The sequence below is a fragment of the Volvox carteri genome (assembly GCF_000143455.1).
Source record: "Volvox carteri f. nagariensis unplaced genomic scaffold VOLCAscaffold_23, whole genome shotgun sequence".
NCBI classification, from domain to species: Eukaryota; Viridiplantae; Chlorophyta; class Chlorophyceae; order Chlamydomonadales; family Volvocaceae; genus Volvox; species Volvox carteri.
The window spans coordinates 330,268-396,855 of NW_003307566.1; the positions used below are offsets into that span (position 1 = coordinate 330,268).

A 66,588-nucleotide genomic window follows, 5' to 3' on the forward strand; every position below is an offset into this window, starting at 1 on the left:
GTTGTGGGGAATGTGGAGAGTCCTGGGGGCTACTGGTTGGTAGATGGCGAAGGTGGGGGAAGAGAGACCAGGCGTGGAGGGGGGCTTTGGGGTTGGAGGGAGAGGGAATCACATAGGAAGCGCTTGTGTGTCAAGCTGATGAGGCCGGGGCCTTGGGACTTGGTTGAAATGCCCGACGTCTCATGGATTTTGGTCAAAAATTCTTAGAAACGGCTTCGCGCCACATCTTCTCACAACTCCCTCTACACCATGCCAACCAACACCTAACCGCCCGCAGGCGCATGAAGCTGCCGTACATGCGACTCCGAGACCTTGAGTCGCAGGTCCTTGGTCAGACGGCGCCCTCCGACACGCTCATCGTGCTCTGTGTCTTGGCGGATTGGAACCCGGTGTGCGCACGGGTGGAGGCGCAGATTGAAGCGGCCCATGGGCAGTTTGTGGAGGAAGGGGCGGCGCGGAGTGGCAGCGAGAGCGCTCGGATAAAGGTACGGGAAACAGTGTAGGTGTGGGCGCCGTGGGGACCCCTGGAACAAAGACATGGTGAAATGAAAACATTCCCTGTTCACCAGAGGGTCCACCTCGCCCCTTCTGGGGCCTCCTACCCAAAAACACATATGTGGGTACACTTCACTCCTGTACCTGGGGTTTCCCTACCTGGCGGGTAGCATCCACCAACTACGTTCGTAACGGGGTGACATAATTCGTGTTCGTGACACCTGTGTTTGTAATTAGACTTTACAGCCTTGTTGTCTGTATGTCTTGTGTGTTTTTCACCATGTCTTTGTTCCAGGTCCTTGTGCCACGGGAAATTTGGGTGATGGTGTAACCGACACCACCTTGGTGGAGTAGTAGGGTGGAGTATCACGGGCATGCTGGTTGAGCTGTTGTTTACGAATATGTGGTGAGCGAAACCAATGTGTGCTTGCGTGTGCCCCCCGGTACCTGTCGGTACACCGGCCCCACGGGACGACATGCGACGACAGATATACAAGGTGGATGCCAGCGAGGGCAACACGTTGCAGGACAAGTACGGCTTCCGTACGGTTCCCATGTTCCTCATGTTCTTCGAGGGCAAGCTGGTCTTTGCGTCCAACAACGTGCGAACCGCTTCAGAGGCGCGGGACGCCGCACTGGCAGCCCTAACACGGGGCCGCAAACAGCAGTTCCTGTCGGAGAGCTTTAGGTTTAATCCCGGAGCTGATAACACTCTGCTGGAGTACATAAGGCCCACCACGGTGCTCCGGGAGCTGTGAGGAGGAGGGGTCGCCGTACAACTCCCGTTCTGCCCTTTTGCTGTTGCTGTACAGCGTCTGGTGGCCGCGGTGGTTTTGGTTGGAGAACGGAAGTTTATCATACCTATTGTCGTGGTGGTGGCGATGGTGGCGGTGGTAGTAGCGTAATTAAGTACTATAGCATGTAATAGCAGGCGGGAGAGGGTGAGGAGGAGGAGGAGAAGGAGAAGGACAGCAGCAGCGGGCTGCAGGTAGGAGGGCAGGGGGCCGTCGATACCGGAAGAAGCCAAAGGCGCAATGTGGGTCTGGCTTTTAGCGGGATGGGTTGCGTTTCCTGGCTGCGCTGGATGCTGGTTGGGTGGTGGCGGGTGGGCGGGTGGTAGTGGGGATTCCTACGAACTGGATGAGGCCGACGAGGGGGGAGAGGGCCCCTATGCAAAAAATGGCCCTGAAGAGCATTGGGGGGGAAGTGGTGTTGTGTGGTGCGTGTATATGTGTGACTACAGGATGGTGGTGGTGGTGATGACGGTGGTGACGCGTTGGAACGATGGTGGAAAGGCTGGCACATCCGTTGCGTGATGGGGATGACAAACCTCGGCGTAGGGATCTGCAGCAGCACGCCATCAGCGGCACAGCTTAGTGCTTTTTTGGTTACCTAGGCGCTCGAACATGTACACGCTAAGGAAAGTCAGACTTTTAGTATAGCTGCTTTGCTGTTCTTAAGGAAACAACGACGCTTACAGTACGTTTTCGCGTGGCGTGAAGTTTTGTGTGAAAAAATGGATGCGTCGCATGCCCGGCTTACTCGGTCGCTTGACTGGCGCACCTTTGCTGCAAGGGCTATAGTTGACGTAAAAAGCCGGTTGAGGGGTAACGGCATGGTGCAGGGCTGGAACTTAGTATGCACGGCCATGTTGTTGAGCCGCTGGGCCTGTAAACTTAAAGAGCTCGTACTTGGTGGTTTGCGCTTGTAGCAAACGGAGCGCGCGTTTTCCCCTTGCAAGTCAGATCCCCTCCATTCCTCAGTCCTTTCTCTTTTGCTGTCTCTGTCAGCCTTATTTGACCTATCCGGTACTTTAAGATGAGATGTCCAAGGATCTTGTTTTTCCGTGTTCCCAGTTGACCAGACATGTCGTCATGCCTTTGCCGCGCTGGCAGAAATATTATTCACCGTACCAGTAACCGGGACGTAGGCACTGATGGGCGAAGAAGGATATCGAGTAAAACACCGGGCGGGTCATATAAGAAGCTACATCACACTGCGGCTTGGCTGTTTGACGATTTCTTTCTTTCACTTCGTGTTCTGGAAACACAGGCGTGCATTAAACGCGTCGCGTATGCAGTGGAGATCTGCATGTAATTAGAAACCGTAATATCGCAATGGACGTAGTCACAAGAGCGATGGAGAGCCTCAAGACGGCCGTCACCGGCAGCGGTGGCGAGTGCAAGACGCAGGTAAACACATGGAAACAGTCTTCAGCGTTAAAGCAGTAGCTGCTCCTGCTGCTGATGCTGCTGCAGCTGCATGTTTGCTCAGCATAACGTTGCAGACAGAGAAACACCCAGGAAAATAACATCCTTTGAGGTAATGACCCGTGGGTCACTTAGTCAGTTAATGGCTCGAAAGTCCCGAACAACCACCAGCCTCGGCGTTTACACCGTGCTATCCGACATGTGCATGGCAGCCCGTCGGTACTGATGTCATGCAAGCCTATGTCTGCCTTGCTTGTCCAGCCATCTATCTGTCTTCCTGCCTAATATCATTGCTGCGTTTGAACGCATTGATTGCAATCGATTTGAAGGTAGGTGCACGCCGGCGAACGTCGATGAGGACAGAAAGGGGGTAAACCAAAGGAGATGGCAACTCTTTGGTTTCTACTTAAAATGCGGCCCGACTAGGACGCGATGAGGAAATAAAAGGGTTATCACACTTGGTAACCTTGAATCCCTCCCCTTCCCTCCCCACCTCTTCACAAGCCCCGACTGGTTAATTATGGCTTCCTTACTTCTGGCGCATCAGTCCAGCCTGGGCATCAGCTTCACTCCTTCACGTGGTTCGTCTTTCCCCGCCCCTCCCTCCCTCTCCTGGCGGGCCCCACCCCCAGCAGGTGGACACAGGTGGAAACCTGCAGGACCTCATGGGGCACCCCCTGGAGCAAAACACACAGGTACATGTCTTATGCTCGCAACATGGCGGGGTTTCCTTTCCCAACCCTAGTAACCCTCCTTCCCTTCTTCACTTCCTCCCTTATGCCGTCTTCTTCTTGCGCCCGGGTCCGGTATTCGGCTGCCTGCTTCACGGCTTGTCAGCGCTCCGGGGGAAATCTGGGGGGCCGAGTGATCCGTACCTCGGGCGGTGTGACGGTTACGTCCAACAAGGACCCCCAGCACACCATGCGGGCGGTGTGCTGGGAGGGCCCGCGGAGTGTGGTGGTGGAGGAGAGGCCGCGACCCCTGATCACCGACCCGGTGCGCCGCGTGCAGGCCACGAGATGTGACTGGGGGGACTGGGGGGACTGGGGGGAACTGGGGGGACTGGGGGAACTGGCGCGAGTTTAGGGGACTGTCGGCTGTGGTTTCGGCGACGCGGAGTCGCCCGATGTGAAGTGGAAGGGGTGACTGCGTGCCAGGCGCTTTGGCCTTCGCGTGTGTGTATGTGGTGGATTCAGGAAAAGGCGACTTACCAAGCGCCGCAACCAAAACCACTTTGACCAAAGCCGCTGGTACCTCGCGACGGCTACGCTGCTTACCTTTTTGACATGTCGTAAAGGAAGAACGTTTTGAAGGCGAATGTTTTCCTGGCACATCACGTCCTGCAATTAACTGAACACGCGCTCCTAGTTTGGTGCCGCAGCGATCTCATTCCTTTAAGCCGCACATTAAGGGAAGAGAGGGATTTCTGCTTCTCTGTTCCCCACACCCCCTCCCTACGTGCCTCCGTCCTCCCTCCTCTTCCCACTCTCCCCTGGCTCCACAGCACGACGCGGTGTTGCGCATCAGCAGCACTGCCATTTGCGGCTCCGACCTGCACCTCTACCTGGGCAGTGCTCCGGGAATGCAAAAGGGCGACATCCTGGGTCACGAGTTCATGGGTATCGTAGAGGCCGTGGGCCCCGAGGTGCGGTTCGGTCCTCTGTCTCTCTCTCTCTTAGGTAGGCCCCCTTACGAGTGCACAGCTCTGAAGCCCGGTGGTGTGTATGTGTATGTATGCTTAATGGTCGGTTGTTCAGAAGGAGCATACGTACATGCACACGTTTTACACGTGTGCATGGGCGTATGTTGGGGAGAGGTGCGAGGGTGGTTGGTGGTTGGGGCTGGTTGGCCGTTGTTGGGGTTTGTAGGAAAAGGAAGATAACTTCTTCAGCCCGCAGGAGGAGACACGAGGGACATCGATCCCAGTCACCCTTCAGCCAACGTTTGTCTTCGGCAGTTGTTTTCCCTTCTTAGGGGGGCCGCAAAACCCCCCTCCCCAAAAGCATGTTTTCTCACTTGATGGCTCCCGTGACTTGGTACTTTAGCGACGACGTGTACACGGACCAATCCAGGGAAGCCCCTGATGCCCCTGATACCGTCTCAAACGGCATATCTATCCTATTCAACGCCTCCTCACCTCACCTCACCTCACCTCATTCAAACAAGGGGTCCACCCAAATTAACCCTAATTACATTTCGCCACACACAGGTTCGCAATGTGCGCCCCGGGGACCGCGTGGTGGCGTGTTTCGATATCGCGTGCGGGAGCTGTCGCAGCTGCCAGCGAGGTGCCTTCAGCGGCTGTGATGTAACCAATCCTTCCAAGGATCAGGAGATGCTGTACGGCGCACGGTGGGTTAGTTTTGAGGTTATGAGGTAGTTTTCACGCGGCGTCGGCGGCGACTGTTCCAATTGTGGTGGCAATGGTAATAACGTAGGTAGGCAACGTCGAGAGACTGTCGCTCTGGTGGCTGTAGTAGGCTGTAGTAGGCTGTCCACTGCTGACCGCCTCTACTAACCCCTCGCCATCCCCCAAAATCATGATGCGATGCCTGCAGCACCGCGGGCTTGTTCGGCTATGCCCACGTGACAGGCGGCTTCGAGGGCGGCCAGGCGGATTACGTGCGAGTGCCCTTCGGTGAGGCCCTGAGCAGTGATGAGACATAAACATTTTGAACCATATCCGGAATAGGGCGGGGGTGCTCGCGGCACTGGTTACCCTGATGCTTTGATTCGGCATGGTGCATATGACTACACTACAGACGGGGGTTCGGACTTCAGAGTTTCATAAGAGTGTCAGAAGGCGTGTGGAGACGTTGAGGGAGCAGGGTCTAGCAGCTGCGCATGGGTCCGAGTGTCTCCGTCATACGTCGTATTCAGTGGGCGGGTATCTTAATGATGGTGCTATGGACCAGAGCGACGTTGTTGTGGTGATGAGTTTAGAAAGCCCCTGTTGCCAGCATTTGCATCCACCGCGGCTGCGGCTGCTACGCTTTTGCTGTTTCACCGCTGTACATGGCAACAGCCGACAACAACCTGCTCCACGTGCCGACCGACCTCACGGATGACCAGGTGCGTGGGAAGAGACGGTGGGAAGAGACGTGGGTGCGTTTCCTGCCCCGCGTGGGGATTTGGAGGATGAAGTTACGTAGCATGGTGGCAGCCACCCAGGCGTGCATGTATTGCAGGACCGATGACAAGGGGGGAAAGGGCCGAAATTTAGTCTTGGATGCAGGCGTACCGTCATGTGTTCCATGCACTTTCCTGAGGGTCCGGATTATAGATATAGCCTAGTCTTGTATTGATAGCCTTTAAAACATCATTCAGACATCGTTAAGCGCGCTGAAATTGATTGGGACAAACATCGCATTGCGATGTGACGGATGCCACAGAGCTCGGTTACCGCAACATGCAATGCAGCACCTGGGGGCAACCCTAGACCAGCAGTATTTTTCTCGGCGTCCTGCTGCTGCGACTGCAGGTGTTGTTCCTGTCGGACATCATGTCCACTGCCTGGTTTGCGAGCGAGTTGGGAGAAGTCGGCCCTGGCAAGACGGTGGCTATTTGGGGAGCTGGCCCAGGTGCGACGTGTTTAAGAACACTCCTTTCCCAGCAGTGGCCTAGCGCCGTGAGCCGTGAGAAGGACAACGCCAACGTTGCCAAGCTGGCTAGCTTATATACCTTGAATTCAGCAATGTTGTACGGCATGGGAGCCAGGCCCGTACGGACTGCAGAGCTCCATTGTCAAATGCAGGCTGACCCTGGGACAAGTCGAGGCAATAACCCTACTACCCTGCTCATCCTCCTCCCGGTTGCATAATACTCATGCAGTGGGCATCCTCGCGGCCCACAGCTGCCAAGTTCGCGGCGCAGACAAGACCATCCTCATCGACGCCCAACAATACCGCCTGGACCACGCCGTCAGCAAGATCCCCGACCTGATTACGATCAACTTCGGAAAGGAAAAGGTGCTGGCAAAGATGCAGGGAGTGAGAGCCTGGCAGCATGGGTTAGACGCGGTGCCCAGGGGTCACTCGAAATGTACCGTGGCATTAACCAAGGTCGTGCGGTGCAGCTGGTAGAGGGTCTAGACAGACGCCGCCACGTCCGTGGCTTCTGCCAGGTGGCCGGAGCAGAGGGGACAAATAGCCTGTCCCCTGCATAACCTGCGCCACCATTTGCCCAGATGGTAGTTCACTCTTGCACCGGAACAGGGACGAGCCCTTGCCACGCACGTGCCTCACCCTGCAGGTTAAAGAGGCTCTAGAGCGTATTGTACCCGGTGGCCCGGATGTATGCGTTGAGGCAGTCGGCTTTCACTACTGCAAGAGCATCGCACACGCCGCTATGGTCAAGGTACGCAATCAGGCGGAAGGATGAAACGCTAAACGCTTTGATAGGCGGTGTCGATGGATGTGTGCATATGCCAACGCTGATAACAACCTCCCTGTGCAAAACGTTACGTTCCAGACGATGATGGAGACGGACACAGCCGACATTTTAAATGAGCTCATCTATTGCTGCCGCAAGGGTGGAACCATCGCGTGCGTTGGTGTGTACGTTGGCCTGACGAATGGGTAAGCCATGTGCATCACCAAACCATTACCCATGTTACAAAACATGATGCAGCGCAGCATCGTTACAGCATCGACGGCATCGGGGCTTATGGCGGTTGTGCAGGTTCAACATTGGAGCCTTCATGGAGAAGGGCCTTACCCTCAAGGCTGGCCAGACTCCAGTACAGGTGCGTGTATCTCATGCTTGCATGCAGCCGTACGAAGTGGGTGGCGTCAGCACTTGTTCTTAGGTGCTTGTTATGTCAGTGGATAAGATACAGCGCAGGTCGCATATCAGATGCAGGAGAGGTAAGGCATAATCTGATTGCGCTTTACGCTCGGAGCTCGGATTCCTGATCCTAACGACGCTTCTTATTCCCTCAGAAATATTGGCACCAGCTGCTGGATATGGTTAAGACAGGCAAGCTGGATCCCACGATGGTTATAACGCACGAGTTGCCTATCGAGGACGCTCCGCACGCCTACAAGATGTTCAACGACAAAGTAAGGAGGTGAAGGTCGTCGATGGCAGATGCAACATTCCGCTGTATTTTTACTTGTGTTCCTCTGAAAGTGGTGAAGGTAGTTGCAACGTTTTGCTGTAGTAACTCGTGCTTTCTGTCCATGATCCCTCGGTGTACAGACTGATGGGTGCATCAAGGTGGTTCTGAAGACTGGCTTGGCGAGGGCTCAGGCGACATCCTCCCCACGTGGCCCACCATGAACCTTATCTGTAGGGCCATCAAGCACAGCTGGAGGGCAAAGCAAAATGAAAAAATGAAGTCGAGCTGTGTGATGCAGACGGACATTTTGAGATTTATATCGTCTCGCATTACATGGGCGGGATTAACTGATGAATGCGTATTGTGTACACCACACGGCGTTAGCAGTTCTTCCCCCTGTGGAGGATATTGCAGCTGGAACCGGGCCCATGGTGCTGCAACGTCCCCCCATGAGGGGGAACCCATTGCTCCCACATACGTCAGGATGTAGTACCTAATCCCATGCGTGTTCGTCCAGGGTTGAAATATTGTCTAGAGGTCTTGTTGGGTTGTTGGGGTTTAACACTAGGTGATTTTTGCATGCATATAATGTTCTTAATAATATCCTGAAGAAGTATGAACGGGATGACGGCGGTAGAGTTTGCAGTGGAAAGGCCAGGGCAGTGCAATATTGCTTGAACGCTCAAAACTAATAATGCACGTCACGTCCTTTAGTTCCGAAAATGGCACACGATTGTACGAGTGCTTTGGAGGCCCTATTAGGTGATGTACCAAATCAATGGCGGACGGCGGCTCTTCAATCCATCGGCCAGTCAGGTTTGCAGAAACCCGCATCTGCGCCTTCCCTCATACAAGCTACTCAACTCCTGGGAGGTTAGGTTGGAGGCAAGAGGGATCTCGAGCAATCAGCCTCGAAACATTTACGGTGCGTCGAGGCACCGCTCCGACATGCAGTACAAACGCATTGTTAGCCCACCAGTTATTTTACAGGATAATATTACACTTAAAGAGAAGACACAACCCATTCCGGCAGATGCCTTGCCACCTCGTGCGGCTCTCGCTTAGTTCGGTTTGCAGTCTTCTGGGCCGCTGCGTTGCCAAGCCAGGGGCTGGGAGAGCGTCCCGGTTGGCGTGAGTGAGGGAGTGAGGCGCGCACGGAGGAACGTAGAGCCGCGCGCCTGCCCCTGCGCTGTGTTTCGGCCCCCGGTCAGGGGCCCCGGTGCTCGTCCTTTTCTCGGGGCGAGCCGCCAACAGTGTAACACCCCAACAGTAAGGCGCCACTACGCTTCCATATATCCACCACCCCTATCAACAGAGCATATCACCCCGCCGTCATCACTTTTGGGCATGCCTGGCTACACAAGTGATAATAGGTTGTTGAACATTGTCTACCGGTAAAGCGATAACGCGAATGCAAGTGTGGCTGGTGTCTGCCCTGACGGATATGTAACAATGTGCTTGGGGTGTAGTCCTAAGGATCCTAGCGCCATGGAATGTGGCCGCAGAATGATGCGGCTGCAGGTGGCGAAGAGCAGATGCATCCAGAGGTTTGGGTCCAAACCTTTGGTAAACTTCTGGGTGTCTCTGTGTGAGGCTCCACATGAAGCTGTGTTTCCTATACAAGTTTTGCTAATTTCTGCTGTCCTGATTTTATGTGCCTTGGGAGTGTCCATGATTTCAAGCCGCGGCTTGCTGTTTCCCTGAGAATTGCCCCTATTGGGAACTGATACCTTATGCTGCTTCTTGGGGCCCCTTCAGGCTACCTCTTGAGTAGTGGGTGGCAAAGTCACTCCAGACAGAGCCTCTCAAGCTTCGGGGTGAGCTGTATTGCTGTTAAAGGTTGCGTTTCCGTCTGAGGTGTTGCAGTGCAGTGCACTATCCGTTATGGCCTGATGGTCCTACCCTACCACAAGGCTGCGTCGGCAGAAAGCCGGAAAAAGGCCCCTTTAATCCGTGCAGGCCTACCGCTTAGCCACATGTGCGCAAACTGCTGGGCTGTCTCGCTGTGCAGAGGTCGGCGCACTTTGCGAAAGCACTCCGTAAGCCGGCACACATTACAAGAGCACTCGGGAAGCTAATCCGTCGTAATTCTGGCGCGCGTCAGTCGCCGACCCAATCGAGACTTTGAGAATGGGAATCGGCAGTACCGTGCGCTGAACTCGTGGATACCGGGTGCATGCCAGTACGGCGGCCAGATTCGGGACATCACCTCCGAACGTCTCCATACGGCTCCAGCTTACTGAACACAAGTCGGACACATCCGACCGCCAAAGCGCCGACCGGTGAAGATGAACGCACTATAGCAGACAGCGCCTTGCTGCACTGGTGGGGTCCCGCGAAGGTCTTAAGCTTTGCGTAGCATTTGTTCATAAAATACAATCTCTTTAAGGAAACGCTAATCAAATCGTAATGCGCAAGGCCATGGGCACGGCAAGCCGCCGCAAAGGTCGCGGAGAGATGTCCGCGCAAATTGCATGTTCGATTCGCATAAGGTCGTCAACTGCATGTTCCTTCAATACGAAACACGGCATCGTGTGAACCGTAATATAGCGCGAGAAACGTGATGTTACCTTGACCCTCGGTCCAAGAAACCCGCAAACTTGTTGTTTGATGTTTCTCAGCTACAGGAAAGATACCTTGAAATAGAGACATAGAGCTTAGACAAGGTTATGCAGAAGGCTTAACAGCTGGGCGAGATAATGGGGCTTTTCGCGCTGGGGCCCCCGCCAAAAATGATCGTACCTGAAGTGAAGCTTTTTCTTTTAAGGCTGCTGTCCATTGCTGCCATAACCAGTGGTTAAGATTATAACGTTGTACTTACACGTCGAGCATACATTCGGAGGAAGTTTATAATGAATTAACCAGATTCCGCTTCATGCTCACTCGCCACGATCGACGTCCAACAAACCGTCGTGAAAATGCACCAAACACACCTACCTACCACAAGCTGGCAGGCGTTAGAAGTCCAAAAGTAGAAGATGCTCGATGTCAACGTTCCTGGCACGTTAGGCCGTTGAAAAGGCTCTTCTCACCATGCGGCTGCCGGCGCCAGCAATCATGCGCCTGCACAGCACCTGCGCATGACGGGATACGCCGCGCCGTTCATCCACAACAAATACGCCCTGCCACGTGCGCCAAAACACGCGCAGAAACTGGTAGAACTAGAAAGTTAACATAAGGGGCCCCGCGCTGCGGCTCCTTTAGTTGAGCCATGAGCCCATGGCACGCATAATGCACCAGAGGCACATATGAGGATACAAGTTTAGATACACGCCACGAAGGCACCAACCTCCGACACGACGCGCAGTCCTTAATGCCCATGCCCTCGTACGTTCCCAAGACGCACTCCTCCCTATTGCCGCCACCACCCTGTGTGGGCCGACCGCGACTTCGCACCTGGTATGCCTCAAAAACTGTCAACACCGGCCTCCCGACCGCTGTGTTCCGCTCCTGCTCACAAAAGTTCTTGGCAAAGGAGAATTCGCTCCGTCCTTGACACGAACACGATCAGTCATAACAGTATTAACAACAATGCGTTGTCTTTTGGGTTTTTATATTTTCGGATGAAAAATGCGATGTGCAGTCAGGATTGCGCACAGTTCGGGCTCAGGTAATGCAAACCCTGCTCCCGACGTCCCACCTGCGCCGTTGGCCCCAGCGCACGCAGCTTAACGTGTTGAAAACCGTAACAAAAACGTCCGAACCAAAACCAGCGTGTATGTTTGAAGGCTACGAGTTTGCACCTGAGCACTGGTACAGACAACCTTAGGTCCGCCGGAAAGTTGGGTTGGTGCAGGTCCAGTCAAGACTCTCATCGGCGATGTCGGTCTGGATGCCTTGGCGGCAAAAGTAATGGCAGTTGAAGGGCATCGTCTCTCCGGTCTACGGGGACAGCCAAGACAAAAGCACAGGTACACAGGAGAGCCATTAAGTATTGAATATACGGACACGTGGTAATGTGCAAGAGATTGTGATTTAAAAACGAGTCTGACAAGTATGCAAGGCCCTCACTGCAAGTATCTGTCCGCCCAAGTCCGCCGCGGAGGCGTCCTCTAGGAATAGCGTATATATTGATAGAACATCATTGGGCGACGATCCGAGGAATAAGTCATGCTGATGAATTAACAGTAAATTACGATGTGCATGGCACAACACGGGGTAAGACCTTCATTCTGTCCGCTTGGTGTTGACCAGAGAAGCGTACCCTAGGATACCGTGAACATTGAAAATGTGGGAATTTGACAGCCAACGAAACGTCGTAATGGTCTTGACACAGCACGGGTAATTTTGCAGAAAACACAGCCCTCATTGCAAGTATCTGTCCGCTCAGGTTCGCTGCGAAAGCGTCCCCTAGGAATAGCGTATATATCGATAGACATCATCGGGCGTGTGATAGTCCAAGGATGCTTACAGCAGGGTGGATGGAGGGTGAACGCACTCACCTCGCGACTCGTCCCTGTTTGCGCCCGTGCTCCGCGTCTCCCGATCTCCCAACTTCTCGATGCCTCGCTCCCGCTCCTTTTCCCTGTCTCGACCACGATGCTCAACTTTCACGTCGCGCTCTCGCCGGTCCTTGTCACCACGGTCCCTTTCCTTTTCGCGCTCCCTGTCCCGATCCCGCCGGTCCCGATCCCGGTCGCGGTCCCGTCGATCCCTGCTGCGGCTGCGGCGATCACGCCTGATGCCATCTCTTCGGTGAGAGTCCCTGTCGTGTGGATGGGAGACCGAAGAAAAGAAGCAACCGCAAATAGTTGCATTAGACACTAACCTCGTCGCAATACTAGATGCAATTCCAAGACGAATGTGCTCTCAGGTATCAACGCAGCGCACCTTTGCCGCTCCCGGTCGCGGCTCCTGCTTCTGCTGCGACGGCTCCGTTCCCGCTCCCGATCGCGGTCTCGATCTAAACTCCTGCTCCGGCTGTGGGATGGACTGCGCGACGAACTGCGGCTGCGCCATCTGGTCCTGTCTTGACTTCTGCTCCTACTCCGCTTCCTCGACTGAGCCATCCCCTCCAATGTGGACGTTGCGCCTCCGCCGTTCGCCTGCCCAGCGCCGCCCGTCGTCGTGGCACCATTCGCACCCTGGAAAGTCAGGTATCCGCAAAGGCCAAAAAATTATCTTTAGCGCCACAGGTTTGGAGGGCGAGGTAACGTCACGGTTATCAAGAGCCACACCAGCTCACTACCTGTCAGCGCACCTGCTGAACGGTAGACACGACGTCTGTTTCTATCCGTTGCTGCTGCACAGCCGCCGCGGCTGCCGTTGCCGGCGCAGATGCTGTACCTGGGGCGCCTGCCGCAAGTGCTCCCCCTTGTAAGCGCTGTTGCGCCGCCGCTACGGCAGCAGCCAACATATCGGCTGCCACACTGGCACCAGGAGGACCTGCTGTCGACGTTACCACAGGAGCAACTGTTGCGGGCGGCCCCTGCTGCTGAGACGCCAAGTCAGGTCCCCCACGAATGACGCTCGAGTCTTGCGCCGCAGGGCTGTCGTTACCCTCGAGCCCCGGCGTGAGCTGCTTAACAATGCCCATGCCGCTAACCGCCTGCTGCTGCTTAATCACGTCAGGGTTCACTTCAATGTAGTGCGCCTTCGGTCGCTGGTACACGTTGTGCAGGGTTAAGACAACCTGGACGAGTTGGTCGGTGGGCACCTTGAATGCCTCCCACCACGGCGGGTTCTCCGGCAATGGGACCTGCACAATGACAGGAGCAATTTTGTTGCTGTAATCCTAACACTAGTCCTCGCGGGCATTAGCACCAGCAAGGTTTGAACTGTAACAAATTCATGCTTCTAAAAGGCAGATTGCGGACTTCCATGCCAAAATCCTGGACTGTCAACACTACACGCTTACCTGGAGCCTCCTCGCTGCGAGGTAGATAGCACCCGCCGCCACCACATGGGCCTTGAAGCGCACGCACAGCGTCGTGCGCAAGCTGCATTAGCGGGGGATATGGAAGGCATGCCAAAGAGATCAGCACAACTGCCGCCGCCTTGCCAGACAGACGCCGCATAATACTTCGGGTATGACCCATTGTCTTACCTGTCGTTCAGCATGTTCCATGCCAGCTGTTGAAGCTCGCCGCTACCGTCCAGGCTGTGCACAAAGCTGTTGACGTACTTATGCGGGTGGACCGCATGGATGATAAACCCGAAGGTCTTGAGCAGGATCCGCTCGTAGGTGATGACGCGCTCCTTCATCACGTCGTATTCCTACATACGCACCGGATACCAGCACCACCATCTTCCACGCGTCAGCAACTGCGCAACACAGGCGGAGGGGCTGTTCAGGTGTGCCCAAGCTAATGCTGCATGGGAACATGTGTCGACAGCCTGACACGAGGAAGAAAGAGAAAGGACCACGCATTTCCCTCCTTACGCCCCCCTGGCAGCCTCACGCCAAGGTAAATCCGCCTTTCACACGAGCTTAAAAGCCGGCCTCGCGTATAGCACGGTAGCACTCACCTTTGTTTCCGGTATAAGTAACGGCATACTTTTACTGCCATCACGTCGCTTATTAATGCGGTCAAAGACCATTAAGATATCCCGCGTACGTCTGTGGTTTTCTTCGAGCTTCGTCGCCAGAAACAAGCATGCGCAGGCCATGCGCTGCACGGAAGAAGGGCCAAAAGGTTACCAATACGTTAGCCCAGGATCTGTCTTCAAGTACCCGTGCACAAACGGGGGAGCCGGAGACGCAATAGGAACGCCCCAAAATCTGAAGGATAAATAAGAAAAACTTAGTCGGCTGCATCGCGCCTTCAGCCGCCTCAATCTTGCCCAGCCGTCACTCACCCGAACGTTGAACTCTCGCATGCTCTTCCTGCAAAAAAACCTTTGGAAGAGGACTTGCCCCGTGGCCATTACGGCCTGGGGACATTTTAGCAGAATGCCAGCTTCTTGGATAAGTTCGCAACCAAAGATGCGCAGAGTCGTTTCTGTCTCCTCGTCTATATCGTGCTTCCTTGAAGGGCTGTTAGCTAGCTCCTCGTCAGTAAGATAAAAGTTGTCTAAGGCGGTGTATATCATATCGCGCCAAGCCCACGCTTGGCTCTTGGCCGCGGACTTGGCTTGGGAACTTCTTACAACAAGACGCACAAAGAGTTTTGCAGGTGTCAAAACTGTGGGAGCTTGTAACAAAAGTTTGACTTTTCATGCATCCCAAGGACGGAATGTATTTTAAGCGGCTGCAGGACAACCAATTCATGGTCCCGCCATACTTTGCATACTGCAGGCCGTGCTGCTGCTTCATTTCCGGGTCAAGACATATCTGTTATGCCATGCTACACTGCGAACTAAGGACTTAGGGGGCCCCTTAAAAAACATGCGCAACCGACCCAGCACAACTAGTTGCCGAGTAGGGCAACAACTTTGTAATGGAACCGCATAAGTAAATACTTATCCACGGTATTGTCGGCTCCCTGCATGCCACTGGACAACTGCATATCTTTCCCTGCGGTTGCAAGCCGACTTGTATGCTGCACTGCTGCGCGACATCTCAGCATACAGGTTTCAGTGACAAGGCTGACATACAACTTTAAGCTTCTTAGGCCTTCTGAACGCCTAATCCGCTCGATAGGTCCGTGAGCCACACGAAAGCATAGGCCCAAACTGAGCGATGTGGACACCGCCTTTCGGCCCCATGTTCAAATTTAATGACAAGCATCTTGACATGCAAACGACAGCTCGACCATACCATGTGAACGAACCTAGAAATGCTTGTGTCTAGGTGATTGCGTGCGGCCCCATGGCAACCGCCAGGCGGTTGGCCATGCAATCCGCAATGCTAGTTCCACGATCCACAGGATTCACTTTGCTGCAGCAATGCCTGCGCCGTGAAGGAACGCTGAGAGACGATACTAGCCATGCACAACTGTACGGTACATTTGATTTGGCCCACGCGCGTTTCGACAGACCTACAGACCATTAGCAACTACTGAGGGAGGGAGTGAACATCCAGTCACCCCGTACTCCATGCTAAAGACTTCGAAGCCTATCGCACGCCGCTCTCCACGGCACGGACAGACATACTGTAAGCATAGATGCGTCCGAGAGCTTTGCTAGCTATACACAACTCTTCGTTAGGTACTGCCGTACAACATGACGGATAGACACACGCACGGGACCATACGTGAGTGACGACTTTCAGAGCGGCAGAGCGCATCTCACGTTGTTTGGGGGCGGGGCCGCTTCCTCGCTCATGCATCAGCATCCCTCATTCCAAGCCCCACGCCAGCCATCCACTTTCAAAACGTAGGTCTCATCGTGAACCAGCCGGAGAGACAGGACACAAATCCAGAAAATAAAGAAAGGACTTGCCGCAGACAAACCTTCACATGGACATCACCTGTCAGGTCACATGTGACAAAGCTCGGCAATTGGCAAAGCAGTTATGAAGATACTTATCCCACGATTATGGTGGTATTGATAAATACCGTTTGGAATTGGAGGTTTATGAATAGTTCTGAGGTGTACCGTCGGTACGATGACCGTTGGCCCAGTGAGCCAAGGGCTGCCTTAGCGGCGTTACATTTCCCCCCTCTTGATTGTGAACCGGTCCTCAGGGCACCGTGAAGATGAGGTGGATATTTAGGGTAGAGGCACACCTTTAGCGTGCAATTTTCCATGGTATGTGTGGACTGCCTCTGGGCATCCTTGGTTGCAGCCCTTTGCGGACTCCCAGGAGTCATACTCTGGGCCCAGTTTGTGCCACCGGACTGGTGATATGTGGTGATATGTGTGTGTTACATGGTTGGGGGTGCGTGACCCCATACCTGTAAGACTACCCAAACGAGCCGAAGGCCCAAGGGCAATATCTATACGCCTAAAAGCCACGGAGAACAGGAAACACCGCACTATCAGTCTAGACTACCGGCCAAAGGGGATAACTGAGTTGCGGTGCCACATACTTTCCAACATCCTCGCCAGACGAACTGGTTCCCATTTCATGGCCTCCAACATGCTCTGTTGAAAATCGAATCCCTCTTCCACACGAATATCATTATAGGCTGGGCATTCCAATAACACGTGTTTTTCATACTCGATTTGGCTACTAGTACCACAACAGCGGCAAAACCGCTGCTCCCCGGGGACATGGTACTTGCCCCTTCGTGCTCTTCTGTTTGCCTCCAGAGCCCAGCAACATAAACGAAACAGCATTAGCTTACGATGTGCTAAACGAGGAATGAAAACCTTAGCACGTGTTGGCCACATGGCGCTTTAAGGCTGTCAGTGGGCATGGACCACAAATGTTCCACAAATATTCACCCGCAGCTGCGGGAATCGCAGGTGGAGGTGCCGTGTTGCTGCCAGCCTTGAAGGCTTTCAGTCTGGAGACTTGGTACATGTCCTGCATGTGCAAGTGTGCTGGTAGTTGCAATTGAACCGCTGCTTCGCCATACGCACGTGTTTTGTTCGATGCTACAGTCGCATGACGCGACACACCAGTGATGGGGAACGGGCCGAAGTGGCGAGGCAAGTCTCTCGTGTTGGGTGCCTGGAACGTGAAGTTCGTGGTGCTGAGCAGTACTTGCTGCCAAACCTCAAACTGGGCCTCATGGCGAGCTTTGTTACAATTTTGGTATTAAGGCCAACCGGTCAAAAGGACCTCGGAGTCGGGTACTCCATCGCTTCCGCATCACATTCGCTAAACAAAGATTTTCTTCCTGAATTACATGGCCAGCCCAGCACGGAACCCGTTCCGCGCACAGTCGGCGGAGACGGACCAGGAACGTTACCAACTGTGCCAGGTGAGCCCCACTATGGCGAAAATGCTGGTACAAAAGGTCCAGGCCATCTATGACAAGTACGTCAGGCGCGCCCAGCGCAAGGGCATCACCCCGCCGTCACACCTGTTTGAAACCATAAGATAGCTCTGCGACGAGCAGGATCACCGCACCGCCCTTGGCATTCTAATGGAAGCGAACGCAGCACTTTCTGTATGCACGTAGAAAAGCCGCGAACTGCGGGATCGCTTAACCGCAGCTGCGGCAATACCGGCAACAACAAGAGTGTCGACAGAGTTGGCGCCATCCGCAGCAGCAATAAGGCGATCCCACAGTTAGCGACCTTTCTGCGTGCCTAAAGAAAGTGCTTCGTTGGCTTCCGTTAGGATGCGGTGATCCTGCTCGTCGAGCTTTCTTAGGGTTTCAAAAGGTGTGACGGCGGCGTCATGCCCTTGCGCGGGCGCGCCTCACGTCTTGTCATAGACGGCCTGGACCTTTTGTACCAGCATTTTTCGCCATAGTGGGGCTCACCTGGCACAGTTGGTAACGTTCCTGGTCCGTGCGCGCAACGGGTTCCGTGATGGGCTGGCCATGTAATTCAGGGAAGAAAATGTAAAGCCAATGTGATGCGGAAGCGATGGAGTACCCGACTCCGAGATCCTTTTGGCCGGTTGGACTCAATACCAAAATTGTAACAAAGCTCAGCAGTTGGCAAAGCAGTTACGATGATACTGATCCAACGATAGGGTGGTATTGATAAATTCCGTTTGGTATTGGAAGTTTTTCAATAGTTCTGAGGTGTACCGTTGGTACGATGACCGTTGGGCCGCTAAGCAGAAGGACTGCCTTAGCGGGCCGCTAAGTGTTTACATTTACCTTAGTAATATCAATAAGTAATATCAATAGTGAAGTAAGCACACGTACATATATGGCAGGCGTGGAACTGTATTTTGACTTTCCGCCGTACTGCAAATGTGGGAATGCGTTCCGCACTTTCGCCATGATGTGTCGCTATAAGCATTGGATGGGTTTGCCCATGGGTTTGCCCAAGCATGGCAGCGGCTATATCTCGCCAAAACAGCACGTCACGCTGATGCGTTTCAGGATGTGTGTTTGGCCTTTGGCGGTTAATCGACCGCACGGTAGGGAACGGTCTGCCCGGTGGTGCCGGGTCTGTGGGAACCGGCAAGCTGTTGAAGATGAATGTCATGTGCTGCTAGATTGTCCTGCGTATGCGAATATCCGTTTGAAGCTTTGGGACCTGGGGGTTACTCCTGGGGACCGCATGATCGAGATTATGGGCGTCAAGGATCAACGCAGGTTAGCGCGCGTCCTGGACGACATTAGAAGATGCAGGTTGCAGTGCGTTGAAGATTAATCAATCTGTTATTGTTGGGTATTGGCATTTTTCTTTTTAGAGTTCCTGTTTCCAGTTTGGCGGTTCATGAGATGCGATTGTTACAGTGGACCCCGAACGGGTCGAGTGCAGCGCCCATAGGAGCGCCTCCCGCACAACACTGCGGGCCTTATTCAAAAAGAACTCGGCCAGGCCGTACTAACTTCACTGGACGCACGGCCTCAGTTAGTACGCTTAAACAGAAAATTGAGGCTCCGACGTGCGCCCTCAAACTTCGTCATCGTATATCGGTAAACGGCAAACAACCATGTCTGCGTCGTTCATGAGCCTTTTGGCTCGTCTGGACCGTACAAGCTTGAAGCTTGTAAACGTAAACGTAACGTATCTTTCGCCATTCTAGGCTCTCTGCGGAAAGTGGGAAGAAACCTATTTCCGCAGGTTTCCATTTACGCATGTTTCGGTATCGGCTAGATCCCTGCTAGCGGCGTTACATCACATATGCGTAAACCTGATCTACGCACAACCTAGAGGCAGCGCAGCTACAAGTTTACGCATGTGTAATATGCTAAGTAAACTTGTTATTAGCTGTTACAAGCTGATGTCTTCATGCCTACTACACACCTGCGACATATGCCCCGAAAGGCAGACGAGCAGAGCCAAAGCGAATCATTAATTGATTTTGGTTACTTTTCGATAGAGGGTCCGTTTAGCGCTCTATCAGACCTTTGTTTTCCTAACAAGCAGTCGTCAAAGTCATCGAGACCAGAGGTCAGCAAATAAGGCGGGTCCTGCGGGTCTGAACCACGGTACCCGCAGCCGAAATTCAGCTTAAGGCCCCGGCTGCGGGTCCCTAATTCGACCAAAAGACGTGATTTGCAGCCTCTATTAGGGCTGAGCGCTGGACTTGAGTCTGTGTTTGGCTTTGTAAAAAACTGTCACGACCACCTATACACAATTCGGCGACGGTTGTCACTGACTTTCATCGCCGTGCAGATGGATGATTCAACGTGACTCGCAGGTGCGCCTTGCCGTACATGTGTTCATAGTACGGCTGAAGCCGCCTGCCATATGGCTGCAGTTACCAAAACGCTTTCCCTCCTCAATTTCAGGTAAGTCACACGCAGTGCTGGATGTCACTTTCGATGATCCTAAGACCGGCATGCTGTTCGACGAGTACTTCGGCTTGGTGAAGAAAAGAAAGTTCTTTTAGGTTTACTGACCAAAATTATGCCCCCCCGCAGCCATAGAAACCGATTTGCCGACCTCTGATCGAGACCTTCATTAATAACCTTCTAACTCTTAACCTCTTTGTACGTTAACAATACTGCAATCGCGCCTTGTACCCCGCACTTTAGCATCAATTTCACTCCCGCAATCCTAAAGACCCCTGCTGGCCTCCGTTAATCGACTTCATCAAGGCGCGCCACATAAAACCCCATGGGCCCCAACTGCGAAAAGCCCACGAACCCCGGGGGCTTATTCAGCCCGCATTGTCCAGCGCAGCTGAAGTGACAGCTGTCCGCGCAGTCCTCTTCACAATACGCATCGTTCCCCCGTGTTTACCCGCCGTCGAAACTGTTCATGCGGTGCCTGTCATGTGGCATGAGTTTGAGCCGCCGACCTGCTGACTGCATCTGGCTCGCATCTCCGGCCAAAACTCCTTGCAGACTTGGAAGATGTTTTTGCACATCTCATTGACCAGATGCTCCGGGAGCTGGGCCAGGGTCTCCTGAAAAGATCAGAGCAGGGCAAGGAGGGAAGGAGAGAGACGAGGAGCAACTTAGGAGAGGTAACATGTGATGCAAACGTCAAGAAGGGAAACAACTGCCTACTACCGCCCAAGGCACCCACTGCAGTTGTCCAATAAACGTAATGGAGCAATAAAGCGACGAAGACGAAGCTGCCCGGCATTCATTACGACACCATTGCGCGTGCGTTGGTGAGAGGGAAGGGGAGGGAAGTCCAAAACCAGTCGGAAGATGTGAGGAAAATATGACGGAAAGTTCAGAAAGTATTGGACGGTAAACCTTCAATAGGTTTGGTGCAGAAGGATGGACTGCCAACAGGTCACAGCAGCAGATAGGGCTGTGTTTGGGAGAAATTATTCAATTTTTTAGCTTTCGTTTCTATGCTTGCAGGACCCCCCCTCTTCTTTTCCCGTCTTACCCCTTCGCCTCCCGCAGCCCGCCCCCCTTCCTCCATCCCTTCCCAAGCCGGCCCCAAAAGTCCCACCCACACAAAGCCCGCAGAAGCTCAGCAAATGCAAAGTACCACAAACCCTAAAATCAACACACCCATACGCAGTATGCACCTGCAGTCCATGTACGTCCTTGGCGTCGTACAATGTGGCCTTGACCGCCGCCACCATCTTCTCACACACCGTACCCGGTACGACGTGCTGCATGGCCTCGTCGATGCGCTCCTTCAGACGATCCTTAAGAGACGCAATCACCTTCAGATGAATACACGTCATACATTAAGTACGTTACATACGCGACATATGTATTTTAATTTTAAATATATTGGGTCAGCATATTCACCATTACCAAACGGAACAATTTTTTGAAGGCCGCGAACATTGGCGAATCAGATGACAAAAAGCTGTAAGATGGCGATGGAGCGGAACAGACAGAGGAAGCGGCGCAACGGGAAACACACACACACACACGCCACACGCCCCCACCTGCTCCTGCAACCGTAATTTCGCCTGCTGGTCCAAAATGATCTTGCCCTGAACCGCCACCTGCGACTGAGAGCTGTGAAGCGCCCCCCGGACCGCCTCCAACTCCGCAGCCTGAGACGCGTTCTGCTGCTGCAACACCGCAATACTGGCGCCCTGCTGTCGCACGGTCTCCTGCAGAGAAATGTTGGTAGCTTCCAACTCCCCAGCGCGGACCTGTACGGCGGGTGTATGTACGCGCCAGCCGGGGGGGAAGGGGGGAGGAGTGGGTGGTGGGTGGTGGGTGGCATCCTGGTATGTGCGGTGTTGGTGGTGCTTGGTAGCGCCACGTGGTGTCCCAACCGATTGTTGAGGCGCCACAATGAGAGAGGTAAAAAAGAGTTTCCCATGCGCATCCATCCGCCACGGCATCAAACCATCAATCTGACCCAGACCGCCCCTCCGTGCCTCCACTCACCTCCACGGCCTTGAGCGTCGCCACTTGTGCCGTGAGCAAATCCACTGCCTGCTGAAGCACCGACTGCTCCTGCTTCTTGCGCTGCCTGCGCGCGCGCGTCGGGGTGTGTGTGTGTGTGTCTGTATGTGTGTGTGGGTGTGTCTATGTGTGTACTACAGGATACAAAACATCGCTGACGTGTAATTGTGTGGATTGCATGTGTACGACAAGTAATGAGCGGCGCCTGTGTGTGTGCGTGTAATACTTGTATATGCGTCGAGAGGCATGTGCGTTGTGGGGCACAGAAGAGACGGGAAAGCGAGAGAGATAGAGAGCCGCTCCATCCCTTCCTCGCCGGCTTTTGCATGCTCGCCTGTACTTTTGCTGCGCTACCCGATTTGACTCCATTTGCTCCGCGTTACGTTGCCGTCGTTTCTTAACGCCGGACGTGGCCTTATTCGCAGCCCCTCGTGCGCCGGTACCGCCGCCGGCGCTGCCGGTGCTGCCGCGGCGCCGTCGGCCCTCCGGTCCACCGCTGAACGCGGCCGTGCCGGGCGTACTGCTTGTTGGCTGCGGCTCCTCCTCCACATCCTCCCCATCCCTCTCGTCATAATACGGTTGAAGGTGCTGAAAATGGTGCGGTTGCTGTGATGGTTGCGGCGGTTGCCGCTGCTCGTACACTTGCGGAACTTGCTGTGCCATGTCGATGTCTGAGCCGTCGGTTTCGCCCCCGCCATCGGAAGATGGCCGGGAGGCCCTACAAGGTATAGAACCAAATTATTGTGTGACGTGTGGCTAGGGAGGAGGGCTGTAAGTTTCTTTGTTCGAATAGAGATAAACCGCATGGGGCCAGCGTCAATTTAAACCCTCCACGTAAAGTCAGTTAATCTAGACTCACCATCCAGCGGCCATTGTGTGTGCACTTTCAGCTGCCCCACTTGTGCTTGGCAGCACTGCAAAGAGCATGCGAAGGAAGCCACGGTAATCCACTCAAACGTAAGTGTGATAGGGCCGTGCACGAATTCCCGAGGTTGGACTTGGAAGCTGACCTTGGCCGTCCCTCAAAACAGATGTGGCAGGGCCTTCAGTCGTGACAGTGGGCGCAGTGTTTATCAGCGGAACATCTGTCGGAATGTCAATTTCGCCTAGGTCCAGCAGAGCTGCCATCTCATCAAACGGAAGGAGGTTCTCTCCTTCTTCGTTTTTAAATATTGAGAAAAGATTGGTAGAATCAAACCTGTCCATATCGAAGCCCTAGGTTAACCAATTCGTCGACTGAAAGGAGCCAAACAGCGCGCCGCAGGAAACTCTGCTGTATCAGTGTCAAAAGCTACTTCACTTATTATAATGTCCCTCTACGGATATAACATCGAAAGTAGTTGTGAGTAGGAGTTGGTACTCAAGGGTTGACACCACGGCAACAAGTGATGACGCACGATAGGAGGATCCGGAATCGATACAGTGACTGTGCTTGCAAACGTGTGATCACACCAAACTGATACCCGACTGTAGAATTTGGCAACGTTGTGCATGCTTCCTACAGCTCCCAAAACATTCGTACACGAGAGTACATTACAACTGCGTAGATGCTTTAGGTTGGAATCACTGAACAGGCAAAACTTTAAAGTCGCTTATGTGGGTCGGCAAGAAGCGTCATTTCTGGGCAGAAAGTACCTTGCTATCGAGCAGGACGTGTTCCTTGGCCTGAACATGCTGGCATGTGTCTCCGTAAGCATGTAACACATCGCAAATGGCTTGATGCAAAGATGCGGTCGTCCCGTCCATGAAGTCACACAGTATCCTCCATAACTACAGCAAAGCGACCGGCGGGTCAGCTCGGCGGGTCGTGGGCCCGCAATTCATTGCCACGCGAGCTTCCAACCACATCAGGCATACGGCCCTTCACAACTCCATCCCGTGCTCCTCATCAGACTTTCCTCATCCATCATTCACCTCAATCCCCCTCGGCAGTCCAACCTTCCCTCCACCATCCGACGCCTCCTGCTGCTGATCCCCTCAAGGGCCCCCCCCGGATCCCCCCCAATTCCCACAGACCCTCATGACAAGCCACTCCGCAGTCACCCCGTGTGCGGTTGACCAAAGCAACCAGCATATAGACATAACACACCACCATCTGCAGCAGCTGCAGCTTCGTCACCACCATGTCTGCATGCGTGCGCTCCTACACGAACCTCCTGGATTTGTCGCAGCTGGTGGTTGGGAATTGTCCGGGAAGATTGCACGTCGAGCCGTAAAAATCCCCAAGTAACCTGCAAGTCGAGGATGCAAGCAGGAGAATAACCCAGATCCTGTACCTGTACCATGCCCCAACCCAACTGACCCACTGCAGCCAACAGCACCGCCAACAGGACCCGACCTTGGGAGCCCCGCGGAAATCATGCACCATTGCCCACACCGTTTCCAGGGCTCCAAAATCCCCCCTCTCTCCCCTCGCTTCCCCTCCCCGCCGCATTGGGACCAGATGACACACGCAGGGCCCTGCACGCTTGACAGCAAGTTAGCGTTAGCAGGTTTGTAACTCCTAACTCCCCCCCCTCCTGTCTACGCATTCAATTCGAAAATGAGAACCTCCAAACGGCCGCCGCCTTCGTTCCGGCGCCATTCCGGCGCCACTCCTGCACCACTCCGCCACACACTCTTCTTGCACGGCGGCGCCACTCCGCCCGCTCTTAAGTAGAGAAGGTTCCCCTCTTCCAGGGTGAGGAGGAGAGACGGGTCTCTGGGGTCTCACACAGCCACAGGCTTGCAAGTCTGCAGCGAAAAGGCCACGTGCTGCAACTTCGCCGCTCCGGTACCCGCCACGGGGGAGTCTTGAGTGGTGGCCACGTCACCACCCGCCGCATTCCGAATGGTCAGGTGCACCACCCCAGCCTCCCAATCCACCTGCGAGCCCAGGGAATGAATCGGGGAGTGCATAGTAGTAGTGTGTAGGAGTACGTAGTAGAAATAGTAGTGATAATAGTAATAGTAGTACTATTACTACTACTACTACTACTACTACTACTACTACTACTACTAGTACCAGTAGTAGTGCTACATCGCCACATGTACCACCAGTGTGAAGAGCTGAGGACGCCCCAAAACTTGGGGCTCGAGCAGGCGGTTGCGGTGACGGCGACTGTGGCAGCGACGGTGATGCGATGGCAATGGCGCGGGAGAGGGTGACTGGCTAGGTGGCGGGATGCTGATGAGGCGACCGTATGGACGGCAAATGGAGGGGAGCGGGTTTGGTCGAGTGCGGTAATGCATGTTGACCTACCGATACAGCCAACAGCAGGCATACCGGAACCCATTCGGATTGCGGAGTGGGGGTGCACAGCAGCCGGACATCAGCCAGCGTGTAATTGCGTCCCCCCCCACATAACCCCCAGCACATAACCCCGACTGCATACCCCCTAGCACAGCCTAGACACCCCAGCTGCCCATTCACAGCTCTCAAAAGTAGAGCAAACCTTTGAGGCACCGCCCATAACGAGCATCCATGGTTAGCGTATTTCGAAAGGATGCTTTTCATGCTTTTCGCATGAACTGACTCAAATCTTTGATCGCTAATGGGAAGTGATCACTAGGGAGAAACTTATATAAGCCCCCACTGCATACCCCCATCACATACCTCCACCATTCCAAAGTTGGGTTTGGTTGTGATGCCACAGCGACCCAGAGGTCTCAGACCCAACAGGTCCTCACGGAAGGTGCCCTCGCACGGCGTCCCGTCGTACTGTGCCGTACTGCTCGTCATGCCGCTGGACATCACCTGTGCGCCTCGACACCAGGCAATGTGTGCGAAAACAATTGCGTCTGAACAATAAAAGGAGATAGACTTAAAATAAATATTATATAAATTACATATTATAATAATAATAAATACATGAAACTTTAAGAACCTTCTCAGAGGAGCATGCAAGATTTCTCAGGCGCAACATGTTCTCGCGTAGCGGTTCCAGCTAGTTAATTTGAATCCCTAAGATGAATGACGAGTGAGGTGCGACCAACGAACTAACCAACCGACTGCAGCCGCTGCAGCTGGTGTCAAGGTGTGGGTCCAACATGTGGTCAATATAGCGCTACCAAATCAACTGTGGCGGCATGTATACAAGGAAAGGATCGCGCCGTATGTGCCGATGCAGTACGGTGCCGTACAGTGCAGTCGTACAGCAGTGTGAGGACGGTGGGTGGTGACACCAGGTTCTTTTCCTGGGTTTGCTCGTGCACATCCAGTCCAAAGCCATACGCTTCCCAGCAAAACCCGGCCAATAAGGCGGCAGCAGCCGCAACAGCAGTAGCAGTAGCAGTATCCGCTGAAGCGGTACCCACGTTGCTGTTAATGGAGTTCCATGACCGGCTCGAGGCACTCGACTCGCACTGCCGCCGGGCATCAGCCGGGAACCTTCTCGCCGTCCAGACTCATGCCTCATGTTCCGTGTCCGACTACCCAACCAACCATTCACTCAACCACCTCCCAACCAACCACTCACCCAACCACCTCCCCAACCAACCACTCACCTGGTACATGTGTTTCTTAATCTTGTTGGTCTGCGACACGTACAAAAACACAAAAAGGCACAGGGGGTTCGAATAGCTCAGGCGGGCGGCCACACGATCAAGAGGGGCGATGTTACAGGCGGGGGAGAAATCGTCCCCCTCACCAAATGACCCCCCCCCGCTGCTGTTGAGAGCGCTCCCCGCTGCTCCAGGGGGGGAGACGAGTTCCCTCTCCATTGACCGACACGAGGAACCCACCGCCACCACATCCCACGTACGGCAGCCTCACGTACGGCAGCCCTCGTACCTGGAGTGTTGCTGCGTAGGGTGTTTCCCCCCCTGGCGCCACCACCTTGATGTCGCCGTAGTGATAGTCCCCGGTGAGCAGCACCACACAGCCCGAGCTGGCGTTGGCCAGGCTGTGGAGGAAGTTGAGCTGGGCGGGCTGCCAGCACTAAATAGTGCGGTCGGTGGGGGGGGGCAGGGGCAGGGGGGATGGAGGAGGAACGGGGTGCCGGGGGGTGCGGGGGGGGGGGAAGGAAGGGTTGGGTTGTGGAGGAGACACGGTGTATCAGCGATTGTGGAGTCTGGGAGCTGCGCGACTACCCGGGCCACGGGGGGCCGAACGAAACACACACAGGAAATGAAATTGGGACACTGACACAAGACAGATAACCAGGCAGGCAGGCAACCAGAAACAGACAGACAAACAGACGATAACCTAAACCTTGCCGCAAGATTTGCAACATTCACCCCACGAGAACGAAACACATATCCAGCCCGCACACACACATGCACAAACACACATACACACACACCCGAAAGCACCTTCCCGGCCGTCAGACAACCCCAATACACACACATACACACACGCCGAAGGGGCCCAGTCCCCTTCTTTGTACGTCGGCTGTGGTCTTTTAAATTCTTGCATGTACCCCCCCTCCCCCTCCTTCCCCATTACACTCACGTTCCAGTCGTCTCCCGAGCACACGTTCCCCGTGTCGGGGTCCTTGTACCCCACACCGCCCAGAGGCACCGAGCCGCTGACCAGCAGGTGCACGGGTGCGGAGCTGGCGGTTAGGTGGTCGTACAGCCAGGTGCGCTGCGCGGCACCTAGGACCTCACACACGGGGGAGTCCCGGGCCTCAAGGGAGGGGCGGGAGGTGAGGGTGGGGTTGGGAGGTGGGGGGGGCGGGAGGTGGGAGGTGGGGTTGGGAGGTGGGGTTGGGAGGTGGGGTTGGGAGGTGGGGGGCCGGGAGGTGGGGTTGGGAGGTGGGGGGCCGGGAGGTGGGGTTGGGAGGTGGGGGGCCGGGAGGTGGGGTTGGGAGGTGGGGGGCCGGGAGGTGGGGTTGGGAGGTGGGGGGCCGGGAGGTGGGGAGAAACCAGTGCAAAAGGACAACTGCCGGTGTGCGTGCAGTTATGGCGGGGATGTGGTGTGTGTGTGTGTGTGTATGTGCCTGTGCATATGTGTGTGAGGTGGGGGGTTTGGGCGTTATGGGCTTGTTGCGAAGTAAATTCCCCCCACGTACCACCATCACCAACTTAACCCTCATCCCCCCCGCTTTTCCCCCCTCCCCCCCCCACACACATACACACACCTGTACCAGTCGAGGCCACAACACGGCCAGTTGGTCCCCTGTCAGCTCGTCCCACCCAGATCCGGATCCAGATCCGTTGCGGCCCCCTCCACCCCCCGTCAGAACCACCAAGGAGGTGTTGTCCGCGCCCACCACCAGCGGCACACGGCCCCACTCGGAGGACGCCACGTTACAAGCAGCGCCGTACAGCGGGTGGGCGCGGCTGGAAGGCTGTGGAGAGAGGGGGGAGTTTTACGGGCGGGGGCAGAGGTATGTATGTACGTATGTATGTACGTATGTATGTATGTATAGGGGGAAGAGGGATAGAAGGAGGAGGGAAACAGCGCCGCTGTTTGTGTGTTTGTGTATATGTTAAAGTGTGCGGGGGCCACTGTGACTCGGGGTGTCTTCTCCCCCGCGAGCGGGAGGTGCAAGGCTTGTACGGTGTCTACGGTGAGAGGGGGAATGGAAGAGCTCAGCTAGGGCGTCACCTTGGCCCCTATATTCCTTACAGTTCCCCTCTACAACCCCCCTCACCCACCACCACCCCACCCCACCCCACCCCCTCACCCTCCACAAACACACACCCCTTCCCCCTTCCCCCCTCTCCAGGGCCCCCTCACGCACCAGGCTGCACCAGGCCGCCAGCTCCTGGTCCTTGCTGCAGCAGGAGCCCCTCCCCGTCGCCCCCTCGCCGTCTCCCAACAGGAAGTCACGACACCAGCCCAGTCGGGGATGGGAGGGGTCGGGGAGCACTACGGATTGGCACCTGGGGTGGTGGTGGTAGGGGGGAAGTGCGGGGGGTGTGGGGGGGGAAAGACGGGTTCACCACGAACGAGTGAAGCTGCTGTCAGGGCAAGAGAGAGAGGGGAAGGGGATGGCATGGTGACAGGAAGAATTGACCAGGATTGCCAAAGGGAGGGTTTTCAGTCGGGAAGGCCGCCCAGGAGACCCACCAGTCACGGCGCATCTCGCACGGCATCGGATCGCGGTACCACCGCTCGTCCAGCAGTACGACATCGATGTCACGATCCGGGCCCCCGCCGTTCAGTGTGAAGGCAGCCTTGTTGGATCGGGTTAGGTTGGGGTCGGGGGAAGGAGAGGGCGTAAGGAATCATCCAAATCATTTAAACGAAAAGAAACGAAACATAAAATAAAAAGAAGTTTGTGCGGCGGCCCAACGCGCTACTTACAGCGCGAACCCTCTCTCTCCCGACGACACCCCCCCCACAAACACTTCATAATCGATAATGACCCGAGACCTGAATTCGGTTTCAACTCAGGTACGACTGACTTCGTAAGCTGTCACCTCCTGCGCACCAACCGCACCAACCGCATCAACCACCACAACCGCACGAAACCCCACCTCACCTGCAGCCCCGAATCCCCCCCCCGTCGAGTGCTGTCCGGCGCCTCCCCCACCGCGTCTAGAAACATTCTCTTGAATTCCGCCTTCTTGGGCATACGCCGATCACCGTTGTTCTGTTGTTCGTTAGTTGGTTGGAAACCGTCCAAGAAACGAACAATTTTGCGGTTATGGTGGTTAGCAGATGGTGTTCGATGCCGCGAGTCGGTACGTTGGCACGTCGTTAGGTTCTGATCCCCAAATCGCCCCATTCCTTTGCGTTTCGCCCACATATTCCGCCGGTGGTGGGTGCGGAACCTGAGCGATCCACTGAGAAGTTGACTAGGGTGACTAGATGATGGTGCTCCGAAATACCGGGGAAGGCAGGGTTTCGCCGGGTAGCGGCCGCAGGGTGAAGATATTACCCCCTGTCCCACACATCATTCCCCTTCTTTACGGCCGCTAACGGCACCGCTGTGTGATTTGTTTGTTGTCCCACTTATTAACTCCTCCCCCACCTACCTACCGTGGCTCGGTTTCCTTGGCGTCTGTCGCTATTCTCTCCTGCGCCGCATCTCTTCCTCACGTCACGTCACGCCACGTCACGTCACGGCTAAGCTTTAATGACATCCACGCAAACAAAGTAGCACACATACACACAGACGCACACAGACGCCCAGTGCACCTTTAAAACACACGCGCACACATGACGTCTGATCCTGGAGGCATACACCTACCTACCTACCTACCTACACACGTACATACATACACACATACATACATACATACACACAAAAGCACGCACATACACGTAAACCCACCCAGCCGTAGTCATGATCGTCGTACACCCCCATTATGGGTCGGGGGCATACCGCCGGGTCGGTGCCAGTGGGCGGGAAGCGACCTGGCTCAGCTCCGATTGTGGACGTGGTGGCAGCACCGACGGACCCGTGGGTCGGCGGGCACATGAAGTCTAGGAACGCTCGGTAGTCCGGATTGTGGATCTGCGGGATTGTAGGTCGGTGGGTGATGAGTAGAAGATAGAATCATGTACGAAAGTCAGAAAAGAATAACTGCCGATTTGGGGGAGTGGGTTGGGGGGTGAGTGGGTGGTTGGAGGCGAAGACGAGCTGGCATTGGGGCCCCGCGTATGTGTGTGCAGATGGGGGAGAAGGGGGAGGGGGAGAGGGGTTTCAAAAGCGCCGGCGTTGTGGGAGGTTATAACGCCCAATGCTACCGTGTTCCTACCGCTTTTTTAATGCCGTTGCTACTGCTACCAGCCTGCGAATGTCCTTGCCGCAGGCAAGGCATCAGATCTCAGGACCCCGTCCTATCGTCCTGCTGGGCCCCCTCCACCCCCCTTCCCTTTCCCCTTCGCATTGGACCCGTACGGCAGTTGGTGTCGAGGACGCGTGTCGAACTGTGTTAGTTGCATCATAGGACTCCCTCCCTCCGTACCGCCCTCCCTCCGTACCTCCGTACCGCCCTCCCTCCGTACCGCCCTCCTTCCCTCCGTACCTCCCTCCCTCCGTACCGCCCTCCCTCCGTACCTCCCTCCCTTCCTCCGTACCGCCCTCCCTCCCTCCCTCCGTACCGCCCTCCCTCCCTCCCTCCCTCCCTCCCTCCCTCCGTACCGCCCTCCCTCCCTCCCTCCCTCCCTCCGTACCGCCCTCCCTCCCTCCCTCCCTCCGTACCGCCCTCCCTCCGTCCCTCCCTCCCTCCGTACCGCCCTCCCTCCGTACCGCCCTCCCTCCGTCCCTCCCTCCCTCCCTCCCTCTTCCCCTCCCTCCCTCCGTCCCGCCCTCCCTCCGTCCCGCCCTCCCTCCGTACCGCATGTACCCATCGCTCCGTGGCTGCGTCCACGTCCCCCGCCATGCACTGCCCCGGCAGGGTGATGTAGCTGCTGGCCCCGCTGCAGTTGCACCACCGGCTCTGGGCGGCGAGGCTGGGCCCCAGCAGGTCGCAGGATACCGGGGGGGTGTCCAGGTAACTGCGGGTGACCCGTGGGTCCGTGGGACATGTTGGGTGGGTCCGAGCGTCCGTGGGTGCAGAGCGTGGGGGCCAGTGCGTGCGTGAGTAGCAGTAGCAACAACAATAATAGCAATTGCAGCAGCAGCCGGAGTAGCAGTAGCAACAATAGCAGCAACAGCAGCCGGAGTAGCAGTCACAACAATTAAAGTGACAAGACCGAATTACTTAGAAGCACCACTTTGCCGAGAAACCGGCTAGCATTGTTGCGTCCCTAGCCATGGCCTCCACGACTAGTACACCGGTAAGACCAGGAAAGGAAACTGCGGTACATTAACGGCACCTAGCGACATTGAAAGCACGGGTTACCACTCACGCCATGTCACCGACCCAAATCCAGGCATCAGGTTGAGCGGGGATAACCCCCTGAGGGGTTTTGGGGGGCGGGGGGGCAAGGGGCAAGAGGGAAGGGGGTGGGAGGAAGCGCGCGGAGAGGAGGGCTGGAGAGCCAGATGCAGAGCTGGACCTTATCCCTGACCCCGGATGTGACAAGAGATAGTCATGGTCTAGGGGCCATGACACTCCACAGGAACGGTCCAGGGGGGAGGGGAAATGAAGGAGGACAGCTACCGGCGCGGCTTTTAAACAACAGCGCTATTTTGCGCTCACTTCCGTCCATATAGGCTGTGGACGAAGGTCAAACGCGCTGCAGCTGCCAAAGGCCACTTTCCGGGTTGGCTGGAATTGGGCGTTTTGTTGCGTGGTGGCGTTGTCGATGGTGGGGGTTGCCGACCCCGGGGCGTTTTGCCTTTGCAGCGCCTGCCCAGACCTGACGACCGCAACTATTGAGAGTATAACACTCATGCATGATGCGAATCCGAAGCTGGCCAGTAATATCGCGGTGGTGCGTCTGTGACGTTGAGAATCCCTGCCGATGGGGATGGAGTGAATCGCGTAGACGTCATCTGCGTAATTCAGACGTTCGGTTTCGAACACGGACATGGCTCTGGTAGTGGCTTAACATGAGAACGCAAGTACAAGAGTGATAGTTGTTGACATTACAACGTTTAACTGTAGTTAAGGCAGCAGAGATTGGCGAGTGCAGCTAATCCTTATCAGTCGTGCACGCGTCTGTGCATAATGAATGGATACCAAGCAGATTCCAGTCGCTACGGGTTTCGGTCACCGCTCAAAAGCAGTAGCTCCAGAACCAGGTCAATAGAAAGGCACCCAATGTCTATGATGGCCATTTAGTGTAATCATACCATCCCGTCAATCATATATGCAACATATTATCTCCATTTTGAATCACTGCTGATCAGGTCTGAGGTTGACAATGCTCAGCTCCTTGCAAGCAAATCAACTGACAGGCCACTCTTGCACTAGACTCCAGCCTAAACTTCCCCTATGTAAGCCATCGCTCAGATCTGGCTCCACAGCATCCCGAGAAACGTCGCTAAGGAGGAGCGCACAATGGATGGTGAAGACGAGGGCGTCGACTCAAGGTAGAAGCCGCGAATAATCACACGAATAATCCGGCGCTACGTCATGCATACATATCATAGGTATCTTCGTAACCAGAAAACCTAACGCTGGACGGTTTGCCTGTTATCCGGATTTTTACAAAGGCCGGGTGTGCCCGTCGCGCGGCCAAGGGCGCGAAGTGTCTCGTGAGGTTTAGGAACTCCTGCGGTGGAGGTCCGGCGGGTGATATTGCTGCCTAAACAGACGATATGCGGCAGCAGCCTCTGTTCTGTTCCTGGGGCCCACTAATCGAGCCACCCAGATAAGGCCCACATCCGCCAACATGCAAGATCCGCGTAGCGCAACAGACCCCATGATCCCTTCTTCCCCCACCCATGAATGAGCAAATACCCATCTGGGGCGCGTGCTGTATGGGGCCGACCGCCGAGGTGAACGTGCAAGGCGTGCCTGCGACTCCCGGTGCAATTCCCCCGCGGGCCGCGCCTCTCCCATTAGAGGTGCTGCTACCCGATATGTGATCCCGCCTTCCCGCAGATAGCTCAGCAGCTGCGGACTCGCAAACGCTCGCAACCGACGTCCCCTCCGCTGAATCAACTTCCAGCAGTGCGGATGGAAAGGACGATGAGGTGGTCTTTTACGAGGGCCCAGGCTCGAATGCAGAGCTGATCCTGAGCCTGATCCTGCTGCCCACACTGATCTATGCGCCCCTATCCATCGCCTCCATTGGTCGACGGCTGTGGATCAGCTTCAAGTTTACCAACAAACGGCTGGTCATCACCAACACGTCGCCGCTCTTCAAGCGCACAATCGAGATTGCTTACAAGAACATCAAGGAGATTCGAAGCGGGCCCCGTGGGTTTGGTCTGTGGGGCGACATGGTACGATTGTGGAGGGGCGGGAATATAACAATATCATCTCCTTGCAGCCATCTGCAAAAAATCCATGTCATGTTATTCCAGTTTTTGTGTGCGGGCAGTACCGGCGGTCCAGTCGGATACCCCTGTGATGACGTCTTTCATTCATCCATCCATCCATTTTCCAACCACGATCCCTCTCGGGGAGGACAATCATTTTGTGTGTGTGTGTGTGTGTGTTTTCCGCCGCGTGTGCCTCCCCCTCCCGGCCATCATCAACAGGTGGTCTTCCTCCGCGACGGCTCACGAATCGAGTTGACAGGCCTGGAGAAGTACAAAGAGATCGAGGACCACATCAACCGGTGCATTTACACCTTGTAACTAGTGCTCGGTAATAGCGAAATGGCGGTGGCCTTCAAATGATTGCTTTGGAGGAAGGCAGGCGGTTAGGCCGAGCCCACGGGCGGAGAGCTGGCAGCTGATTCGCCGGCAATGCTAGGCTGGGCCAGGGGTTTGCTATGGGCTGGTTCAGTTTTGGTACAAGTTGGGGCGGCCATGCAGAAACCCTGATTTGGAAGGTTACAGGGCCCTGCACGATCAATGGCAGATTTCAGAAATCCGGGAGACTTCTTACATTGACTAGGCTTAAGGATGAATGGTGAAACGTTTCAATGCTGCCAAATGATGCTGCCTTCTGCATCTGAGCTGAACTAAGCTGGGCATGCAGGGCCAATAAGGCTGCGGTGCTGGAAGGCTCGCAGTTCTAAAGCTGATAAGAGGTTGTCCTATGGCGTCGTGTACCACCGAATGACGTCTCCGGCTGAGGTGTTGTAGCTCTACCCTGATAAACCATGTTTTTTCGACGCCACAAGGAGGCGTCGAAGTGGGCCGTGTTTTCATATTCTGAACCGCAGGCTAGAAGTGGCGGGGATGGCACACGCGTACTTTTACCAAAGGAAGTGGTGTGTGAAACGCTTGCGCGGGGTGCCATCTGGTTATATTGGCAATGCGCAATTAGTTGTCCGTCTCTCGCTCTCTCTGTTGACGCTCGGGACAGGTGAGGTGATGGGCACTTTACAAGCATATCCAGGCCAGCAGCCGTTATTGGTCTGGCAGCGAGCAGCAGAGGGCAGTGCGGTACACTCTTCCGACGCCCCGTGCAGGGGTGAGCCTTCGAGGGTCGCGATTTACAAGTCCATTTCCAAAAGGGCCCTGCGCAGGATCCTTACGCGTCCTTATGACCCGCTGGTAGTTGTACCAAAGCCCAAATGCAGGCCGGGTTTGGATTCAGTCAGCTCCCAAGGCACGCGGCTTAAACACAAATACGTGTTTCCTGGAGAGTTGCAAGGTCTAAGATTCCAGGCTCCTCCAGAGCGTCCGCTGTGACCCTTTTAATGCAATAGCACTGCGGACAATGAGCCGCTCAGCTCCTGGGCCGATTTTTTTACCCAGCGCGTTTCCATGTGCGGTACCATTACCAAGCACGTTGTCAGCTTTGATGAATACGGCCAGTATGCGACCTCTCCACGCCATGCGCACAAGCCCAATACCCAGGCATCTAGCGCGTCGCACCTGCGCCTTTTTGACATGTAAACAAAAAGGCCTTCGTCCACAACAACTTAAATAGAGAAACAAGTGAACGCTTGGCGACTTGGACTGCTTAGCTCCCCCTAGTTCCGATCAGCTTCCAGCCGATATCACACATCATGGAATGACCGACTTCAACCCATCACGTCCGTTGTCACAGACCTCGCGTAAACGTAGGACGCGGCGTGATGGCCCTCATCAGGCAGTTCGTCTTCAGTCAACAGTCAACGCTCGCAAGTAGCACCAGCTGGTCCCTCGCCGCGTCCGTTAGCTCATCCGTTCGTCCTAGCCAAAGCTGCATTCCTGCACTCCACCACCACAGCAAGATACCCCAACAGAGTCCACACCACTCCCACCCCGGCCTTAATGCCAATGACAATCTAAACCCAAATCAATCCGCACATGCCACGAAAGACTAAACATGTCACTTTGCGGCTGTGTTCGGGCCCAGCCTGCTACCTGGAAGGGTCCTTGCAACGAGCACAATTATCCTTGTTTTTTTTGTCTCCACTGCTGCCTGGCCTGTCATAAAGCTGGAACAGTGATGACGGCTCGCGCATTGGGAAGAGGCCCCCGTTTCAAGAGCGCACTCCAGGGAACCCTAGATGATGCTCCAGGCCTTTCGTCCAAACGGCTTCCTAAAGCTCCGAAACCGCATCCGGTAATCCCGCTTCATCCGACTTCACAACGTTCGCTCCAGAGCACGTACAAGGTCTCCTTTCCGCTGCCCTTGCAGCTAGTCGATAACACGTGAAATCCAGCACAGCACCCCAGCACCGCAAGGTAAACTAGCATAAATAACCATACGCATCCCGCAGCTGTCTTGGCACGACCCTACTTCTGTCAACACACGTAAGCAAACGCTCGAGCGGAAGCCCCGAAACCGGATCTCTCAACCAACAAGTCAAACATAAGCATTTAAACCGAGCGAAAAAGCAGCTTTGGACCACCACTTGAGCTGTGCTGCGACAGGTCCCACAAGGTGGCGCCGGTGTGAATTACCCCTGCTCACATTCGAATTGTTGCAGGGGTTGGCTTGCTGAACAGCGTGGCAGGCATGAAGGCCAGCCCGTCGATCAGGCGGGGGTTGGCGGGCAGCACCGTCCAGGTGTTGAGGATGGGGTTGTAGACGCCCTGTTGCCCGGGGGTGCAGGTGCGACCTACACCCTTACCGCTTATCCCCATGCGCCGCTGAGCCACCTCATCCGCCTTTTCGTGGTCCGGGTTCGCGGGCGGCATGTTCCATTGATGCGTCCTACAAAGCCAAGCAAAGAAGCAAGCAGGCGCGCCGGCAATCATGCCAGGAAACAGACAAGTTAGGGAAAGTGTGAGGCATACATCACGCCTGGTGCTTACTGGGACCGGCGCCGCCATCAACAACAGTTCCTCCTCCTCTTCCCTACTCGTATTATCCCCCATTATTCACTCCATATCCAGGACTGTGCGCTAGTCCAGACCACAGTCAAAACACGAAAGGAAAGCTGACGGGAGATGCCATGGGCTTTTTAAGTCAATCCACACTGTGACCCAGCCAATGGCCCCTTCCATAGCTCCTTTGAAACTCGCCTAGCAACTCACAGGGGATTGTATACGCCCCGGCCTGCCACCGCCCTGCGCGAGCGTGCCGTCGGTGCGCTCGTGGGCCGTTGCCGCCGTGTCGCTGGTGCTGAGCTGGCACTGCTTCCCTCCACCGCGGACGCCGTGGATGCCTCTTGCGTTGACTCCGAGGTTTGAACCGATACATCCCTATTCCTGCAGAACACGGACACGACCGGGACCACAAGAAGAAGGGGAACCGACGACTTAAGCATGGCCGCGGTAATGGGGCGAGGTCAAGGAGCATGGAGCCCCACGCAGCATATCATCAATAATGACGGCCTATGGAGTAAGAAGGACCCTACACGGCTCAGGGGGCTAAATGTTGGGGGTCAATCCGGTACTGAAAGGCCGTTTCGCGTTCTGCAGGACGAATGGGTGGCGCGCCACTCGCCGGACCATCAGCTCCGGTGGGCACACACTGCCGCATGCCTGCTCTCCAGCTTCATTCTACTCGCTGGAAGCCGCAAGTACTTATAGTACTTCGCACAGTGAACAGCTGCCACATCGAGGGGCCACAAGGAAAAGGCATCCGGCTGACACGCCACGGCTGCTCTAAGCTGGCTCCTTTCTTGCCGCTTAGGAGACCAAACGCTCATGCCGCCGTCCCAACCATCCACTATTCGTTATTCGCCGCGTACCAAAGTATTGGGTCACATGATGTCTGTGGTTGCACGCGTCGCATTGCGCCCAGCCCGTGCCTGCGCTCGAACTCTTTCTCCTTGCGCTGGGCATAATCCGCCTCCGGCTGGTCAATGTACTCATGTGTGAGCGGGTTATATGTGCCACGGGTAACCTGCAGTATGGGCGGCCCAGCGGAGTGTAAGGCCTCCCAGGGGGCTTCGACCTCAAGGCACTCGCAGCGGACTCATCCCCAGAAAATCTAGGTTATAACTGTCTGGTATCTAACGAACACATGGCCGTGCGTTTTGCAGCGTAATCACAACCGGACCATGTCCTCCAGACCGTAGTGCAGAACAAATCCTCATACTCCAACCCTCCATCGGGTCCAGTTACGGGGACTAAGGGACCTATCGTGCTTAGCGGCATGCATTTTGACGTGAGCGCGTGCACCACTGTCGATGGGGGATCTTAGAGCCGTGGGAGCATGCTTAACCAATAGCGGCAGGAAGCTATGCGCGGCACAGTCGCTGCCGCACCTGCAGGTATTTGTGCTCGAAGGGCGTCGTGGACCGTTTGTGGTGTGGTTCCGGGGCCGCTGACTCGCGTCTGTGTGGTGCGCTGCAGGGCGGCGGCGGCAGCAGGGCAAACGGCAAGGGGCATAGAGTGCAAAATTATGCGCGTCGAGGGGTCAGGCATTACTGCGCGACAGGGATTATCAAGAAATGCGTGTTGCCTCTATACATTTGTGGCATGGCCCAGCAACCACGGCTTCACATTGCGATTTCTAGCTGGTGTCTAGAAAGCTGCCCACTTCTGCAACCCAAATGCCTCCACGAGACTTTGAAACCAACATGCCATCGCCCTGGTGCTGGGCGGGCCCATTACCCCTCCGCACCTGCTGGGCCGCTCCTTTGCTGCCTCAGCGACAGTCGCTGCTGCCACCTCTGGCGACGGATCTATGCGATATTCGTGCATAACGGGGTCGTACACTCCGCGCGCCTCGTGCTGCGTAACTTTCCGCCGGCCGCGGTCTACAATGTGCCCTTTTTCAAACGTTGTCAGGATGCTTCCCGCTGGCTGCGGGCAAGAGTTGAGAGGCAAAGAGCACAACAATGGCACATTGATTTTGCCGAGGATACGCTTCGGGTTCTCTGGGATGTGCCGCCTTGTGCCCCTCATTTGGGCACACACCACGTGGCGAAACACAAACCAATCTCATGACGCGCGCAGGTGCATCTCCGTATACGTGAGTTTCTGGGTTTCGAACGTGTGCCTTTGCGTGTAGTTCAGTGAATTACAGCTGCGCAGGATGTGCCACGTGGACCTCGCACGACGCCCACGTATCATGAAGGTTGACACTCCGCCGGGGTTGAATCCTCCACAGGAGCATACGTACTACTAAGAGTCCCCTACGCACGTTATGGATCTAACCATGTCTTTTCATTAAACGTACCGCATGATGGTGATAGGGGCGATGCGCGTGTCGTTGATACACATTCGCACGACGTTGAAACGCAGCCTTATCACGCTGATGCTGGACATCTAGGTTTTCAGCATTCTTAGAGCTGGGAGGCTTCACTGGTCGCTGCAGTACGCTGACGGTCTTGACAGTCTGCGCAAGGTCGAAAGAGTTCCGACGAGCGATGTCGCTGAGAGGTAACGTGCAAGAGAAGCGTAAGCAACTTACCAGTGGGTTGCAGTCCAAGAAGTGCTTCGCTAATTGCACCCGATAAGCTGAACCGGACGGCCCATACCCATAGGGTGCTGTTGATGTTCGCGAGCCAGCGTCTGCTGGCATATTAAGCTTGTTTCCTGCCAGGTAAGCCTCAACATATGAGGCGTATACTGGTTCATCGCCTGAATATGTGGCCATTACGTCGGGGACTGGTCGGCCCAGGTCTAGACTACAATAAGGTACCCCTACAGTCTGGGATAATGCAACACAAGGAAGCCTTCTGATTCACCCTCGCCTGGTCATGCGTGATTGTGTGTAAAGGCGTTGGATCAGTAGTGGTCAACGCGGACGGCAAACGTTCGAGTACATACGTAACCGCAGCGGATCAAGGCGACGTACTTCCCTAATATATATGCACAACATGCAGCAGGTAATAACGCTCAAAAGTTACAGCTAAATAACTTGATATTACTGCAATTTCGTGCATTTGTACGTTCAGTCGAAACCAAAAGTATTTTACAAGACGGCCCTGTAGGCTTATTCATAGCAATCAATGAAGGATTTGAATTACATATATAGTTCAGGCCTGCAAAAGCATTGAGTTTATCACAGCAGTTAGCTTCATCCGGGGAGGGCTCTGCAAGTGCGAACAACTATCATCCGCAATAGGCGGGGCTTTTGCTTTAGGGGTACTAATTGCATACGTATTAAGGAGGCCCTGACTTGTGGGCAGGCTTGGGGGTTCGTGCAAGGCCTTCGTTGCTTTTCCTATGCTTGATATTCCCAGCCGGGTTTTGAGGAACCCTTTTCAACGATTTTCGCTCAGTTGTTATGCTCCTGGGGCATCTTACCAGAAGCCTATCCACCACACACCCTCGGCTGCGGATAGCAAGGGTGTCTTGAATCAGTGCCATACTGGATCTTGCGCTCATTGGCATAGTATTTTCATATCCTCAGTGACATGTTCAACTGTTGACGTGGTGAAATTGGTGTTTCAACAGCTGGTGTCTCCATGGACAGGTTCGGCTTGCTCAAGTCTCATCGATCCCGTCTCAAAGTGGTTCCGGGATGATTTCCACCACGTCAGCCTTCCAGGGCTGATTAGCTGCTTCGCGAGGCACTTCATGAGATCCCTGTCGGGGGAATTCTCCCTGGATCCCTTTATAGGCCAGCCAGGGCGTGAACGCGAGCCCCGCGCAACGGCCCCGGCAATGCTCTGCCTGGTGCCTATCTGCACGGAGTCATCAGGAGCCCCACCGTAAAAAACAGGGCCAACTTCTAATTCCAGTGCCCGTTGCCACGACTGCGCCTATGTTCTTTTTGTTGTCAGAATGGGAGGCTTCTGGCCCAATTGAACACATTTGGATAGTCATATCTCGGATTGAACACCATACGGCACAATCCACCATTACCACGCTGTACTACGCCATACGAACTGCAAGTCCAAGGCGATTGATTCTGCCGGATAGAATCAGCCATGGTTATTGTGTTCAGCAGCGAGCTGCCTGGTTTCGTAAACACATCCCTTCATTGAAAGTTTGGGTTCAGTGGGTCGGGCTGGGATAGGATCACCGCACGCTCCCGGCAGTGCCCATGCGGTGGCTCGCTCCACCACCCTGCCACAGCAGCCGCTGTAACACTTGTTTGCAAACATGGTCCGAACCAGTAAAACGCATGCTGCTTTTGGCAGGGACAGCATGCATGCCTGGCTAAAGGAACAGTGGCTACAACTTTGCGTTAGTGGGCGGAAAACCCCAGGTGATACAGACTGTACTACATTGGGACGTACATTGCGGGTGGAACTGAAAATTTCCATCTACCGATGCTTGACCAGCGTTCCCGGGTAGGTGCTGGCACCGCTCCGGATGATAGGTTGGGGGTTTCGTTGGTCGACTCGGCTCTTGATGCCGCCCGTGTACTGAGCTGTCTCTTGCAGCCGGTGCTCCAAACAGCCAGGGCAACATGGGCACGCCCCCTCGTTGGGTCCGTTGTAAGCTTTCGAGACACCCAGACAGCGTGGTGTTGAAACGGCAGTCGCCGTCCTAAGACACCTCTGCCCAACGACACCATCCGCCGCACGACCTATCGCCGTCAGCATATTGCACAACCTCGCATGCATCGAAATATGCGGGACGGCTGTTCCTTTACCAACCCTAAGTGATGTATAGAGGTCATATCTGCTTCCGATCGCCTTCGCGACTTATGTCAGCGTTTCTTCCTGTCTACGAGGGCGCAACAGAAATGCTTTCCAAGGGACCACAAATTCCACCGGAAGGGTCGATGGCGTAGCGTGCTATAATCGAATCCGCTCGGCTCTTCGGGCCGCAACAAAACAGGATCGACGGTGCGCAACTCTCACATAAAGCTCGGAGCAACCACATGGCTTTTAGTCCTTGATACAAATGTTGAGAAATTGTTACGTGTTTATTAAGAAGATGGTGTCTGAAAAACGTTAGGTCGTGTGCATCTGTCGATGGTGCAGAAGTCCCCTCATCCTTGTCCCTCTGGTATGATTTTTGAAAGGGTGAAAAGCATGCATACATGCATAGAAGCTAGCTGGTAGAATTCATTGGACTTTTGGTAACATTAAACTATGTCTCAAACGACATCAACGACAACTTACGGCAGGAGGCATTCAACTAAAAGCCGTTCTGGCTCCGCTGTAAGAACTGCTATATGCAATACCTCAGATGCTGAAAGCCTTCAACCTTCACGTACGTAATGATTTCAATTTGATTTTGTATATTTACCCGTAATAATTTCCTCAGGGCGTGTTCCCGAGTGGCACAGTTTATGTAAATAGGAAGGTCCCAACGGAGCCAGAGAAGGTTCCACTAAATATAACGCTACACACGTGAGCCTTATTATAGCAGTTAATCTGCTCTTGCTATTGACGAATTTCGTTACGGCGGAGGAGTTGGGGCTCTGATGGCAGGCCTTCAGTTGCTCTTTTATCGAGCGGCATGCATGGAAAGCCCTGCCGCTTTGAACCAACATTTTCGTGCCTTTGCTACGGCTTCAGCTGCCTTGCCGTTGTCGACGGCTTCTCAGGCAGTGAAAGGCGACGAGCGACACGCATCAGCTTGGCGATGGCTACCGGGAGCAGCTGCGGCTGGAGCCGCTACCATAGTGGGAGCTGTGGCGGCCCTGGCTATAGGCACTTTTGATGCTAAAGGCGATGCAACTCCTACAGCACAGGTGCCATCAGCAGGGGTTGGAGATGTCGGCGAGCAGGAGGCGACACTAAAGCAACTGCACGAGTGGCTAACAAGCCAGGGCGCAGACTTGGGCAAGGTTAAGATCATGAAAAGCCAGGTGGGATTCTGTGCAGCAGTACAGCCACCGTCCTCCAACGGGCGTGGCTGTACGGCAACGTGGGTTGCTGACTGCATGGGCATGGCGTGCAAGGCCACTACTGGTACGGTAGATGCAACCCCTGTAAAATAGTGTATTCCAACATTGCACGCCTCGAGGGGTCTCTAAGTCGGTGTCTGGCTGTTTCTTCGTGCCCGGGGTAGGCGTGCGCCATGCAAACCGGGTTTGCCGCCCAGGACTGGAAGCGTATATGTGTGGCCCTGCATCTCGGCGCTGGGCGATTAGCGCCTATGAACTTCCAGTGCAAGATGCGAGGCAAGCGTTACTCTTCACCTATGGTACCAACCGGTTGCCTCAATCGTGACGCTTGCCTCAAGGACCCGCAGGGAGCATATTCCCTGCACGGAACAAAGCCAACTCCTTTCAGAACATTTTGGTAATTCAAGCTCGCCGCAACGGCCCACATCTCCCCCCTGCTGAAACCGTCCAGACGGGCCTCGTCTTACCCTCGGACGTCGCCAACCGATTATTCACATTTTGCATAGGATTTCCCTCACCCGTCTCCCACCCCTAGCCCACCAGGCAAATTGGGATGTCCCAGCCAACCAATGCCCACTGACGCCGCACTCCCTGTCTTAAACCTCTGTGGGCCAGAAGGCTTGCTTTTATCCCCTTCCATGCACCAGTGGCAACAGCACCCGCTTCCTGCCCGACCTACCGACTCCTCATCGGGTCGGTTCCCACTCGTGCAGGCGGGCCCTGGCGCAGGCCTTGGTATTTTCTCCGCAGTCGCCGCCGCTGCACCGCGTCCCGGAGCTCCGTGGTGGTCGTGGCTGTGGCCGCATCGCAACCACACGTCCGGCGCGCAGCGTGAGCCCACCACGTTGGCCTCGTTTCCGCTGGACGCGGCGATCACCGTCCGCACGGCCTGCAACGACCCCCAGGTGGGGGCCCAATTCAGGTGCGCCGGTCGGCCCAGGTTGAGTACGTGCGGCACTCTGTGCACGTCTCTTGGGAACGGCAACTCATTAATCATTTCCGAGTTGGCGGCAGTCATGCGTGAATGCAGGGCGTTTGGGGGCACATGTTGCTAGGGTTTTTTGTTGACCTGCCTTTTGCCAGACAACTTTAACAATTTCTGTCGTCTGGCTGCTGCTACGTCCCAAAGGGAGTGTAAATACCTCAAAAAAAGGACAATACTGCGCCGTGGAGAAGGTTTACAGGTTACGACGCGGCTGCTGGGCCCTTTCCCGCCCCTCCCTCGTCCGCCTTGCTGCGCTACAGCTGGATGCTGGATAAGCACCTTTTGGACGAGCGTACGGCAGTGATGGTGTATCTTCTGATCGAGCGATTGCGCGGAGATAAATCACGATTTGCGCCTTGGATTCGCGCGCTGCCCACTACGTAAGTTGTTTTGCTTCTAGGCGGACTCGTGGGCACCTGGTCCTGAGGATGCATTACCGTTTTTTCCTCTTCTACAATTGTAGCGCCATGCATCGCCATATATATACATCGCCGGTTGGACACGCTGCCCTTCCAGGCAGCAATTTCTCGCTTATGGTCTTTGGGTAAATCAGCAATTGACTATTTGTGAAATCGCAAAGCAGTACTGTTCACGTGCGGTGCGCAGGAGTGCAGTTCTGGGTGTCTGTATGTATCAATCCGGTACACGCCGTAGACGCACTGGGCGGCTCCGATCCACGCCGACCCTGGAGAAGAGTCGCTGGCTCCCGTTTTCACCCTAACGCCCGTGTTGCCCAACGCACACAACGCCTTGTCACTCGCAAATCTTTGCCGTTTCCCCATCCTTCCACTCCGCTACCCTACTTCTATCACCACGCCGCAACCCTTTAAAACCTTTATTTGCGTGACGGATCAATTAAGAGCACCGGAGAAATGATGCATGATGTACCTCAAAAGAACAGCTCTGCTAAGGAAATTCCGCTTCCTTTGTGGCGGGGCTTGGTATTGTACACAGGTTCGATGTGCCCATCGCGTTCACGGCTCAGGAGTTAGCCGAGCTTCGCGGCACGGCGCTGCACCGCGCCACCGCTGCGGTAGTGAGGCGACTGGAGGAGACTTGGTCCCGACTGGAAGGGCCGCTGAATGCGGTGGCCCGGGAGCTGGGGCTACCGGCGCCAGGCTGGAAGGACTGGCTGTGGGCGTATTGCGTGTTTTGGAGCCGAGGACAGAGCTTACCGGTGCCGGAGTCAGGATCTGGTGCGTGCGCTGGTCATGGTGGTAATGGCGATGGTGGCGAATAGTGGCTTTGTTTTTTGTTATTGTCGAAGCTGATCGCTTTTGACAGCAAACGCCGGACAAAGGAGAGGGCAGAGAATGTAGTAGCTGGTACGGCACAGTACGGCACACATAACGTCTCAAATACGCGCTAAGCGCGTCCACCAGCATCTCGAGAGGCCTTTTCGGCCGGGCCAGCTACTACAGAGGGCATGACATGTGGCCCCGGCTGTCACGAACTCTTTTGGCTGCCGGAAGAGCGGTGCCAGTGAGTTACGATCACCTCTCCGGACCTGGGCTGGCTTTACCCGCCCTGTCTCCTCCCCTCGCCACGGACGCCTTTCGGTCAGTTCTTTCGGTTGCTACTATCTTGCCCTGGCAGCAGCTTCAATCGCGTGCGGTTCGTCTTCCCCTCGCCACACTCTGGGCCGCATCCTGCGCCTTCTGCAGTCGTAGCGCCTTGCTGAAAAAACACTTCTCTTCGCATCTTCTTCACTTCGCGGGAAGTGTTCCATGCCATCCCCTTGTCTTTTGGCCTCCTGCTCTGACCGCGCCTCACCTGACACTCCTGACACCGACTCTGACATGACCTGGGCTGACGTGTTCGCCGCCGTGACGTGTCATCTGCGGTCTCTATATCCGCCGCCGGCGCCGCCGCCGGTGCCCACAACCCACTGCACTCCCTCCGCTGTGACGACGTCTCCCCCCCGCCGCCGGCGCTCAGCGTCTAGTGCCCTTGTGGGTCACTCGTCGAAGGGCAGCGACAAGATCCCCATTCAAATCCTGGAGGGCCTGGTGCCAGGACTGGACTTCTGCAACCACCGCCTCGGGCCGCCTCCGCAGTGCTGGTGGGAGGTGGTGGCGCCTGAGCGACCCAAGGGATCGCCAGCCGCAGGGCCCGGTGAGCCGCATTGCTCTGGTGCCTTGCCTCTCGTCCTACTCCCCTACCGCCTGGTTGCGTACCGCCTGGTTTTGCCAACCCACGCACATGCGGTGGAAAGAAAACAGCAGTGCCGTCGTTTCTTTATGTCGCTCCGCTCGGCCGCCCTGCAGGCTCGCCGGCGTCCGCGTCCTGCTCGGCATCGTCACCGTCGTCATTGCAAGCCTCATCCGCACGCAGCCACAGCCTTGGAGCCCCCGATAGTGCTTCTCTGGGAGCCACGGTCAGCACCCCGGGGCCCACCGCGGGGCCCACCGTCCGGTTGCAGCTCCATGGGGGGGCTCATGTGAGGCCTGGAGAGGAGCTTTACATTAGCTATGGCGAAAAATCGAATGAAGAGCTGCTGATGCTGTATGGCTTTGCGCTGGAGGACAACCCGCACGATCACCTCATGCTCTACTGCCCGCTGCCGCCGCGGGTAGGTGAGAAGCAGAGGGAGCAACTTCGCACCTACCCAGTAGCAAGGCAGGGGTGGTGGAGGGTCGGGGGGCATTGTGCTGTGCTGCACTGAGCTGTGCTTTGCAGGGTAAGCAACACTATATTCCTGTAGTGTGCATACGCACGTTCGAAACCCCCTCTCGACTCTTCCCGCGCACCGGGCTTCATCTGTTTTCTCTTCTGCAGGCGGAATGGGACGACGTGATGTATGCGAGGATGGAGCTGCTGCAGGTGAGGACCTCGGTCGTGCTTGGGAGAGGCAGGAAGAACGCGCCGTGGTCAGGAAGTGAAGGCTTTTGCGTGCAATGCCTCGCGACATCTTTTTGTTTGACGTCCAGCGGCAGGATTCCTGCCAACACCACACGAGGATGGGCGGGTAGATTAGTGTGCGCAGCAGCCGACAGGGCTCTTGGTCGGGGTCTGTTTTATCTACACCTACTACGAGTTCCCGGATTCGCCCCCCGCGGATTCGCTCGCGTCCCCGTCCGGTTGTTTTTTGCGTAATTCCGTTTCGTGTCTGGCTTCTGTGGGCCCCTACCCTTTTGTTTCCTTGTTTCCTTGTATGACTTCCGTGGGGTACTTGGCCGACCGCGCAGGCCTACGGGTTACGGCCGCAGTTCTTTCTGCCACATCCCGACCTGGTACTAGCTGCGTCGTCAGGCTCGGCAGTGGGGAGTCACAAAGGCAAGGCGAGCGACCGCAAGCGAGCAGGTGGATCTGGGCCCCTTTGGATAGATAAGAGGTGCACCCAGTCTGAGAGGGATTCACTGTGTTCGGGAGACTGCAGCAACGGGGCTGAAAGCGGGCGGATGGCTCGTTTTTGCATTCAGGCTGTTTGAACCGCCATATTCCCATAGTCGGTTTGCATCTGCTCCCCCCCCACCCGGGCCAGTGACTTCCTCCTTCCGTCCCTGCAGGCGGCAGCGCAGCAGCCCTCGTGTCGGCTTCATTCCCCGCTGCAGCGGCGGCCGCGGCCACGAGGTTCACCGCCACGGATGCGGCTGACTCTGACGCGGGAGGGGCGTCTAAGCCTCCCCTGGAGCTGCCCCCCGAGGTCCTGGACACGCTGGAGGTCTTTGTGCTCAACTTCCAGGAGCTGGCGGTCCGCAGCAACGCGTTGCAGGTGGGGGGGACGTTACAAGTAAGGCCCGTGGGTACTCGCTATCTGGGCGGTCTGGATAAGGCGGGTGGCTGGTGGCCTTGCTAATTGGCAGTACGAAGAGGGAAGGGCGTCCAGAGGAGGGCCGTAGGGGGCCGTGTACAGGACGGCGCAAGCTGCCGGTGCCAACATGCACCGGCTGACTGAGGCTAGTCCTCGCGTGGGAACGTTGGGTCCATCCTTACCGCTACTAGCCAAACAGCTCTTGCCAGCCAGCTTAGCTGTGTCCATGTTTGTGCTGCAGCCGCTTGCCGTGCACGGTGAAACTGTGCGTTTCATCGAGGCCATGTGCTGGCGGCCACGTTTCTTAGGGGCCCGTTTGTTGGGTGGTTTGCGTGCCATTAGGCTGGCAGGGTCTTGCCGTCCCATTCATCTGTCGCGCACCGCTTCCGGCCCCATGTGTGGCCTGTGTGCTGTTGGGGAGGGAGAGAATGAGGCCTGCTCCTGCCCTGTAACGCACCCATGCTGGCGCGCGTTTTCGAACACCCCTAGGCGAAGATGGAGGAGCGCCGGGCTGCACGAGCTGCAGGTACGGGGCTCCTGGGGCGCGCGGCATCTTATTTACAGTGTTTAGTCCCCTTCAGGCCCGCCTTTCCTCGGGGATCCCTTCCTGTGTGAACCTACGTGGTGTGCATCACACGTGCGGTGACGCACCCACCGCCCTACCATCGCTCTCTTTTTCCTCCTGGAGAGGACCAACAATAACGGAGGAGGGGAGGAGAAGCTGCTTTTCACAGCTTGTGGCCCATTTCGCACGTCTGATTTACACGTTACACCTTTTACGTGAACGAAGCAAGTGCGCCGGTCAGGCCGTCAGCACATCGTTCTATGTCCGATGGGAATACCCTCGAAGCTCGTGTGTTTTACCGGGTTTGTCACTTCGCCCCGCAAGCGTTGGCCCCGCGCCTCCTACCATGTCCACAGGCACTCCGCTGGCTGCTATGTCACAGCACAGCCCCGTGCTGGAGCTGGCATCGCTGCGCAGCCGCTACGAGCGCATGAGCACTGCGGAGCTACGACACTACCTGCAGGCCCTGGGCCTGCGCATGGCGACCCTGACCACATTCATACGGTGGGGCGAAGGGAGCGGCGGGATGGGGGCTGGGGACAAGGTCATGGGATAGATTGAGGGGGCAACAGGAAGGCTGGCGTTATCACGATGACCATGATCCCCATGGTCATGCCAGGATGTGCTGGGTATCCTTTCTCCAACCGTCTGTCGATGTCGCGGGGTGTACGTTTTTGCATCTACGTGTAGCACTGCAAGAGGGCGCGACGATGCGGCAACCATATGCCTGCCGAAGCAAAACGTTGCAGGCCACGGGGATATGACAGCTTGCATAGCGGCAGATGCAGCAGGACCGGAAGCTGCACTGCTTCGACGCCTTTTTCCCTTTACTACGTCTTCCACATGTATCGCACGGTCACCTGCGCCGCGCGCTGACGCCCTCTGCGGAGGCGGAGTGTCCCTACGGCTCACGGCAGGGAAAGGCGTGCATCGCGATCCTTAACATGCACAACTAACCACCACTGTATCCCCAAGATTTATTAGTTTGTTGCTGGAAGCCACTGCCCGGGCGTACAGATGAAATGCCTCCCAGATTGCAACAAGGTCCTTGTTGCCTTCAGCACCTTCTCCTCCCCTTCCCCCCTGCGTTGTGTCTCTCTCTCTCCCTTTGGCAGGCTCCTAGAGATCAAGGCAACAGAGCTGGAGGGCAGCGAGGGCACAGGCCCGTTAGAGGAAGACGAACGGCTCTTGCAGACCTTAGCACAGCCTACGGCACCATCAGCGACTGGTGGTGCTGCTGGTGCTGCGGCGGGCACTGCCAGTGCTACTGCGGCGGCGCAGCAGCAGGAAGCAGAGCAGCGGGAACGCCGCCTGCGAGCCGCGCTGGTGTATCGGGTGGGGCAGAAGCGGCTGGCACGAGCGTGGCTGGTGCGGGCAAAGGGCGAGCTCCAGAACATGCTGGCGTTGATGCGGGATATGCAGTTCCGGCAAGATGTGCTGGAACGGGGCGCCACCCAGCAATAGTGGGGCACACGGAGTGGCTAGGGCACAGGTGGCGGGCTGACCCTGGCAGCTTCGCAGGCAATGGCACACGTGACAACACCGCGGGTCTGGTGCTGGTGGCTGCAGTGCGTGTGCAGCAGTTGTGGCGTATCGTGAGCCTTTGGTTCGCGTTTTCACTTCCTGGTGTGTAAAACCCGGTATCTTGGGCAGGGTCTGTGTCAGGGTGCCTGTCTGGAATGGGCGTAGTCCATTGCCTCTTGTATAGCTTTTAGTCCAGAGCTAGGGGCCGAGGCAAGACTGTAATTATACAGGAGGAACACGGTGCAGCGCCCTCCTTGGTAAAGGTGGGTGGGGTGCGGCATCCATCCCAGGCAGGACGTTGCTGGGTGCATCTGAGTGCGGGGGTAGCGCCCTCGCGCCCAGGTCCCAGCATTTGGGCTTCGATAAAGCAGCCGGATGATTGGAGTGCTTTGGACACCTTAGATGGTTTTGGTGGTAGTGGTGTTCCCGGCTACGCTTTTAGTAGGTGAAGCAGCTTTTGTGAGGAGGTTTGCGGCGCTGAGTTACCGCAAAGTCAAGATGTTCTGAACGGCCAGCTGCGCTGTTTGGCAGAAAGTACTGCTGCGCATTAGGGTGGGTTGCGCTCTCTCTTTCTTTCAGTGCGCCGAAGTTCACATTTGCCCTAACTTTTGAAAACACTTGTTGTGGGGTTTTGCTACGTCTGCGGGAATACATCACGATCCCTATGGGCATTCCCCCAACCCCCTCCGCTGCCAACCTCGTCCTCGCCTGGTTCGAGTTTCACTTCCTGCGGAAGACTACAAACCGCCTATCGATATTGCTATGGACGCTGCTCGGGCAATGCTTCCTCGCTTCAGCTTCACGAATCGCTTCCTTTGACGACCTATCCTCGGTCGATAAGTTCTTTTACCTTGCAGCTTTCTTTCACCAAAAGAGCGTCTACCCCCACACCGACTGAAAGGCATTTATCCAGCAGAGCACTTCCCCTTCCTCGATGTCTAGCTCGTCCACCAGCCCGTCGCCATTTAAAGACGCACGTTCAGCCAGATAGCTGTGACAAGCGGGAGCAGCCAGCGTTGGCACACGTTTGTCTGCCCCAATACGTACCGGCACCCTCCAAAGACCGCCAAACGGAATATCTTCACCAGCCAGTTTCTGCTACGGGGTGTCATCCTGAATGTGGACAGTTTGCGTAGAGATGACGCGCCTGATCAGGACCACCGGTTGCATCAACTGCTGCTGCGGACTAGCGATGAGCTGCACCCCACTGCCTTCTGGCTCTTCCAGCGGGCTTTGCACATGGCCCCCTTTCACAGGGCATTCGGGCAAATGTCTGAGACCTACAACGCGGCCCCTGAACTCCGCTCCCCTTCCATCCTTCTCCAAGAATTCCCCCTTCCCTCCTCTTCCTTTTCCGCCCCCTTTTTCCCCCCCTTTGTAACCTACCCACCAAACTAACCCGCGTGCCCGTCCTCCCCAGCACCTCCACAAACAACATCCCACAGAATCATCACCTTCGACATTTTCCTCGTCGTTAAACCCCTCTTACAGCATCAAGGCTCTTCCCTTTCCTTTCATACAATACCCCTCTGTCTATCTTTTGCTCCAGCTGGCTCCAGCACCTTTCCCGTGCCTCGTCGCTGCCCATTTACTTACTACTCCGACATTTGCTTTCTACCTCTAATTACTTCTTTTTCCTCTAAACCCTAAGTTAATACCGGCGCGCCGCACGTACATCCCTGCCTTTGCAGTTGCACTCGCTTGCGCGCACCTTCCGATCAACACCTTCGAACTCCCGCTGCTGGTGACGACATCCTTTGTCTTTTTACTGTAACCACAGGTCAGTCAATCTTTTGCTTGCACGGGAAGGGTTCGTTGTGCCGGACCCTTGGTTAGTTGTCGACCACGCAAGCGCTGCGGTAGCATGACCCGCTCCTGGTTCCCTTTAACCGCTAATTAGCATAGAAAGATAGGTTTTGGCGTTATATCTAGTCGGGAATTTTGTAACCCGCGTTGTTTGTCGACATTTCTAGTCACCCACGACCTAGTCGCCCTTCGCCACTACAGCGCCGCTTATTATCTTCCATTCAACATTTCTTTGAGCTTCATTTTAACTTTTTAGGATGTTGCTGAATGACGGAGCTCGCTCCGGTATAGTTATTCGTGTACCGCCCGCCGTACTTCTGTATTTGCCACCATCGGCAGTTCCCTCATCGCGGCCGAGATCATTACAGCACAGTCGTTGGCAAACCAATCTGGATGGAGGTCCGCATAACTTATGAGATTCGGCGCTAAGGATATGATCCCTAATAGGAATGTAACTGTTGAAGTATTTCCTATCGCATGTACTGCCCGGAATCCGGCAAATTTTTACCGCCAATCTTCTTCTGTCAAACCAGACTGTGTGGTGTCCTCCTCCCATCTTCTCGCTCTTGTTTAATACTAGTGACACTAGCTTCCTGCATTGGTTCCCGGGGAAATCAGTTGTTGCAGACGACTCCGCTGCGCGTCAGGAGGTTATTCTTTTACAGACTTGACGTAAAGTGACGCCCGTGATTTCTGTGCCCGCAGATCACGTCTGGAATTCACTGGTGTGTATACGGCGGCGCAGAAACCTATGCGGGGAAGATTCGAGTCATGTTCATGGCGGAAGCTGGCACATGTGCAGCTCAAACTGACCCCAAGCTAATGCCGCAATCACTAATCATGAACAACGATTATGCGATGAGGTTGAATACCTTACTAAACTAAACAGTGAAAGCGAAGTTGTTATCATTTCCGAGTGCTCTCGACGCCTTACTCGCCGACGGCTGGGATATTGGCGTTGGTACAAGTAGAGTTTAGAGAACCCTGTGTGAGACTCGTGAGCATATAAACACTGCGCAGCCACTATATAGGTACGTAGTCCTGTACGTAAAACATCTGTGGTGACTAGCACTTGCGTCCTGGGTTGGTGGGATACACTGCCTGCACTGTGATACATTGTTATTGATATATATTTCATGCCTCCCCATCGTCGTCCCGTCCTCTGTACCGTACTGCAACGGAGCGGTGCGTAAGTCGGCTGAGATGCACTAAATCGCCTCCCATCCCTAGGTAGGTTACTTAATTTGGCAATTGGCATACAAAATACATGAATTTTGTAGTGACATGAAAGAAGGCTGGTGCTGCTCGCATCTTCAGTTGCTCTGAAGCGAAAACGGATATGTACGGCATGTCAGGGTAACACCTGCCAGTGAGTGGCTATTGAAGGGGACCTTATGCTTGGGCGTAACTTTTCCCATGAAGCAGAATGGCTGTTCCATTACTGCTCACTAAAGGACCATATTGCGAGGCACAATATTAATAGCTGGCTTAGGATACATCTAACTTTACATATTCTCTTTACCAAAAGCAAAAAGCATCTGCTCCATATGTATCCGTGAGAACGCTGAGAATTGAACTGAGCGTCCTTTTTGAAATCCAATACCAATGAGCACCTTCAGCACAGGCTGCGGCCAGGTGGAGAGCCGAGACTGATTTAAAGTGCCATAGATTTGAGCTTTACAAAACAGCTAGCATGATTGGGGTGAGCCTGCCGTCTTCGCACCGGTTTCTTGTCAGGAATCCGAATAGCGTCTTGGCATGCTCCGCCAACCCTGGAGAGGCTAAGCTGTCATAGGGCTGTAGAAGATAGCTTCTTCAAACCTCAGATTCTGGTAGTCATGCTCCTTGTCCGGGAACGTAGTGGATGTGCTGCAAAGGGCAGAAACCACGCCGTCGGTCATCAACAGCAGCTGTAAAACAAGTTTCTCGGTCTTTCCTTTTCTGCCATATTGTATCTCGCGGCTCCCATCTATTCCTCTATCCAACCATCCACCACGCAACTTGCCCGCCGACCTTCGCCCCTAATCATCCCAACCTTCCCGATACGGCGCACTGCAAGATTAGTGGATCAATAACTCCGTGGAGAGCTTTGTGCGCGACACGTTCGGTGATGCGGTCTGGACATCCGTACTGACGGCCGCTGGTGTCAGCGACAGCGGCGGATGGGTGTCTTCCTGCCCATACCCGGATAGCGAAACCTACAAGCTCGTAGTCACGGCCTCCAACATGCTGGGCGTGACACCCGCACAGGCGCTCGAGGCGTACGGCGTCTACTTTGTCGATTACGTGACAAAGCAGGTCAGTCAGTCAATCAACCTGCCAGCTTCACACAACCAACCCGCTGTCCTGAGTCTCCAGGGGCTTCACCACCCTGCAACTGCTATAACACGCCATTTTCCTTGCATGTGCATTCGCATTCGCATTCGCATTCACATTCACATTCTATATATTGAAGTGTTACAGAGTGGGAGGCTTCTGGGCTATTTGAACACATTGTCATTTCTACGATTTATCACACCATACAGCACCATCCACCATTACCACATTGTACTACGCCATACGAACTGGAAGTCCAAGGCGGTTGATCCTGCCTACAAGGATCACTCCTCATCCATTCACCCGAACATCCGCAGAGACAGAGGGTTCAGCAATTGCCACCGATCCAGCGTGCGAATCTCAATCCATTAACTGTGACCTCAACTCCACATCTCAGCAGCTAGCCATAATCTCACGCTCCCGACAATGTCGGGGGTCTCCCCAGGATTCAATCTCAGGACCTTATACTGCATAAGACAGTAGTGTCGACCAGACCAGACCAGTTCAAATCAATATGTAACAATTCAATACATTCACATTCACATTCGCATCCGAGCGGGGCCAAGGCAGGACCTCTGCTTGATGATTATCGCTGCCTTAAACCCCAGCTCCGCCTCCGGCACCCCTCGCTCGTGTCGCATGCAGGGGTACGGCAAGCTGCTTCATACCTTGGGCAGCAACATTGCGGAGTTTCTGCAGGTGGGGTCGTACAGTTGGTCTTGCCAGGATTGGGTAGTGCTTGGCCCTGCACTTCGGGGTGTTTTGGTCGGGGGGTTTGGGACCGGGTGGATTAGCCCGGTGATGCCTAAGGGAAAACCCCCTGGAGCGGTGCGTGAAGGGAACGGCCAAGGTGCAGATGCTTTTATTAATCGATAACCTAACACCCGTGTTAGGGTCCAGCTCATGTCGCTACGTAACATAACCTTAAGAAAAACAGCAGCCAGGCCACTAGAAATAGAGGGTTCATGACCTAGGCCCAGTTGGTCTCGCTAGGTGGTGCCAGCCTGACGAGTACAAATTTACCAAGGTCTGGGTAGACAACAGGAAAAGTAGGGAAGAAAGAGTAGCAGAAGGCCCCTCCTTCCCGTCCTCCCCCCACAACCTTCGTCCTGCCCTTTGTCCCTTCCCCCACAACCTTCGTCCTGCCCTTTGTCCCTCCCCCCACAACCTTCGTCCTGCCCTTCGTCCCTTCCCCCCACAACCTTCGTCCTGTCCTTCGTCCCTCCTCCCATCGCCGCAGTCCTTGAATAACCTGCATCTGCACCTCACGATGAGTTTTCCCGCCATGTCAGCTCCGGCCTTCAAGTGCACCGGGGTGGGCCCGGAGTCCCTGGAGCTCCACTACCACAGCAACCGTCCGGCGCTGGGGCCCATTGTGGTCGGGGTGCTGCGGGGCCTGGCGGAGCGGTACTGGGGCCTGGGGGACCGCCTGGGGGTGAAACTGCTGAGAGGGCGGGACGACGGCAGCGAGGATCATGAGGTGTTTTTAGTGACGTAAGTAATCTGAGGGGGGAGGGGGGAGAGGGCCCCCAGGAATAGCGTGGCTACCTTAAATAGCAGAAATATTTTTTGTGAAAATTTATGAAATTTAGTTTTTATTTTCCCAAAGCATTATATATGGTTTGTTTCAAAATAAATATATTCGAAAAATTGGGCCTTCGAAGAATCACACCAGCCAGCTAATCTCCTAAAGCCGTAGGAGAGGGTCAAAACCGCGGACTCGGCAAGAATCGGCATCCTGCCCGAGCAAGACTTAGTCCCGAGGTGTCCTTTTGACTGAATGCACTAATGCCGTTGTTCAGCTTTCCTGTGTGTGTCTGCCCTGTGTGTGTGTGTGTGTGTGTGTGTGTGTGTCAACGGGACACATCTTTGTGCATATACATGCCTCCGCATGCACGCCTGTGCATGCGTGTGCCTGAGCCGGGAGACGTAAGGTTGAAGATGTTGCAGGTGTGTGTGCCTTCCTCCACCTAACTGCATGCTCCCACCCCCCTACCGGCTGTCCCTCCTCACCCCCCTCTGTCTCCGCTCCCTCCCCCTCCCCCCCCCAGCTACCCCTACCAGGAGGCCCTCAGTCACTGGCAACCTGCAGCACCTGCGGCCGAAGGAGGCCCCCTGCCCCCCTCCCCCCTCTCCCCCCACCGCTTCACTGTGTGTCCAGACACCTTCTACTCGCTCTTCCCCTTCCACCTCCTGCTAGACCGGCAGTGCTTCGTGGTGCAGGCGGGGGCAGCACTCATGCGCCTATTTCCCGACTTGACCGCGGGGACGCATCTGGCGGATACGTTTCAGGTGGGTTTTCTGTGTGTTTTAGGTGGGTCAGGTGGGTCAGGTGGGACTCTAATTCAGATGTGTGTCAGCAATGGCTATGTTTTAGCTCTGTTTAGGATCGTGCTTTTAGGATCCCGAAGGGGCGACTGGGGAGACGTGGCCCGGTGGCCCCGGGCTCCTCTACTTCCGACTAACACCTCCCCAGGTTTATTCCCTCCATCCCAGTTTTCATCACGACCATCTCCCGCCGCCGCCGCAGCTACGTCATCCGTACATTTCCCTAGAGTACGACACCATCATTTCGGAGCTCAACAACGCATTTTTGCTGAAAGCCAAGGCAACGGGTTTGGAGGTCAAGGGGCAAATGCTGCCGGTGCCGCTGCTACCACCCCACTGTTCGTCATCCTCCGGCGGGGGCTGCGGCGGCGGCGGCGGCGGTGGCTGCCCTTTCGCTGCTGCGGCTGCCGCTGCTGCCGCAGCCGACGGCGGCGCCGGAGAGGGCTTGCTGTTCCTGGGTACGGTCCGTCTGTCTGGCCTGGACGACATGCGTGACCAGCGGCTGTTTCTTTCCGACATTCCCCTCCACGACATCAATCGGGACTTTGTGTTGCTGGCTGAGCAGCGGCAGGCGGAGGCGCAACTGAAGGAGCGATTTGAGGCGCTCACATTGGAACTCAAGGTAGCTAATATCTTTTAGTCTTTCGTGGACAAATATTTCATTGGAATTTGTTAATTTCCGGTCTCTTTCCATTTGTAATATTTTAGCTTGTTAATGTTAAGGGCGGTTATTTTTCATGTTTTGTTTTTTATTGGCTGAACGTCTGCTCACTCCCCATCGCGTTCCCTTGTTGCCTTCCGTCCCCAACCGCCACCTCTCTCGTGCCCTCCCATCCCTCCCTCTCTTCCTTCCCTTCCTTCCCTCAGAAAGTGAACAGCAGTCTGTGTGATATGACCCACTGGTTGGAGCAGGAGCGGGAGCGGTCTGACCAACTGCTGTACCAGATGTTGCCCCGGCAGGTGGCCACAGTACTAAAAAGCGGAGCAAAGATGCCCGCTAGCGAACACCCTGAGGTGCGGCTGAGCAGCGGGGGTTTGGTGCAGCGGGGGCGGGGTGTGGGGGATGGTGAGTGGCACGGATGGGGTTTTAGGGCTGGGGCGTGCGGCTGCGAGTGTATCTTGCCTTGATTGCGGGCTGCTGCTACCTGCCTCGCTTTCCCCGACCTGTCTGTTACCTGATGCCTGCTGCTTTGTGAAGCCCACTTCCCCCCTTCCAACTCATCTGGCCCTTAGGATGCCTTTTAGGCGCCTCTTGCTTGCTCTTTTCCCCCCCTGTCAACCCTTGTTTCCCTCCTCTTTCCTCCTTCCCCTCACAACACCCCTAGGCCACCATCCTGTTCAGCGACATTGTAGGTGAGTAGCGACAACACACGCGGTTTGTGTTCTTGAAGGGAGGGGACTCGTGAGAGTCGCGATGAGTTGCCGTATGGGGGGAGGTGCTACTAGAGCCATACTCCTGCGTGCCTGCCTGTCTGCCTGCGTCCCTCCCTCTTTCCCTGCCCCTCTCCGCCGGCTGTCTCCCACTGGCACGTCCGTCTGGCCGCCTCTGGCTAGGAGGAGACTAGGAGGACGTCTTGGGCCCCTAACGTGTGCGACTCCTGGGGCCAACTGGGCCAGAGCTTGACTCTGCCCGCCTGTCTGTCTGTCTGTCTGTCTGTTTGTTTATCGGTTGGTCATTTATGAAAACCCCCTAAAGATCCCTTACTCCCCCTCTTCCCCCAGGGTTTACGGAGATCGCCGCCCGCTGTTCCCCCCTGGAGGTATGCTCCCTTCTGGACGAGCTGTACCACCATTTCGATACGGCCATAGAGCAGTATCCGGAGCTGTACAAAGTGGAAACGATTGGGGTGAGTGGGGTAATGGAGACGGGAGAGGGGAGGGCGGGGCCCCGGCGTGATGTGCAACATGGCTGGTAATGTTCATTACTGGAAGTGCAAGATTTGGGATTAAGCAGGGCCTGGGGAGTTTTCGCAGGTTCGCGGGCTCGAACGCGGGTTTAGCCGGTACCTGATCCCGGCCGGTTTCCGTCAATTCACGAATAGATTGTTTTCATTTTGCTTATGTGCATACACTCCTCTCTTCCGTCTACAAACATATTTTGCTTATTATATTCATATGTCCGACATCCCTGCCTCTCGAAAACATCGTGGACTCCCAGGACGCCTACATGGTCGTGGCCAACGTCACCACCCCCTGCCCCAACCATGCGGACCGGCTGCTGGAATTTGCCGTACGTATGCATCAGGAGGCGCGTCAAGTGCGGTGCACTCTAGGAGAGAGCGTTCGTATACGGGTGGGGATGCACTCGGGGCCTGTGGTGGCTGGAGTTGTCGGCAAGAAGATGCCGAGATTTTGCCTCTTCGGAGACACGGTCAACACGGTAGGGCGGGGACATTGTGGGTTAGGTTTCGGAGGTGCCTGTGGTTGCCAGATTAAGAGTCCGTACATCCCCACGCACTGATTTGAAATGTTGGGTATTTATTCCTCTTCATCCTTCCCCCCTTCCCCTCCTTTCCTTGGCAGCAGCTTCACTCGCTCGTGGTTCATCTTTCCCCCCTTCCCCCCTCCCCCTTGGCAGCAGCTTCACTCGCTCGTGGTTCGTCTTTCCCCCCTTCCCCTCCTTTCCTTGGCAGCAGCTTCACTCGTTTGTGGTTCATCTTTCCCCCCTTCCCCCCTCCCCCCCACCACGAGGGGCCCGCAGGCGTCCCGCATGGAGAGCCACGGGCTGCCGGGACAGATCCACATCAGCGACGCCTGCTACTCCTGTCTCAAGAACAAGGCGGCCTTTGCGATTCGGGAGCGGGGCAACATCAGTGTAAAGGGCAAGGGCATGATGCGGGTGAGTCTCCAAGATCTGTATGCGGAATGGGGTGAGACCTGGGAACTGTACCCAGCTCTGTACCCAGCTCTGTACCCAGCTCTGTACCCAGCTCTGTACCCAGCTCTGTACCCAGCTCTGTACCCAGCTCTGTACCCAGCTCTGTACCCAGCTCTGTACCCAGCTCTGTACCCAGCTCTGTACCCAGCTCTGTACCCAGCTCTGTACCCAGCTCTGTACCCAGCTCTGTACCCAGCAAAATGAAAAGAACCCTAAGAAAACCACCAAGAAAACTGCCGGCGCTCAAAACAGCGCTGGTAACTGAGATGTGAGGGAATAATTCCCGGGTAAGGAAATGGAGAATCTCCGTGTCGGATGTATTCGCAACCCTGGGAAAGGAACGGGGGGGGAGGGGGTGAGACAGCTAAGAGGATAGAGATGATAGAGTCTAGAGAGCTACGGTGACCCAACCCGGGTGCTCCTCCAGGAATACCGAGCTTTGGGGGATTTAGGCGACTTGGGTGGCGGTGTGAGGGCGGTGTGTAAAACCCTGGATGGGTGGGCGAGGGGGGACGAGTTTGCGGTTGTGCAGCATGCTACTTGACCGCACGTGTGTTGCTGCAACAACGTCTGGATGGAGTGCGAGGCTGGGTGTGGGTGTTTGACGGAACCACCCACCCATCCGCATCTCACATCCACCCCCCCAACCCACCCCGCAGACCTATTTGATTGCACCGGCTGAGCAGGCAGCCTGCCTTCAGGACGCCTTCGCCAGGCTATCCGTACAATCCGCCGTACTCGAGGTGGACCGCGACTCCCCAGCCTTCACCACCATCTCCAACTCTGGTGCCCTCCCATGCCACCGAATGAGCAGCCCGGCGACGGACATCTCCAGCTGCCTTCGGGGCCCTACGAGTCCCTTCATGTCGTCCGTGTCGGGTCTCTCCGATACGGCACCTAGGCCATTTGGTGGTGGCGGCGGCGGCAGCTCTTTGGATCGCACCTCCTTCATCAGCACGAGCACCACCACCACCACTACCACCACCGGCGGCGGCTCAGAAACGTTGATCAAGTGGAAGGGGTCGGTTCCGCTGCCCTCGCCTCTGGCCGCCGCGGCGGCAGGGCTATTGGCCGCGGCGCCAGGCTTGGGAACGGCGCGGGACCTGTCGCGGCTGCCGCACAGCAGTACGGAGACTTCTGCCGTTGGCGGCGGCAGCGAGGGGCCTGGCGGTGGCGGCGTTGGCGGTGACATTGGCGTTGGCGTAATCTTTGCGGCTTCAGGACGGGGCGGAGGGGCAGATCCTGGCTGTGATGACTTCGCGGGTGCGGAAAGGGAGGGTATCATTCGCGTGGGGGAATAGAAGGTGGCGGGCTGGTGGGGTGGCGGGCTAGCGGTCTAATGCACATTCCTGCATTTGTGTCTATGTGCAGGTGCACATATGTATAAGAAGTATTCTTCTGCGCAGTTATCGTAATCATTTTCCTCATCGTAGTCATTTGCAGCTATCACGGTCGCATGCGTCGATCGCGACCGCTGAAATCGGGGCCATTTTGGACCGTCGGGTGGCCGTCGGGTGTGCCTGCGGCCGTACTGTGACTTCGGGCTCTGCATAAGAACAGAAGTAATAATGACAGATTAGCAGCAAGCACAGCAGCAGCAGCATTATCAGCAGGAAGAGGTGCACTGCGAGTTGTGATGGTGGCAAGTGGATGAACCCTCTCCCCGGTTTGCGGGTGTGTGGTGTGGGTGTGTGGACGTGTTTGGAAAGGAGTGCGCGCGTGGGAAGGAGAGCACCTGAGGGATAAAAGGGCATTGTGGATGTGGTTAGCCGGAGCGGGTTGTTTTGCGTGAAGTGAGCGTGAAGAAGAAGAAGAAGACGAAGAACGAACAAGGAGATGAATGAGAAGCAGTGCCGGTGGCTGAGAGCGCAGAGGAACGAGAGATGCTTGAGGGAAAGGTGGAGCGGAGTCAGGGCAGGAGGGGGGTCAGCTGGTGAAATTGTCGTTGAGATGTTTGTTCGAGGCGCTTCTAGGGCTTTTCAACTTTTGGCGTGACGGCGGTGTGTGGCAGGATGGATGCTATCCTCGGAGGGGGGCCACGCATTCGTTGGCCTGAGGGAGGAATGACTAAAAGCTTATAGGCAGGGGATATACAGACAGACAGGCTGACTGACGGACGGACTGACATTGACAGAGTGGCGGGTGGCTGCCGAGTTGTTCCTTTGTGCTGCGAGGATAGCAGTTGCAATGCTATGATGTGTCTTTAAAAACACATACGCATACAAAATTTTGTATGCGTATGAATCATATATGGAGGCACTTTTGAACGCCTGGGCCTACAAAGGGTAACCAGGGATAGTTTATTAGGCGAGGGAGAATCGGAAAGTGAGGGAAAGGAAAGAGTGAGGGACAGAACTCGAAGAAGCATACACGCTTTGGAGCAAGGTGCACAGGCCTGCGGTTTTCCCCAGCGCCCAGAGAACTCTTACCTTCCTTTCTATCGGGATATTGTGTGGTATTGTTTGAAAGTGTTGTTCATGCAGTACGGCTGCAGGATTGGATCATCTACATTAAGCATTTCCGTGTGTCATGACCCAATCTCATCTGGCATTGTTTTATTTCTGCGGTTTTCTCTGCTTTTGCGCTTTCCGCTCTCCACTCCCTCAAGCTCAAAACCAAGTTCTCTGTCCAATTCTGAAATTCATACGGTTAAAGCAATCGGGGCTGCTGGTGTGAGGTGCCTTTATTCGCTAAACGGTCGTTTCCGGTTCGCCGTTCCGCGTTATTGAGCTTTCGACCTTTGCAATAAGTTACGCACTATTTGCTCTTAAACGACGTTTTTTTTGTATACCTAGATTGAGCTATGCGCACGTTTACTGGTGATATCTTTCGGCATTCTTGGCACCATCACCCTGAAAAGCCTGCATCAATCCGCGCGGCATGCACAACACAGCGGTGGCGGAAGTTTCGTTTGCGCGCGTTGGGGGTATCTTAGCAATATTTCAATGGTTAACAGTACTGTCAATTAACGCCAAAGGGATTTTTCCGTGGCATATTCAGTTTGTTTCGCCTCTGGCGCCGGAAGGCGCTGGCTTTGGTTTATCCTCAAAACACTCCGTGATCACTCCTGACTTGGTTAGTCTGCAAAGTCGCGGCATTGGGCTTTATCTCGAGGTTTCCTGTCGCTGTCAACCGGCGTAGTAGGCGGCTCTTGCTCCATCCACATCCCGCGTGCGTTGTCATCTGTAACGTTGTCGCACTGTTGCTCGTTGTTTCTTCACCGAATGCAAGAGCTTCAACTTGGCTTTACCTTTAGGGCGGGAGTGACATGAGTCCGGCCTATAGAAGCGCTGTAAGTGTTGTAAGTACAGGATATAGCAAGAGCAAGGGTAATCAGGATCACGCAATGAAGGATTGTCCGGAGCCAGTCTGTACCCAGACTGCCAGAGAAGTTGCTTTTGAAATGTTGACGGCCTGGGCAATCTCCCCGACGAGCGGTGACTGAGTGTTCGCGCCGTTTTCCCGGCCTTGCTTTTCTCGGGCGCTCTGATGTACTGCATGTGTTTGCACGTCTGCTGTGTGTGAGCGTTAGCAGGGAAGCATGCCTGTGTCCCGTTGTGATGAGGGTTTCTGGTTGATGGATGCCGAATCTGCAAGTGAATGCCTTCACGAAACTGCATAAATGCTTGCATGACGAAAAATAAATCTCTCCTTGCCGGCGGCGGCTGGAAGAGGGCCCGCGCCGCCACTGTAGCAGCTTGAAAGCGCTAAATTCGCCTCCTGCTTATTATTACGGCGCATTTCGCAGGATATCGGCAATTAAGAAATCCATATCTCAACGGAGGTCCAGACTGGTGGCCCATGAGATTATCATGGATGTGTTGGAGCGTCGTTGAGTCGATCATTGAAAAAGGAGCATCAGGTTCTGATTCCGGAGGTAGTTTAGTGGGTTTGCACCAGGTCACAATACCCGTCTCGTTGCCTACGTGCTGATGCGCCGCGGCATACGGTCGTCCATAGTCGGCTGGTTGGTGCTGCTGCTTGGTACGTACTGGTTCATTCTGGTTCGCCTTTCCGCGTCTTTAGCCTACATATAACTAGACGTGGAAAGAGAGAGGGAGAAGGAAGAAAGAGGTAATGCAACGGTTTTCAGATCTCAACTGCAGTTTACCATTCTGCAATGCTTGGTACGAATTCCCCAAGACCGTAGCTGAAACGTTAATCCTTTTCCACAACCAGTCAAGGTGGTGTCAAAAGACACCGGATGCGATACACCAGCGAAGATGTAGCCATCCAGTGTACGACCTGTACTACTGCACGACGTCGTAAAAAGGAAAGTCTTGAGAATAGCTACCTGAACCCCTTTGAAGAGAAACTTCCAGAGATACGTAACTGCTCTTGCACGTTGCATCATTCCCCCCCTAAATGGCTTGTCCTCCCGGCAGCCAGCCAATCTTGTCTTCACCGCCACACGCGAGGAGAAAGCAGGGATTCCGGAACCCCGCTGGTGACAGACAAGTGGTTGAGAAAAGCATTGAAGTGCGAAGGCTCCTTGATCACACGGCCGTGACGAGTAGTCTGAGGAGCTCGACGGAACACCATACGAACTCACGACGGTGTTGACGAAAACCTAAGCCGCTTTGACAGAGTCAACAGAGGCTTTGCAGGGCACAAACCGCACCATCTTGGTGAGCTTGGCCAAAAACACATAAACCGAGGTATTGCCATCAGGGTCGGGCGGCAGATCAGTCATACAATCCAGATCCAGATCAGCAGTCTTCTGAGAATCGGGCCGTACACCGTCGGCCAATACGATATGCCCCCAAAAAGAAACGGACGGTTTGAACAACTCGCACTTGGACAGCTTACAGTAGAACTGACGTTGCTCCAGACGTTCAAGCACTGCACGCAGATGTTCAACGTGTTCATCGGCGGTCTTCGAGAAGATGAAGAATGTCAAACCCTGCAAGGCTTGATTCATGGCAGACTGGAAGACAGCAGGAGCATTAGTAAGGCCAATAGGCATCACTTTGTACTGATAATGCCCGAAAGGAGTGCGAAACGCGGTACGTTCCACATCGCTTGGATTTAACCGTTACTGGTGATAACCCTGCGTTAAATCGAGTGAGCTGAAAACCGTCGCACCTCGCAATCGATCCAACAAATCATCTATACGAGGTAACGGATAGCCATTTTAGGCTGCGGGGTAGCCAGCACACATGCGTAAAGTGCCATCCTTCTTCTTAACGAACAAGAATGGCGCACCAAAGGGCGAACACGAAGGTTCGATAAAACCCTTTTCCAAAAGATCCGAAATTTGCCTTTGAATTTCCTCTTGCTCAGGACGCAAATAGCGAAACATGCGTTCAGCAGGTGGACGAGCACCGGACGGCGCTGCACTCGACCCGTTCGGAACAACAGGCGGCAAATTACGATCAGGAGGTAACGAAGCAGGCAACTGGTCTGAAAATAAACGCTCTTTTTCCAGCAACAAAGCCTTAAGTCGCAAATCCACAGGTGACTCGCTGCGAACGACGTCACTAACCTTCTGCGCGAAAGCGGAAACAGACGAATGCGATGGCGGAATTGACGACTATTCCCCCGGCGAATCTACAGCATCCGAAACAGGATCTGCAGCCGAGACGAGACATAAGTAGAAAGTGTCACTCTTTTCCATAGCCTGCGCAAGTGAACAATGCGAAACTGCATCCGGGACTTCAGGGGAAAACATAGATGGCTTAGGAATAGGCATAAAAAGGGACCGTATCAGTCATCGGCAAACGCTTCGGGAGTTTCGGGTCGTACCGAAACTCCCGAAAACAGAAATAGAGTTCCCGAAGCCGGCCGGCTTGCAGAAATAGGATCATACGCCGTATAGGAAAGGCGTTACACGGCCAGAAACCGTCAATGATTGTGTTGGAAGACAGAAATGTAGCCATTGTGTTGGAAGACAGAAATATAACCTTTCCCGAAACCAGAAATACCCCGTTTGCTGATGTCTGGACCGTATAGCTTAGGAAAAGGGACCGTTATGGCTTAGGAATAGGCACAAAAAGGACCGTTATGCAAAACAGGGCGACTCAATACACGAGTTAAGCGAGCAACATTATTGCATAACTCAAGGATAGCCCCAGTATCCGCAATCCAAGGTTCACCCAAATTAAGGTCGAACGCGGGACTGAACTCAACGACAGCGCACTGCAGACGAGCCTTATAGCCCTGTACACGAACAGGCACATCAGCAAAGCCTACTAAAGGAACATGCTGTCCAATACCCACGACGATCTTAGGTGCTGCAGTCGAACCGTCAGGCGGCTTCACCACCAAGCCCAGGCGCCGTGCAAAACCTGCGCTGACTAAATGAGCGGCTTGACTGCCAGAGTAAATCAGGATGGTCGCCTCCTGTTGGCAAACAGAACCTGCGAACTGCATAGCCAAACTGGAAGACACCGAAAAGGGAACGGTTGTTGCAGCAGAAACAGCCGAATCCGAAGGAGACTCGACAGAAGCATCATACCAGAACTCCATCGGCCAGGAAACTCCCAGCACACGAGGCATTTAACCTTTTCCCGTTGACACAGAAAACAGGTGATACCCCACATGGAACTCGTAAAGCTTTTTCATGCCTGCAAGCAGAGGACGCCAACGCGCTGTAGCCCACAGGAAGGAAGCAAAAATCCCCCAGAAGTGGTTGATGGCTATCTGGTGTATCGCATCCGGTGTCTTTTGACACCACCTTGACTGGTTGTGATAAAGATTAACGTTGCATTGGCATCGAGACGGTTAAATTTTTCTTCCTTGGGATTATGCTCTTGCGACCATTCTTTGCGTTATATCGCCGATCCGCTTTGCCCACGCTTCTTCCACTTTCTTCGTCTCCACATCTTCACCCAGAATGAATACTGGAGCATCCGTTGATCCGGCCGTCAACGCCGTCACCCAAGAAAGAAAAATTTAACCGTCTCGATGCCAATGCAACGTTAGTCCTTTATCACAACCAGTCAAGGTGGTGTCAAAAGACACCGGATGCGATACACCAGCGAAGATGTAGCCATCCAGTGTACGACCCGTACTATTGCATGACGTCCGTCGTGAAAAGGAAAGTCTTGAGAATAGCTACCTGAACCCCTTTGAAGAGAAACTTCCAGAGATACGTAACTGCTCTTGCACGTTACAGTAGCCCGGGGGAGAGGAGTCCGTCCGTGATTGGGTTTTATTGTAGGCCGCCTTTCACTTGGCAAATGGCATGATGAGGGCTTACGGGTTTTTCAGGGATTTTAATAAAATATAAGGAAAAACGTGTTTTTCCTCCTGATCAAATATTCGAATCGGTCCATGCTAAAGCGAGCAGGTGTGGTTCATATACCCCCCTTGGCGGACGCTGGGACCGCCCATGGCGGACGGTCTGCCGGACGGACGACCGTCCGGCACAGCTTGGCTCCCACAGATACCAGCACATACCAACATATTTTTGCACGAAACAAAAGACATTTCTGTGTAGTTTATCCTGGTGCTCGCGGTGCGCGGGGACGTGGAGCGCGCGCAGAGATTCCTTGCGCAAGCAAAAAGCGTGGCATGCAAACTGCGTCCAGATAAGCCCATTTACGTAGCCGTTACCTGTGCATATAGTAAAGTGAACTTTATAATCTTCTTATGTATAGTGCGACGCAATGCACAATGCACACGCCGATGCAAGCGGTTGCCGCCAGCGAATGCATGAAAAGTAAACAAAGCTAAACCTAGCAGGCAGCAAGTCAATTAGATTTAGGAGCAGATTTATCTGGCGGATTGGGGCCTGACTTGGACCACACAGCCACCTCTGTGTGTGTGTGTATGTGTGTGTGTGTATGTCTGTGTGTGTGTGCGTGCGTGTAGGTGTCTGTGAGTGTGTGTGTGTGTGTGTGTGTGTGTGTGTGTGTGTGTGTGTGTGTGTGTGTGTGTGTGTGTGTGTGTTACATG

General features: G+C 55.1%; 9 protein-coding genes across 9 annotated transcripts in view; 5 read left to right on the top strand and 4 right to left on the bottom strand.

Annotated features, from left to right (window-relative positions):
• The window catches only part of VOLCADRAFT_91846 (uncharacterized protein), a gene marked incomplete at both ends in the record, with an annotated part of 3,278 nt that extends 2,025 nt beyond the window's left edge, over positions 1-1,253 (top strand). The window contains 2 exons of the mRNA XM_002951261.1: positions 278-485; positions 984-1,253. Coding sequence (XP_002951307.1) covers positions 278-485; positions 984-1,253 — 478 coding nt within the window. The remainder of the gene's footprint in view (positions 1-277; positions 486-983) is intronic.
• Positions 1,254-3,626: 2,373 nt separating this feature from the next.
• VOLCADRAFT_101983 (uncharacterized protein) lies at positions 3,627-7,777 on the top strand (the record flags this gene model as incomplete). The annotated part of the gene is made up of 11 exons (XM_002951262.1): positions 3,627-3,701; positions 4,210-4,350; positions 4,915-5,057; positions 5,264-5,343; positions 5,731-5,777; positions 6,187-6,286; positions 6,537-6,673; positions 6,957-7,061; positions 7,176-7,282; positions 7,386-7,449; positions 7,646-7,777. The coding sequence occupies 11 exons, from the start codon at positions 3,627-3,629 to the stop codon at positions 7,775-7,777; spliced, it is 1,131 nt and encodes a 376-aa protein (XP_002951308.1).
• A 4,394-nt stretch (positions 7,778-12,171) lies between these two features.
• On the bottom strand, positions 12,172-14,893 carry cycl1 (L type cyclin; the record flags this gene model as incomplete). Its single annotated transcript, XM_002951357.1, has 7 exons — positions 14,563-14,893; positions 14,233-14,376; positions 13,811-13,980; positions 13,622-13,703; positions 12,965-13,462; positions 12,595-12,848; positions 12,172-12,469 (listed from the first exon to the last, which is right to left on the bottom strand). Exons 1-7 carry the CDS (start codon positions 14,794-14,796, stop codon positions 12,172-12,174), a joined length of 1,680 nt encoding a protein of 559 aa, XP_002951403.1. The 5' UTR covers positions 14,797-14,893.
• Positions 14,894-20,428: 5,535 nt separating this feature from the next.
• Positions 20,429-22,877, bottom strand: VOLCADRAFT_91849 (uncharacterized protein; the record flags this gene model as incomplete). The annotated part of the gene is made up of 6 exons (XM_002951358.1): positions 20,429-20,578; positions 21,161-21,301; positions 21,533-21,745; positions 21,987-22,071; positions 22,345-22,722; positions 22,864-22,877. The coding sequence occupies 6 exons, from the start codon at positions 22,875-22,877 to the stop codon at positions 20,429-20,431; spliced, it is 981 nt and encodes a 326-aa protein (XP_002951404.1).
• A 1,836-nt stretch (positions 22,878-24,713) lies between these two features.
• VOLCADRAFT_91850 (uncharacterized protein) lies at positions 24,714-32,360 on the bottom strand (the record flags this gene model as incomplete). The annotated part of the gene is made up of 13 exons (XM_002951359.1): positions 24,714-24,869; positions 25,600-25,740; positions 26,490-26,519; positions 26,776-26,922; positions 27,436-27,612; positions 28,067-28,276; positions 28,673-28,814; positions 29,002-29,108; positions 29,417-29,527; positions 30,212-30,394; positions 31,221-31,380; positions 31,735-31,784; positions 32,028-32,360. The coding sequence occupies 13 exons, from the start codon at positions 32,358-32,360 to the stop codon at positions 24,714-24,716; spliced, it is 1,947 nt and encodes a 648-aa protein (XP_002951405.1).
• A 273-nt stretch (positions 32,361-32,633) lies between these two features.
• Positions 32,634-34,900, top strand: VOLCADRAFT_120959 (uncharacterized protein). Its single transcript, XM_002951263.1, has 3 exons — positions 32,634-32,863; positions 33,378-33,721; positions 33,980-34,900. The coding sequence occupies exons 1-3, from the start codon at positions 32,695-32,697 to the stop codon at positions 34,076-34,078; spliced, it is 612 nt and encodes a 203-aa protein (XP_002951309.1). The 5' UTR covers positions 32,634-32,694; the 3' UTR covers positions 34,079-34,900.
• Positions 34,901-36,292: 1,392 nt separating this feature from the next.
• VOLCADRAFT_91852 (uncharacterized protein) lies at positions 36,293-39,302 on the bottom strand (the record flags this gene model as incomplete). The annotated part of the gene is made up of 7 exons (XM_002951360.1): positions 36,293-36,539; positions 36,863-37,036; positions 37,522-37,676; positions 38,041-38,122; positions 38,400-38,581; positions 38,958-39,116; positions 39,192-39,302. 7 exons carry the CDS (start codon positions 39,300-39,302, stop codon positions 36,293-36,295), a joined length of 1,110 nt encoding a protein of 369 aa, XP_002951406.1.
• A 1,699-nt stretch (positions 39,303-41,001) lies between these two features.
• VOLCADRAFT_91853 (uncharacterized protein) lies at positions 41,002-49,301 on the top strand (the record flags this gene model as incomplete). The annotated part of the gene is made up of 14 exons (XM_002951264.1): positions 41,002-41,022; positions 42,231-42,494; positions 43,247-43,455; positions 43,779-43,898; positions 44,473-44,714; positions 45,457-45,633; positions 45,786-45,895; positions 45,941-46,090; positions 46,297-46,341; positions 46,707-46,821; positions 47,028-47,233; positions 47,762-47,798; positions 48,194-48,341; positions 48,953-49,301. 14 exons carry the CDS (start codon positions 41,002-41,004, stop codon positions 49,299-49,301), a joined length of 2,193 nt encoding a protein of 730 aa, XP_002951310.1.
• A 3,930-nt stretch (positions 49,302-53,231) lies between these two features.
• Positions 53,232-59,384, top strand: cyc2 (guanylyl and adenylyl cyclase family member; the record flags this gene model as incomplete). The annotated part of the gene is made up of 11 exons (XM_002951265.1): positions 53,232-53,465; positions 54,129-54,182; positions 54,724-54,977; positions 55,535-55,775; positions 56,014-56,433; positions 56,679-56,825; positions 57,137-57,164; positions 57,534-57,658; positions 57,970-58,191; positions 58,513-58,650; positions 59,349-59,384. Coding segments are annotated over 11 exons (1,899 nt in total), but the record flags the coding sequence as incomplete, so codon positions are not given.
• Positions 59,385-66,588: the final 7,204 nt, after the last annotated feature.

What these genes read in the sequence shown, in the direction of transcription:
- VOLCADRAFT_120959 (XM_002951263.1), top strand. Translation starts at nt 32,695, where the DNA reads ATGCTCAGCTCCTTGCAAGCAAATCAACTGACAGGCCACTCTTGCACT. An exon ending in GACGAGGGCGTCGACTCAAG is followed by an intron (nt 32,864 to 33,377) that starts GTAGAAGCCGCG and finishes GCCTTCCCGCAG; the next exon opens with ATAGCTCAGCAGCTGCGGAC. An exon ending in TTGGTCTGTGGGGCGACATG is followed by an intron (nt 33,722 to 33,979) that starts GTACGATTGTGG and finishes CATCATCAACAG; the next exon opens with GTGGTCTTCCTCCGCGACGG.